The 72,089-nt window shown below is 40.9% G+C and overlaps 1 protein-coding gene across 2 annotated transcripts; it reads right to left on the bottom strand.

The window, feature by feature from the left end:
• Positions 1-28,699: 28,699 nt before the first annotated feature.
• ZBTB10 (zinc finger and BTB domain containing 10) lies at positions 28,700-52,771 on the bottom strand. Of its 2 annotated transcripts, XM_058812935.1 has the most exons (5): positions 51,714-52,771; positions 43,861-44,758; positions 34,593-34,766; positions 32,603-32,778; positions 28,700-30,136 (listed from the first exon to the last, which is right to left on the bottom strand). In XM_058812935.1, the coding sequence occupies exons 1-5, from the start codon at positions 52,635-52,637 to the stop codon at positions 29,831-29,833; spliced, it is 2,478 nt and encodes an 825-aa protein (XP_058668918.1). In that variant the 5' UTR covers positions 52,638-52,771; the 3' UTR covers positions 28,700-29,830. The 2 variants fall into 2 exon arrangements, with proteins under 2 accessions (XP_058668918.1, XP_058668927.1); XM_058812944.1 differs by lacking the exon at positions 34,593-34,766.
• Positions 52,772-72,089: the final 19,318 nt, after the last annotated feature.

Genomic DNA, 72,089 nt, shown 5'->3' with positions numbered 1-72,089 from the left:
AGGGATTCAAAAGGATTCTGAGAGCTACATTATTAGAAACATAGTCATATATTTGTTTCTGTATAATGTTCAGCTTTTAATGAATTACCTTCTCTCTTTGTCTCTCTCTTCTGTCCCTGTTGCCTACTGTCATAAATCTACAGTTTTTGTCTTTAGGAATTTCAACATTCATTGTTTTGACATTATTTGTGGTGTAATACTCAGTATTTATGAACCCTTTCATGCTGTTATGAGGTAAATAAAGAAGAGCTAAATTTAAAAGCATCAGAGCTCATTTTTGTACCATATGAGAAATTCATAGTAATAGAAAGGTTTCTGTGATTTTAAATCCAGTGGAAATAATTTTCTTTCAAGTTCCTTGAAGCATTTACAGCCCAAACATCACAGTGTTGCAACATTAAATTACACACCTGCTAGAAATAGAATGTGAAAATATTTGTTTCCTTTCAGCCACTGATGGAGTGAGTCTGGAAAATTGACTTCATTTTTCGTATTTCCATTTTTAATAACTTGGAATACCGCAAACAGAACAAGTCACTTTCTGAATAACAATGCATTGAACCAATTCATTCATTTTTCCACAACAAAAGATGTCAAGGAGTCTGAAGAGCACTCCTCTTTCTTGCAGAGCTTCCTGTGCAACATCTCCTCCCAAAGGACTGCAGCCTTTTGCAGCTCTTTCCTGATCTCCACACAGCCAGACAGCTCACCTCTTCCTGCCCCTTCTCCCAGCTGCTTTCTGCCTTACAAGCCTTTGCAACCTCCACACCTGGCTGGAGTAGAGCTGTGTATTTGTCCTCAAGGGAACAGCACAGGACCCCTGTCAGTGACTAAGGAACCCATCAAGGCCAGGCCACAGCAGCTGAGGAATTGTGAGGGATCACAGTGGGAGCAGAGAACTGTCACACCTTGAGTGCTGTATAGCACAGTCATAAACACTGCCCCACCTGTAACTGCTGTGCAGGGAGTGCTCACTGTGGTGACTCTTATGTACTGTTGGGGCTGCTGGAATGAATCAAAGGAATTCAAGGGCTGCTGAAACACATTCAGTTCCCAATGTGTGCTGATCCCCTAGAACCCAAGCAGAAAAAGAGCTGCCTTGGTACATGAAGCCACTTCTGCATCCCATCCCCCATCCGTGCATCTGAGAGATGATACAGCTCAGCATTTGGTGCCTCGTTATCCAAGCGAGCAGATATGGTGTAAATCTAAAAGGTTTTCATGGCAGGAAGTGGTAGGTGGAGATATCCTAAGGGCTGGAGCAAGGCTAAGACACAGCTGCCAGGGAAACTCGGGTGGGTGAGTGGGTGGGAGGAGGCAGGAACATCCTGGCAGTGGAGCGCCTTCCCAGGGATGAACACAGCTGAGAGAGGGTTATTGAGAGAGCTGAACTGTGCAGCAGGGATGGGCTTTGTCCAGTGTTCACTTTAGGAACAGATGTGGACACAACTCCCTCCATTGTGTTGTAGAGAAGTGAAGCAGGAGAAGTGTCAATCTCCTGTCTCACCTCTCCACCTTTCTGTTCTCTCCAAGTAGAAGAGGAAATCTTATGGAACAAGGGCATTATTTCCTTAGAGCAAAAACAACCTTTTCACTCTTGCCAGTATTCTTTTGGCATTGTTAATCAGTTGTGCTCTTGTTACCAGCAAAAAAAAAAGTCTGAAGAACTCCAGTCTCTGCTGGAGCTGAAAAATGTTCTGAACTGAGACCTAGCTCTCAAGTTTAGGAATGGAAAGTAAGTGTCAGATGACATTCATGGAAATTCCAGCTGTGTTGCCTTCTTTATAGGGCCTAACTCTATTTGTTCTTGAAGGCAGCTCTGAGGAAGCATGACTAGGAGGCTGCAGACACCTTCCAAGGAGTGAGTGGGCTGGATCACCTAGAAACCACTGCTGTCTTCAAGGGTGTCAGGAGGAGGGTTAAGATGTAGACTGGTCAGAGGCCATGCTCCCACTAAATCTGATTGCTTACCAACTTCTCCAAGGGAAAAAAAACCCCAATAATTTGGTCCTGATTTTATTGGGAGATCTTGCAGCAGTAATTGAGAGGTCTGCCTGTGGGCTAAAACAGCTCTTAGAAAGTTGCAAGTAAGAACTTGATAGAAAGCACTTCTATAGGAGAGAAATCCTAACTCCAGGTGGGAACTATAGGCTTGCACATTGTCAGCTGTGTCCAGGTGCTCCCAAGCTGGCATTACAAGTAACATAGAGGTAGGGGTGTCTTTGCTGGAACTGGAATGCAAGAGAATATCAGCTATGGGCTCTAAGGCAGTTTTTCACATTCATGTGTGTAATAGTCTTTGACCTTGGAGTAGGTTCATAAAGCCTGTTACTCAGCAAAAGGCTAATATAGCAAAAGCAGATTAGACAGTGGTTAAGACTTTTTTTCCCCATTTCCTAAACTAGTTACACGCATCTGGATTTGGTCCCTTTCTTCTGGGAGCAGTAGCAAATATTTGTCATGTGAACATACTCTCTACAAACTTCAGGTGGTTTGTATTTTTTAAAAAGTGCTTTTCAGCTTGTTGCTGCAGACAAAGGGGTTCTCCCAAATCAGTTGGGGCAGACAATACAAAGAAGCTAGAGAAACAAGTCTGCCTACTGGGACTTGAGACTTTGTTTCCATATCCTTTTGCAAAAACAAAACTGAAAGCACAGGTCCTTCAAAATGCTGAAGTGAATGTGTTCATCTAGGACAATATAGTTGAGTCTCTTCTAGTAAAAATGATTCATTTGACTTACAGTAGGAAAAGCAGATTATTTCCTTTGTTTGAGACTCGGTGGAGAATTCCTTATTTGGGAACTGTGCAGTTCCCCATATTTGGGAGAATCTGATTGCTGTTTCCTAAGGGTACTTCTAACTGTGAGAACAGCCTAGATTTAAAAAGCAGAGGACTTTCTTCCTGCTAGGAATGCAGGCTACCAAGCTGCTTCAGCTGCTTCTCTTTCATCTGAATATTGAATTTAATTCTCTGTTTGGAGAATACAGATTGAATGATCATCTTGTTACTGTGTCCTTTTTGGACTGTAAACTTTAAACAGATAGTAGTTTTAGCCATTTATCTGAAACAACAGGTGGTTTCATTAGGAAAGTACAGGACATAGCAATAGACAAGAGATTATGCAGCTGGAATAAATTACAAGTCTCAATATAAAAGTCTGTATTTACCATGGCTCCAGGAGTATTTTGCATTCATTCACTAAAGCAACAGCATGGGATTTTGCAGAATGGTGTTTTTATGCATGGCAGAAAACTAGTAAATGTCAGTGTGACTGGTAAAATTCCTTAGGATTTATGTTTTGACTTAGTGCTTAATCAGACTGCAAAAGTCAACCAGTCTGATAGAGTGGTGAGATGGGAGTCAAGGCAGACACCAAATCCCTATTATAACATCAGTAATAACATTATAGCACCATAACTAGTAGCTTTGTTTTCAAAGTATGCTGTAAAATGTGCTCTGAGTTGAAATATAGTGTATGTAATTAGATTTTCCTGCAAAACTTGTTTCTGGAGAGCTAATATTCCCAACTGCTCTAGGTCAAAAAAGAAAAAAAAAAAAGAAAAAGAAAGAAATTCAGAGAAAAGCTATAGAGAGTACATCAGAAATCCATGCAGAAGGCAAAAAACTAAGTTTGTAATCTTCATGGTCTAATTAACATGCAGGTACTTCTGATTTTCCCATTTCTGCTGTGTCAGAGTACGGCTGCATCTCACTGCTCATCAAAAAATTGCAGGGATCAATATAAAACAACTGTTTGACTTTGTCAGAATTGCAGTGAATATTTGTCTGTTACTCCTTTGATCACTATATTTTCTCCTTGTGTGGCTGTGGCGTTCCTTGGAGGGGATCTAGAAGATCGAGAGCTGGCTGATGGGACCTGGGCAAATGCTACGGGTTGCAAGATTAGAGGGAACTCATTCAGGTAGGCAAATAAATGCAGGGCTTCTCTTTCTTGTACAACAGTCATGATCAGATGTCTTCTCCAAATGTAAAGAGCTTGTGGGACAGAGGAAGAGAAGTTACTGGTCTTCATCCTATTCTGGAACCCTTTTGCCTGGTAAAAGGCAGCCATAGGCCTTATTTTCATGTTCTGGGTGTAGCTGCATTTAGGAAAGACACAGTATGGAGACTGCACATGGGCTGCACATTCTACATCCAGAGAAGTTTCTCCTTGCAAAATGAAGAGCTATTCCTGAAGCAGCTGGGGTTCGTGCTGTACTGCCAGTCCCCCCTGAGGACCGAAGGGGAAATTAGTCATCTACCGTAGAGCAATAGGAACAAAAAGATGATAAACAAAAGCAAAGTCACATGGATTTTATTTTGTTTTTATTTCTAAACCTGTACTTTCTTCTGGTAAGAGAGTCAGAAGCCAAGGATTTTGAAGGGAGGAGAGATACAAAATCATTCTGTTTAATATCTTTACTGATGACCTAGAGGAGGGGATTGGATGCAGCCTTAGTAAGTTGGCAGAGAACTACAAGTTGATTGGGAGTGTTGATCTGCTGGAGGGCAGGAAAGCTCTGCGCAGGGATCTGGACAGGCTGGATCTCCGGGCTGAGCCCACCTGTACAAGGTTCAACAAGGCCAAGTGCTGGGTCCTGCACTTGGATCATGACAAGCTCAGACAGTGCTACAGGCTTGGGAAAGAGTGGCTGGAAAGCAGTGCAATGGAAAAGGACATGGGGGTGCCTATTGAGAGCCCAACAGAACATCAATCACTGTGTGCCCAATGGCCAAGAAAGCCAGTGGCATCCTGGCTTGTGTCAGCAAAGGTGTGGCCAGCAGGATCAGGGCAGCGATCATCCCCCTGTACTCAGTGCTGATACAGAGGCTGCACTGAACTGTGTCCAGCTTTGGGCCCCTCACTACAAGAAGGACATTGAGGTGCTTCCAGAAGGACATTGAGTGTGTTTCCAGAGAAGGGTAAGGGAGCTGGGGAAGGGTCTGGAACACAAGCTGTATGGAGATCAGCTGAGGAAATGGGGCTTGTTTAGCCTGAAGAAAAGGAGGCTCAGGGGAGACCTTATTACCCTCTACAACTGCGTGAAAGGATGGTGTAGCCAAATGGGAGTTGGTCTCTTCTCCGAGGCAACCGGTGACAGGACAAGAGAGCATAAATTCAACCATAACCAGAGAGGTTCAGGTTTGCCATCAGGAGGCATTTCTTCACTGATAGAGTGGTTTAAGCAGTGGATCAGGCAGTCCAGGGAAGTGGTAGAGTCACCATCCCTGGGAATGTTAAAAAAATTACTATCGCTTAGTGCTATGGTTTAGTTGGCATGGTGGTGTTTGGTGAATATTTGGAAATAATTAACTTGGAGGACTTTTCCAAACTAAATGATTCGGTGATTCTATGATAATTGTAGATGACATTCGCTCTTTCTGCTCTCCTCTCCAGTAGAGTATTGCAATTTCTTTTTTCCTTTCTGCACATCAGATCAAGCGAACCCAAGAGTGTCTGTACTGCTGCAGAGAAATGTGAAAAATATGCTACAGCCTCACATTACCTGGCGCCCACAGGCTTCCCTCATCACTTGGCAGCCAGGCAGAGTGGGGCTGTACCCACCCATGCTAGGGGCACAGTTTTGCCTTTAGAACTCTGTAGTTAAAGCATAAATATGTTTCCTAGATTCCTCTTTATGATAGCATGAAGATACCCGAAACTTTGCAGTATCTAACTGATAGTGAAGTATTCTGCTGCTTACACTTGGCAAGTCCCTTCATTACTAGTCCTTCCAATATTTCATGCTTTCACAGAGATTTGGCCCTCTAATCACTTTTGTGTTCCTGCTAGGTTTTCATTACAGCTATTATTTTCCTTTCGAAGAAATTGCATAAACTACTTCAGTGCAAAGATCTCTCAATGTAAATCAGTCTCCTTGTTTTTATGAGTTTGCAGTTTTGGCAGTATTGGTGATTTTCTAAGAGATCAGAGACTTTCAAGTCTTTAATATACAACTGTTAATTAGATTCTGCTGCCATTAAATCTAAATAAAGATTTTCTAAGATATTTAGCTCTGTTAAGACTGTTCAGGCATCAAATAAATGAGCTTTGTTCTCATACCCAAACAGCACAGGTCACGAACATTCAAAAGAGCCTCTAGGACTGTTGTTTCAGCTTCATACCTAAGAAAGAAATGTAAAGTTGTACTATTCATCGAATTCTGATCAAATCCATGTGGGCCTAAGCAGTCAGTACATCTCACAAAATAAGGGCTGTATTCAGTTTTTGTGGCAAGTTTTTAGTTGCTGGGAGGCTACAGGGGTGGCTTCTATGAGAAGACCCCAGAAGTTTCCCCTTGTCCAACTGAGCCGGTGCCAGCTGGCTCCAAGATGGACCCACCACAGGCCCAGGGCTGAGCCCATCAACAATGGTGGCAGTACATCTGGGGTAATGTATTTTAGAAAGTGAAAAAAACCAAACCATCAAGTTTGGTTGGGAGAGGGGAGTGAGAATATGTGAGATAAGCATCTTTGCAGACACCAAGGTAAGCGCAGAGGGAGGGGCAGGAGGTGCTCCAAGCACTGGAGCTGGGATTCCTTTGCAGCCCATGGTGAAACAGCTGTGCCCCTGCAGCTGGTGGAGGACCAAGGGGTGCAGAGATCCACCCACAGCCCATGGAGGACCCCAAGCCAGAGCAGGGGGATGGCCAGGGGAGGCTGTGACCCCATGGGCTGTGGCCCCATGACATGCACTGGAGTGGGATTCTGGCAGGACCTGTGGTCCCATGGAGAGAGGAGCCCATGCTAGAGGGCTTGTGGCCCTGGGGGGGAGCAGCTCATGAAAAACTGCAGTCCATGGGAAGGACCCATACTGAAGAAGTTGGTGGAGGACTGTCTCCCATGGGAGGGCAAGGGAAGAATGAGAGTCTGGAGGTCTTGAGGTCAGTGCTGGGAGAGAGGAGGGAGAGGAAACTGGGAGTAAAGTTAAGCCCAGGAAGGGGGTGTGAGTGTGTGGGGCCAATTTAAGGTGTGTTAAGATTTAGTTTTTATTTCCCATTATCCTACTCTGATGTGATTGACAATAAATTAAACAGATGTCCCCAAGGTGAGTCTGCTCTGCCCATGATGGTAACTGGTGAGTGATCTCTCCCTGTCCTTCTCCCAACCCACAAGCTTTTGTTAAGCTTTTTTCTTCCCTGTCCAGCTGAGGACTGGAGTATTGGAGCAGCCTTGGTGGGCAACTGGCATCCAGCCAGGGTCAACCCACCACATTGTTTTCCAAGTTTATCAGCACTTTAGACAGAAGTAATTTTTTTAGACAGTTGTAATCTGAAGTGAGAAATGGGAGGTGATGATTAAGGCTGGCTGAACTGTAAGAACAAACTTACTGTCACAGTGTTCCTCAAGCCCTCCGGAAACAGCCCCCACTCAGTTATTTTCAGAGCACATATTTGTGTCTCTATTAGGTCGACCCATTTGGTCTAAGTTAGGAGTGTTAATCTTTTGTTGGTTTGAGCCAGTCATTCTGACAGCTACTTAACAATTTGCTCAGTGTTCATATGATCACCTTCTTTAGCCTAAAGTACTGTCTTGATACTGAAATGCTACAAGACAGCACTAACCCATGGAACAAATATAAAGGAATAATATGACATCTCCTGACAAATTTTGGCAAAGTTGCTCGAACAGTTGCCGTGAGTATGAAAGCATTTAGAAGATGAGCCCATTTACTTGTTACCAGCTGTCATTGTTTTATCCTTGGTTTTGCACCATGAGTAGTTTTTTTCCCCATAAAACCACAAACTTCATCATTGGAGCTAAGATTATGCAGGAATTTAGCCTTTTATTTTTTTTGCCATTGATTATTCCAATGGTTGCAAAGTAAAAGAATTGTATTCCATAAAATGTTGGAATTTAGAAAGAAAAAAAGCAATGCCTAAAGTTTTCATGGCTTCGGATTTAGAGAGGCCTGACTTACTGTGACTGGGTTCTGCACATGGCTGCACAGGTGCTATCATGGCAGGGAAGCTGTGGAAGGAAGTTTACTAATTATTTTACAACAGTTTGAAGTGCTTATATTTCTCTATATGCATTTTTCATAGTAGCTGTAACTGATTCTCTGATTAAAATGAAGTGGTTGGATAAACAGATTCCCAGGATTTCAGTAGAAGGTTTGTTTGGCATTTCAAGTCATTTCTTTGAGGAGTGCTCACCTGTGACGGATTACCATGACTACTAATTTATGTCTCAGCCTGTTTTACATTAGTTGTCCCTTCCTGACTCCAATAACAATTTGTTTGTTTAGTTTGTGGCAGATGTGCCAAGCTTGAGGATTAAAAAAATGAATGACTTCTCCTCCACACGTCCCCCAGTTAGGTGCCTCCACACTTTGGTTATTTATTTTGGGCAACATTGTTAGGTTCTTTTATTTGCTTTCTGGTTTCTGAGCTTGAGAGTGGACCTGACTCACATTTTCCAAGCTCTGTGCAAGTGCTAGGAGGGATTGTTTGGGGTTTTTTTTCTTTAGCAAAGTTCTCTTCTACTGCAGTTTCCCTATTCCTGCAACCCAAATCTTGAGAAAGAAAACCTATTATAAAATGTGGCGCAGCAAACCCACAGAAGCTGCCTCTTACTGTGGAGCATTGCTTAAACAAGAGAGAGCTCAGAAACATTGCATGGTGGTCTGTTTGTTGCAAGATGAGAACAGTAGGTATCCATATTATTTGCTGTGTCAAAATATATGTTCTAGGCAGAAGTAAGAAAATTACAGCTGGTACGTGATTCCAGTTATCACGTGATCTTTGGAAAAAACAAACCCATACTGCTTTATGGACAAGGCAACAATTCCTAAACAGTAATTTATAATGAAAGCAGGCCAGAAAGGCTACCAGCATCCAGCCAAGACCCACCACTCATGCAGAACAAGACTTGCAGAAGATGAAGGTAATTTTTTAATTCTAAGCACTTAAAACTCCTTGTTGTATTAAATCTCTGAAGTGTGACTCCACAGCTCGCTGATAGGGGCCTCTTTCCCCTCAAGATGTTGGTTCTCTGGTGGCTGCCCCTGCTGCACTGCACCCTCCTCCCCAACCAAGGAGCTGTGCAGTCACCTCCAGTCCCTCCAGCCTGACTGGCCTCATTTATTCAAGGAGCTGTTACAGTTCTGGCTACAAAGCTATTATTCTCCAAAGAATCTGAGAGTAAAAACTTTCCTCCAAGTGTACACAGTGACTTTCCACTCCCTCAGATGAAACAGCTTAGTAGAATTCATTCCTTCCCTTTTCCTGAGATGCAAGTAGGAAAAATATATTGCAATCTATCACATTAAGAAAAGTTTCCGGAGGATGTGGAGATTTTCCCTCAGTCTGGTCCCAATTACATTTATTTTCTACTTTAAATGTGACCTAGTGTGTTTATAGCAGTTTCAATGCTAGAGTGCTCTCCTGTGGTCCCAAACAGAGTTTGTGTGTCCCAACTCCATTTTGTGATTCTGTCAGTCACATGTATTGGCCCAAGTTTTTCTTCATGTTGGACACTGAGAGCCTAAAAGCCTGAAACCAAAGCATGGAACCATTACAAACCCATTAGAAGGGAAAGTTTGGAGATGTAACTGTCATTGCTAAATCAGTTATTGCTTACAATTTGCTACATAGCTCACAATTTGCTACATTGGTCTAATTCCAGGTAATTTCAGATATCATTTGTCCTCCTCCAGCATAAAGCCACCTTAAAGGAAGAAAAAAAACCTAAATGGACTGGTCTGCCTGTAATATACTATAGAGCTGTGGCATTAGGCATATAAGCCCTTATGTTTCTTTGAATTTAAAGTTGGATTGTCATTCCCTATGCTTGAGGAATGTAAATATGTCTGTGTCTGCATGCAGAAACACAAAACTCAGAAATAAAATACTGAGAATCTGACTGCAAAAAAAACCTAGCTTTGATTTTGCCAACCTTCTGGAGCCTCCCAGCCACAATACTAAATTCTTATTGCAAATCAGCAGTCACAAGCAACATACTGTATTTACTTTGCAATCAGGACAGAGAATGTGCTAGAAATGGCTCATGGGGAGGAAATGAGAGTGCTCAGGAGTCCCATAAATTCGATGCAGGAGGCGCCAGGCTGGTGCTGCATTTGGGTCTCAGTGCCATTCTACAGAGTTAACTAAAACCAGCCTGGCTGATTCCCTCCTTCCTGTGGGCTGTCAATAGGCCCCTACACAGAAAATCACAGAATCTCTGAATTGTTTGGATTGCAAGAGACCTTAAAGATCATCTCATTCCAAGCCCCCTGCCATGGGCAGGGACACCTTCCACAAGACCAGGTTGCTGTTTCAACTACCTCTGGTGAGAGGATTAAAACAGATAAAAGTGTTACCAAAGACACAGGTAGGGACTTGGATCTCCAAATGCACTTTTAGATCCTTGCTGAGAGTTTGGTATTTGTTCTGCAGAGCATGCCAGTACCAGTGTCAAAGTATACAGCAAATCTATTCCATCACTGGGAGATGGAAGCTGGTAGGCAAACAATTCCAATTCTGGCTACTTAAAAGCTGAAGTATCAAGACATGAACATTAAGGCAATTTATGACTTCTTTTGCCTATAATGGCACTGTTTTCCGAATCCCTTCACATCTCCTTTTGACAAAAGGCAATCTAAACCTTCTTAAAACCAAAATTTTTAGCTCCTCAGCAGAACACATGCTGTCCTTTGGGATGGGGACAACATGGTTGACAGACAATAGAGGTGCATACAAAGGGCAGAGTATTTTAAACTCCTGTTCTGTTGTCTAATTTAGAAAATGAATTATAAACTCATTTTCTGATGAAGCTCTGATGGAGTTTGCAGTGGAACTACTATGACCAGTCCTTTTTGAAGATTTATACTTTGGAAGCTCCAATAACTGCGCATATATTTATGCAATTGGTTAACACGTGCACTGAGAAAACTGCGACCGTCATCCAGGTTTGGTGATGACCACAGCCCCTTGTCACTGTTGGTATATCTCTATAACAACACAGTCAGGAAGAGAAAAACATTTCAAATACCTGTATCTCAGTTTATTTTACTAATTTAATGGTACTCTACCTAAAATTTAAAGAGAAAAGCATGCTAGTAAGGTTCAAGCTTTGCTCCAATAATTAAAAAGCCTTGTGAAATGCTGAGAGAGCGAGCCCTGGCTTTTCTTTTACAAGCACTTGGCAGGTCATAAATAAAGCATGAGAGAAACAAAGGAAGTAAAATTGTGCCAGCCCCCAGAGCACCTTAAGGTTCATTTAATTGCTAGCAGTATTTTCCCAGTGAAGGGAAACTGCTTGTGTAAAGCAAGATGCAAAGCAATCGATATTGGCAGCATTCAGTTTGCCGATATCTTACCCATTTTGTTTCATTTATCTGTATTTTTTTGGATATTACCAGCTGCAAACAGGGTAAGTTCAGGTTAGATTAGTAATGAACATGCCCTTAGAAATTTTACTGCTGTGCAGTTAAATGCATTAAGATCAAACATGTATTGGATAGTTAAGCACTTTTAATGGACCAAGCATGTGGCTGCAGCAACCTACATCTTTGTGAAAGGGTCTGACTGTTGCAGTATGGACTGTTCAGCAACAGTCTTCACCCCCCCAAAAAAGCCCACAACCCAAAACCAAAGAAATTTTCATATCAGTCAGTTCAGCCCTTTTTGCATCCATGATTTGCCAGTTTATTTTAATGCAGTTTAGTTTTACATGAATTCCTCTATTTAGTTTATCCAATGTTGGAAGGAAATACCCAGCACAAAAGATGTCCACGATAGATTTCTGTCTGTTCTGTACAGCTTGTGGTGCCTGATTCTGTGAAAAATGTCAGTCTATTGAAACTAAAAGTGGTGTGCAAAACCCCCTCACCATTAGTTCCTGAAAAAATGCAGAAAGCTTTTTGCAAGTTAGTCTGCATTTTTTAAAAAGAACCTGAGTCCGCTGAACAAATAGTTGAAAATTCAGATATACAGGACCAAAATTAGTCTTAAAGCTACAGATACAAAATTTCATTGACTTCCAAGTGCAGCTGAGAGTTAAACTGTTATCCCAGGTTTAAGCCTGTTCTATAGGCTTTTATTCTGATTATTTTTTACTATGAATCTGCTGTGCCTTCATTCATCCTCAGCTCTTCCATGTCCGTCATGAGCTATCTGTATATTGTGTACAATTCTTGGACCTACAAGACAAGAAAAATTCTTGGACCTACAAGACAAGAAAAAAAGACCCTGTGCTGGCTCAAATAACATCTCTTTTCCCTGTGAAGTCTAAGGATTTATTTTCTGGCAATGGAACAGTAACCAGCAGTTTTAGTTCCCAGTCTAGAGAACCTGCTTAAAAAGCTTGACATTTTTGCACAATCTCGGCCAAGTCAGTGGGACTGGCTTCTGGTGGGACTTAAGTGCTCTCTTGCTTTTAAAAGATTAAAGCTGTAATAACATCTTCAATTTGAAAAGAATGAAGAGCAAAGAGTTATATATATTGTAACACTATTGTACTTTGGTGTTCTAGGGCTGCACTGTTACATACCTCAGTTTCTAGAAGAAATGCATGAGACTGTGCATGTTTAAGCTTTTTTATTAGACATTTTATGAGAAAGCATGACAGACTTGACAAGAAATTAATGGCTAAATATAACTTTACATGTATCTTTACAGCTTCCTGAAAGCTAAAGTTTGTACAGACTTGCTTTAATTACCTAATTATAAAACAATATATAATGCCAAAAAGCTATCAGTTGACATTATCTGTGTATGTCAGCAGCAGTTTGTTTCACTGAGCTTTTGCTTAACTCCTGACTCCCTTTAATCTTCATTCTCTATGGATCTATCAAAGGTAAATAATACAGCTTTGCCCACAATAAGATACTATGATATTTTCTGCACATCAGTGCTAAGAATCTTATCAGAAGCACCAGCCACTTCTAAAGAAGCTCTGATCTAAAGAATTGGATTCCAGTCTGAGGATTTCCTTGGCAGATGCAGCATTGGCTGATTTTTGGTGGCACTCTTTGCCATGTCTAACTCATACACACACGAGAGTTGTTATACCACATTGTTTTGTGAAATGAAGAATAAGGATAAAGGGCAAGTCTTACTCTTTGGCCCAAGTAGCTGAAAACCCCTGGAGTTCTCTGGATTTGCAAAGGCAACAGTGGAATGGCTTTTCCATGCATGCATATTAACCAACCCTGTTTGCCTCAGCAGAGAGCAGGAGGGAGCACCACTGTACATATCAGCACTCAGCTGGCAAAAACCTTTTCCAGGCTTTCTCAGGGTCCTGTTGCTGTGAGTTCCTGGCCATCAAGGCAAGCTCCATCCTATGGAATCAATTCAGTATTTCAGTTCTTCAGATGGGACTGGGTGGACCATGCAGGAGCTGTAAGTCACCCACCCACCTGACCAGCAGATGAAGGCCAAGGGAGGTGCCCTCAAACATCTGAAATCAAGCATCTGGATTGAGCCCTAGCTCCCTTCTTATGAAAGGGGTTCCTTTTATAAGGATTAAGAAGGCACGATCAGCTCCTGGGTTAAGTTTATCATGTTTTAAAGCAGACACATGGCTGAGGTGCAATCCAGTACTGACATAAATCTCGCTAGTGCCTTTGATTGCATGGAAAAGCATGCCTGGGTTAGGGGGAGAGACTGTGAATGCTTCATATACATCATCATAAATTAGGAGTGGCAGCCACATTCTCCAAAGCTAATTAAATGTAACTCTTTCAGTCTTCCCAGCACATGCAAACATATTCTTTTTCCTTTAGCTAAAAAATGTTGCCTGCATGCTTTCTCTTTCTTCTTTTTACTTATGTTTATTGTTTGTTAGAACATCTGGCCTCTTTCCAGAAGGAAGCAGCTTTGATGACTCTCCTGCTGGCACAACTCAGAGAAACACATGGAATTTTTATTCTTCATTTCCATCTTAGCAGCAGCAGTCAGAAATAACTGTCCAGCTAACACTTAGAAAGAATGACAGCCACACAAAGGTTTTGGGAAAATCAAACTGTGTGAAAATGTCTGTCAAGGATTTAAACACCATTCTAGAGACAGACCTGGGGACACCAGATATGTGTTTTGTTTATCAGAGGATCACTTTTATTTAAGAATATGACTGTGTATATGGAGTAAGATAATTAAATACAGAGAAGAGACACTGCTTGAACTAGCTGTGTTTTCAAAGGAGCTGGTGAAGGGTCTGGAGCACAAGTGCTGAGAGGAGCAGCTGAAGGAGTGTCACACTCTTCAGCAGTAGCCCAAGGCAGTTGTGTGGATACAAGCGTGGGAGCAGCACTGGATGTGCCACATTTCCCTGGAAGCAGCAGCAGCTCAGGGACTGGAGAGTATGAGACAGCACTGCACAGAGGATCACAGCAGTGATTCCACAACGTGGGGAGCTTTAAAATCAGTACTGGCATTTGGTAAAAAGTGAAGATAAATGGACTTTTTTGTAACTTCACCATGGTAATTTATAAAAGAAGGGTGAGGGACAAAGGACTGGCTCTTGCTTCTTCATTTAGACACTTTTATCTGGGTCTATGCAGATTCCTGCAAATCAAAGCTACTGTTCCTACTGCACTTCTTGATGAGGATCTAAAACAAATCAGCTCTGAACGGATGCTTATAAGGAAATAGAGTGGGATTTCAGGAAGATATTTATCTCAAAAAAATAACCAATTGTTCAATTAAAATTAAAAGTGACTTAAAAAGAAGGCTATCATTCTTAACACATTCTAATTTATTTGCAAACACTGTTTTTCCCCCTTCTTCTCATTTTCCAAAAGGCTATCCAATACAGCAATTTAATGAAGATTTAATTTGACAATTCTTTATGCTAATCTAAACAACACAGATTAGAATCTATGCAAAAGCTCTCTGAATGACTGAATATTTTGCACAAATGCAAACAGGCAAGCTCTTTCTAATGAAAGGTGCTACATGGCTGAAGATGGTTGGAATTACCATTCAAGACATTTCACAAATAAAGAAAATACCAGCACAAAGCCATCAGCTATCAAAGAAAAGCAATAGAATATGGCATCCATGTTTTCAAAAATAAAGTTAGATAATTTCATGACCACAATGCCTAAATTAATTTTCATATGTTGTTATGATCTGGAAATAGGATGCTGAATCTGAGATCTACCAGCCAGCCTAGTTGGAAAGCATTTGGAGAGCATAGGTCTTCCCTGCATCCTTTGACTGATTCCTGTATATTCCTACCTTTTAGATGAGATTTTTTTTTCTCTGTACTGTATTCAAGTGTTTGCAAACTCTTAGGACCATCAAGCAATTCCCCAAGACTCTGTGTGACTTGAGGTAGTAAATATTTCAATAGGAATAAATTTCTTTCAGACTGGCCAGTATCTTAGCATCCTCAGTGATCAGTATTACTCATCAGCCCCTCAGATACTTACATAAATTAAGACTTGGATGTTTGAAGACACTTAAGGTAAAACTCAAGTGCTTTGAAAAATCAGGGCCTATAAACTTAGATTTAATAAAACATTTGCTAAGCCTCTTCAAATTAAAGAACTTGCATTTTAAGAAGTTGAAATTAATGATCCAGAATTAATATTTTGCTTTGGATTTGCCAATTTTCAAGAGTAACTGATCAGAACAGTAAATCTGTGTAGGACTGTGCATGAGCAGACAAACTGGAGTGTTCCAATCCCATTACAAAGTGAAGCCTCTCAGAATTGGGTGATTTTTTCCAGAATGTCTCTTTGTACCTGCTGCCCTGGCTGTTGCTTTACAGTGACAGCCACTCTTCACTGGCTTACGTGGGAATCACAGAACAACTTACACAGGTTCAAAAAGATGCTGATAACTGAAATGATTTTTCATGCAGGCATAAAGATCCACCACTGTCACATCCAGAGCTGTGTCACTGAACTGAGCCACTGAGGCTTAACTGGGTGTGCCTCTTTTGCTGGAGTAGGCTGGAGGGCAGGGGCTGTGACATAGGAACTCAGAACCTAAAAAAACCCCAGATCTGAAAATAAAGCCAACTCACCAACTGCCACAATCAAATATGGGATTGGAATTCATCCCCTGGACCTGTATTTGCATCAGGTCCATTTGAGAGAAGCAAAAATACTGTTTGTCCTGCTTAATCCAAGTTTCATCCTAGCCCAGCATCTTTGGAGGGCAAACACTTTTAATCCTGGTGGGTAACAGACACTTCCACAATTAATTCAACATCTGCTCACCACTTTGAGTCACACCTAACAGATGGGCCACATCAGCTGGGAAAAAAAATTAAATGGAAAGGGCACCTCATCAGTTCCCTGACTGAAACACTTTGTGACATATTGCAAATGGCTATTAAAAAGGAAGGAAGACAGCTGTAGGGGAGGAAGTTATCTTTAAATTGTATCCATTAATACTGTGCAGGTAGGAACAAACCCAGAGTCTGTTTTGAATCCTGCACCCCAAAGCCATTATTCCTTTCACCTCACTGTCTTTGCCTGGCAAAAGGTGGCAGCTGGCTCCCTAGAGCTGTAGGCATTCCAGGGAGGTGGGATTCTGCCTGCTTGCATTATCACAGGACAATCAATCTGATCTCTGGAAGGTGCCCAGCTTGTTTAAAATGTGTCTACGAAACCTGCTTGATGAAGTTACCCAATTTGCATGATCAATGAGAGTTTGATTAGTGAGGTTTGTGACATCAGAATAATTTGAGGGCTGGTTTCCAAGCTAACACAATTGTACTTTGAGCAATGGGCACAAGAACAATCAAGTGCAGCTTAGATTCTCACATTACCAGTCCTCTTTTTCATTCTCAACGTGCTTCATAAACATTAATGTCTGCCTGTCAAAATGTAGCTTCTACAAGTGTGATGAAGATTTAATCAGACTGAGGAAAGCTTCCAGTCAGCATTATTGTGAGCACTTAACGTGACAGAGAGACAGTAGAAGGTTTCTGAACAAGTTCTGCACTATATAAATGCATTCCCTTGTGTTAAGTGACAATTTGTCAAAATAACTTAAGTAATTTTTTGTCTTTTCTAGGACCCAACCTTGCAACTCCTAGAATAAGAAGGAAATTGCTTAGTTTTAGAAATGATACATTAGCCAAGGGACAGGACATAAAAGCCAATGATTACTCGGCTTTTCTTTGAGAGATTTATTTAAAAAAAAAGTATTCTAGGTAGGTCCAATCAGGAGCCTAAAGAGCTGCTGAGTCTCATCAGCTTTAGTTCCATGCCTGCAAATAATTTTGCAATTGTTTCTGTCCACCTTCCCAAACTGGCCTGTTATAGACAGAACACAGAACAGGCACTCAGGCCACCCCAGACAGCTCCTTGTGCCCGTGTGACTCACCTGGACATTGCTTGTGCTGCTGTCTCTCAACCAAAATGATGATGCAGGGCACAAGGAAGCATCGCTACTGGATCCCATGTTCAGTCAGTGCAATTCCAAGCAGTATTCACCATACAGCCACAGAACAGGGCTAAATGAGGTTTCCATTGTGGCAATAGCCATTGCCCAGACAGACTTCTTCAGCAACGTGCTCAGCAAACAAAGCATTAGCAAACAATTTATCCCTAATGTTCTTCAGAGGGATGTTGGAAGTCCCTATGAGAGCAAAGGCATTACAACACCCCATGAATTGTTTCCTGAAAAGCTCTAGGACAGAGTAGCTGTGAGTTCTTGCCCTGCACTGTGTTAGAAATAGGCCACAAAAAACCACATCCACAACTGAGAACTAATCCTGCTCTCACCACTGTGACTTCCCCCACCTCAGTCACTACTTCCAGTAATGACACAGTGCTGCACCAGAACAGCTCTACAATGAAATGTAAAGACTATAACGTTTAAAGACATTTTGTTGGTTTCAGCTTCATTTAAAAAACCCTAAGCCACAGCAGGATACTGAAGCAAAACAAAATAAGTGAGGACGTGCAAGATTGCAGGTACTGCTTCCTCAGCAGGAAGAGAAATACTCCTCTCACTCCCAGCCTGTGCAGCATCACACTGCTGAAGAACTTGGGTAGGAAAACCCACCAGTAGTTATCATGGTTTGTAAATTGCTTTTTTCCAGTAATTATTTTGGAAGTTAAATTCTATGCCGATGTAAACAAAAGCAGTACAGCTCTAGGGTAGCACCATTTGCCTATGCCTGTTAGTGCTGTGATCCCATAAAAGCAGACACGTAAAATAGTTGTCCAGTCTATGCCTATTTAAAGGAAATTTCCTTTAATTAGCTTTAATTTGGTCCTACACACAGGGAAGCATTTGTGGTTGGAGCATACCTGCAGTATGTCTTCATTTAGTTTTGTCCAAAAGGAATTCAATGAAGTGTTCAGGGAGCTCAGCAATAAAAACTACAGGTGTGTAAGTGGGGGTGATGGATAACTTCAGGAGTGAGCTCCTGATCCAAACTAACTCAAGACCTGGATGCAGTTTCTTTGGCTTTGACTGCAGTGGAAAGCAGCACCTTTTCTTTGTCCAAACATAGACTGAACAAGTTGAAATGTCTGCACCTTGATCCTGCAAGAGCTACAGGACAGCTCGAGTCCTCTGGTGTCTTGTCATCCCAGAAAAAGCCCAGGGAAACGATGATGAGCACTGGGGCTGTGTCAAGTTCTAATTGGATCTGGATGGAAGATCTTCATTGTTTCTCCCAGCACCAGTTTTAGACAGTCAAGTTTACTTCAGCTGCAAAAATGATCTTTTTTGCCTCTGCATCCCTTTGGATAGGAATTATTAACAGGCAGATAGTACCCAAAATATTCAAGAACATGAGCTGAAATTCCCAACCCCAGGGTGTGGTTGTTGTATTGTGGGGTTTTTTGTGGTTGTTGTTTTCTTTTTGTTTTTTTTTTTTTTTTAACTAAGCAATTATTTGCAGTTCCTTTTTGCAAGGTGAAAAAACAGTCTTCAAGTTCAGTGAGAATGTGGTTCAAGTTGTATTTCAGAACAATACATAATTTGAATTTATACACTTAGTAAGGAAGCCAAAAAAGTTCTGAAAACAGGTCAAAGAAAATAAGGAGGCGAGAAAAGAAGACTAGAAAAAGTGGTTGTAATTGTTTTACACTTGGCTGGAAAAAAAAAAAAAAAAAAAAGGAATGGTTACAACTACACAAGAAACTTGGCATAGATAAATTTTCAGTAAACAACTTTTGTTAATCTGAAAAAAGAGGTCTGAGTACAGTAACTTCTAAACAAGCTAGACCCAAGTAACAGCAGAGCTGCCCTTTTGACAGTGTCTGTGCCAACTCCAGTATTTGTTTTACATTGCAATGATGTGACAGGGCTGATTTGTACTTTCCTTGGCTTTTACAACAATAGTAGCAAACTGATAAAGCTTAAGGGTAAAGTAGCTTATTAGCACTGGCACCTTAGCCAGCAAACATCATAGAAAGGACTTAAATCAGAAATTGCATCTGTGCCCCTTGCTTTTGGCTGATAACAGCAAAACACAGGATACCAACAAATCAGCCACATCAATCACCAATGCTGCTAAAACTGTCAAGGAGCAAGATTAGTGCAGACCTGACACAAAATGTGTCAATGCTGAGCCTGTTGTCCCTATCCCCCACATAAGGTGTCAACTCTATTAAAAGGCAAAGGAGAGCTTGGTGTCAAATTTGAAAGGATGAACATAAACCATTTCTCATGACAGAGTTTACTAAATATCTAACCTCAACACTGTCATACCCTACCCTGCAACAATCAAAGAAGGGTGCAAACCAAATAACAGCAAGCTCAAAATAATAACCCTTTTCTCTGGGGAGAACACTGGATGCCTGGTGCACTTGCCTTTTGTCCCTCAGGATGATGCCCAGGAGAAAGACACACACTACAAAGGGTGAGTGTTGCTTCTGGGCAGAGAGGAAACTCAGACCTGACCAAGCTTCCAGAAAAGATTTCTGTGTCACAAGGCTGGTGGCATTTGAGTCCCAGCAGCCCAAGCTTCAGCAACACCTCGCTTTCTCCCACTTCACTTGCCCAAAAAATCTTCTGCACTTTTTTAATACAACTGCATTCTGTGCCATGTTTTATTCATAATTACAGCTGTGCCTGAGGGCACACAGCTCAGCATGGAACCACAAGACATTACTTCAAGGCAAAGTTGGCATTAAATTAATATGACATGCATCAATAAGATATTCCTTTGGCCATCCTGAACACAGAGAGGTCAAATGTTCAGGAACAATCTCTGTTTTAGCACCTGAAAAACAACACACAGCTTGCTTTTTTTCTTTTCTTGACAGAAGCTATGTAGAGTGTAAAAAATACCAAGTTTCAAACTGGTATTTACTTGCCAAGTAAAGCTAAACGTGCTATGAGAAGTTTGATGTTTGATTTGGTACAGGAAATGCAGCTGAGAGAGGTGGAGAGCAGCTGCATTTCAAAGGGAAATCCTGATCTCGGGTCCTCGAAGGAACAAAGGGACACAATCTGAGATCCAGCTTGCTTATCTAACAACTGCAAGATGAAAAACAAAGCTCTGTTGCATGCGAAAATGCACTGCAGATATCATCTTTTATGTATCAATTTCATTCCATACTGAATACTTACAGAGTATCAAACAGTGGATTCTGAAATGCTCGATTAAAAACACCATTAGAAAAAATAATTAACCTTTAAGTTAGGAATTGAAGTCACACTAAACCCAAAATCTGCCCTGCACATAGCAACAACAGGTTGCAGAGCTACTGCTCCAATGCACTAAGCTCTTGTACACTGTTTAAAGGGATGCAGTGTAAGCACAGAGTTGGAATCATCCAAGCGCTCGAGCACAAAAGTTCAAATTCCAGCCAGGCTGACTCAGTCCTTCCGCCTTCCAAAGTACATAAATCTAATTCCATGCAGTTTTACTGTGGAAGGAACTCTAAAAAGCAGGGGTCCTCCTCCCTGCTCTGTCAAAGCTGAGGATTCCCTCTCCTATATTTTCAATTGTTCCCTGCCATTCCTCATGCCAGAACTGACTGGCAGGTTCCATGTGCAGCAGTCAGGAGGTTTCTTGTTGATATCAAACACGTTGCTTTGTGAGCCCAATAACAAGTTATAGAAATACAAATGACCTGGTGCAGTAATTTACAGTTAGTGCAATACAGCTCCAAAAACTGGCGACAAAAAAATCCCCTAACTGCATTTTAAGATGCATAACCTAAAACATTGTAGAACAGTGGCACCAAATCCAAAACTAAGAAGTTGCTGTTTGTTTTCTTACAAATACTTTACTTACAAAGAAATGTTCTAGAATGCTAGCAATATTCAGGATACACCAAATTTGCAGACAATTTACAGGCAGAATTGTTTGGCCAATGTCCATGATGCAGTCACTAAGGATTTACTGCAACTGTTTTACCTCCTGTAGGAGGTGTGGGGAAAGCCAATGATCTTCATTAACATCAGTAAAGGCAAGGCAGCATCACAACAAAATGCAGAAAAGATACCGATGTCAAATATTTTCATTATTCTTTTTATATCAAGTAGGTTTTGCAGCTATGAGTACTGAACAGACCCAGATCTCCCTAACTCCACTGAAGTCCTTTCCTGCAGAAACTCATTTCCAGCATTTTTGCACTGACAGTAAGGAAATAAGGCAATATATCTAGAGAGACAATCACTTCAGAGCCAGCTAGTGGAAGCGCAGAAAAGATAAGTATGTGCTTAATTGAAGCAATCCAGCAAGTGAGGAGAGAAAAAAGGAGTATCTGGTGCAAGACAAGCAGGTGGAAGTGTGTCTGAGACTTGTTTGAGATTTTATCCTGTGATGATAAAGAAATGAGTCATCATCCATCACTATGAATAAACTCTAAAGTTAAATCATTTGATGTGGTAACTTAAAACCACATTCAGTTTTAGATTCTTTTCTAAAGCTACATCAAAGAACAGGAACTTCCAATAATTCTCATTAAATACCACAGATTTACACAGGTACTCCAGTACTTTGGCTCTTGAAAAACAATTTTCTCAGTGCTTCAGGACAGCTTTATGAAGTATCTCAGGGAAAAGACAGTTATCTACAATGACACACCCAGGGCAAAATAACCCCCCAAACATGAGCTAGCAGGTCACAGCACAAAGGGCAACAAAACAGCTTTAAGAGTCCTGTCAGATGCTGCAGTCACAGACACCATTTCAATAGCCATGGTTATTAAAGCAGCACAACTGCACTTAAGAGTGTTCAGCATTATCAGATCACACTTTTATTCATTTAAATGGTGCATGAGCATCAATGATCACACATTCTGACTGACTAGTGGCTTCTTCACAATACTGTGCTGGTGTCAAAACTAAAATGCTTCAGAGAAAGGTGTCAGAAATTCTAAGGGAAGTCTGCTTCCAGTCTGAAAATATATACATACACCTTTTTTGTAGATTGCAAGGGGCTTTTTAGCCCTATCAGTTATAGTGGTCACCATGCTGCTTTCCACATCTTCCAGACAAAATACACAATTCGAGGAGGAATCCAAAACAGAATAATTATCAATAGAAAGCTACTGACAGCTCCTCTGTAAACATTATAAAATCCTATCTCACTGTTTCTAGAAAGCAACTAGATCCTCCATAGTTGCAAATTATCTTCGAGCTATCACAGGAAAGATTCCTTAGAGATAAATCCAACAGTTCTGAAAAAACTATGACTGAAAATGGCAATGGTAATTATTGCAAACTTAGCCAGAGTAATATAATATATCCTATGCAGCTTATAAACATCTTGGCATATCAAATCTCAGTAAGGTTTAAAAGCAAGCATTTCCCTGAATTCCAGTTACTCAAAGGCAAGAAATTAACCTTTCCACTCCCCCTCTTTCAATTATCTCAATTTCTGAAAAAGATGAAAAAATGTATAGACATATTAATATTATATCCCATGACCTCAGCAGTGTGATCTCCAAGTGGATGCAGAGGATAACTTGCAGAAAGATGGCATGACAACATCTAAAGAGCACATGCAGGTCACTCACTAAAGCAGCATTTCTTAAGGAAAATAGTTACTTAAAGAATATTTCAATTCAAGCAATGCTTCAGAAATTTATTTCCTACATTTCAGCAATGTGAAACAAGAACAACATTCCCAGGTAAGATTTATTTTGTGACACTTCTTCACTGATAATGTTTTGCAACCTAAACCCAGGAGGAGGAACTTAAGGCTAGTTTGAATAAGATGTAGCCTAAGCAGGCAGTGTTTCAGGAGAATGCAGCACACACTGACTCATAAAAGTAACCCTTCCAAGGCAGAGGCATCTTAGGTTTATAGAAGTGGGATGCAGCTACTATTTCTTGTCAAGCTGACAGTTTTGGCATACAATATCAATAAAATCTCTGAAGGAACTGGACTACTACTGTGCTTCTACTGCATGAATTTTTGGAAATAAATGCATTGAAATGGTATAATCACTGAAATGCTCAAAAAAACTCTCTTCGTTTGATCTGAAAATATCAGATAATTAATAATCAAAAAATATGCCTGTTTCTCAGCATAATCTTGGTATCTCTTAACAGTTAATCCTGCATGCATTTCCAAGCTAAAGGGCCAAAGGGAGGCTGATGTTAGGTCTATCCTTTAAAGGCCAGCATTTCAAGTGTTAAGGGTTTTACAGCAACACCAGCTGAGCCCTGCTGCAAGATAAGCACCTTTTCCTTGCTGAATGCACCCAGACTTCAGGCCCATTAACAAAGCTGCTGCATTCATGCAGCACTGGCTTTTCCACCACCCTCCCTCCTGCTTTGCAGTTCAACTTCTAGAGCTCCTTGCTGTCCCAATATTAATTCTTACCTAATTAGATTGAATTTCCCGAATTCTAACAAACATACTGTTTCTGCAGCAGCTTCTTTCTAGCTACACAGTTAACACTGTTCTGTGGACTCTGAAGCTCTTTCCTAACATATTTCAACAAAATATAATCATTCATATACATCTAACAAAAAAGAAATCACATTACTGTATTGCAATTAACAAAATTAAAATGCATTCAAGTCTAAAGACAATTCTCTGAGAAACCCCATTCAGATAATTAAAAATAATGCTGAAGTTATTTGTTCAATGGCCTAGAAGTTATTTTCCAGGCTCTTCCCAAACTGAAGCTGTAGTCCCCTATGAGACCATTTCCTCACATGCTCTAGGTACAATCAGATGTGCAGATCCAGGGAATAGGAAAAGCTAGCCTTTGGTCTTCAGTAACCCCTGGTATCCCAGTCAAGACACACAGGCAGACTTGCCTGTCCAGGATATCAAACCTAAAGCTTTCTCTACAGGGCAAACAGAAAATTTCAGTGTTCAAACCCTTCAAAGACCCAAAGGGATGACCATCTAACTTCAGAAACCCACTTGTGTACAATCTACCAAAAATAATCCACCTTTAGAAGATAACAGAAGCCAAAGCACCAGTTTAAACATGCATGCAGAATTGTTCAGACAAGAAGCTTTAGATAAACCCAGCTGAAACCACTTGCTCCAAAATTCTTAGGTTGGTGGAGCTGGAGGGAGGAAAGGAAACAGCAGGAGAAAGCCTCTGAGCACACACAGTACTGCAGCATTTCTGAGGGGATCCAAACCTTCTGCTATGCACTACCCTGGGGCTGAAGTACCCTATCTGTGACCTGCTCAGCTTTGCAGTAGTTTGTCTAAACTCCAGTTTTAGGTATAACCACCTTATCTAGATTCTGCTTGTTGGAAACTAGTCATCTTTAAGTTGGCATAATAATGTAAGTCTAAACCTGCCTTATTATGAGAGAAGTCTAAAAATACAGCTTAAAATAACAGCTATTTTCTACAAGTTCTATTCTATGTCAGAAGCAGAAATTATTTGCAGCAAGTTGTTGGGTTTTTTAGTATTAAATGTTAACACTTAGCCATCCAAAGAAATCTCTCTTCATCTACTTGTGGAGGGTAAAGAGGCAAGGCACAGAAAAATAGAACAAAATGGTTATTTTTTCAATTTATTTGCAGCATGGTAACTTAAAGACTGGTGCACAGAGTATTATTAGAAGTCTTGAAGTTATGTTTACATACCAAAATGTTAGTGAGAAGTTATTACTTTTATCTGTATCCTGAAGTGGCTAACCCAATTGATTCAGGTAAGAAACATGTATAGCTTATTTAAAATATTCACTTCGAATTGCAACAATGTCAAATACAAAGTACTTGTAAGCCAATTTTATTTTCAAGTTTAACGATCTTTCTAGTGTAGTTTTAAGTTTTTTCCCACATAAAATTATTTTTACAACCCATGAATTATACATGGAATCCTTAATGTTAAAGGGTTCTGCTCAGCAACACCCCTTCCCCTGGATTTCAAACCTGTATTTTCTTCATTACATAGGAATTATTTTATTACAGGTTTGTTAAGATCCTAAATGAAAACCAACTTACTTCTCTTTATCCATTGTGTCAATATTTAACCTTTACCATACTGTTCAGCAATGCACAGTGATGTGCTATTAAAACATATAAAAGACAAAGGAGCAAACATTTATCAAATAAAAATTGGGTAACAGATCACACAGTGAGGAGGGATGCTAAGAGAAGGATCTACAGTAAAATATCTCCAGAAAGCTACTCAGTGCTACTACCTCTGCAGAGCCTGAACCACATTCTGAAGACACTGAATAAACTCAAAACTGGGCTTCTTGCATAGCTTCTTCATCAGAAGGTGGTCACCAACTAGTGCTAGAGAAAAGTACAGTGAATTGTCCAAAACATTCAAGTAACAAACCAGAGGAGTTGTAACAATGCAAACTCAAAACAGCCTTTTCCTTATTACATTGCACTCCACATTTTGCTCCTTTCTTCTTTTGGCAAAAGTTTTTTGGGCTGGTGGTGGTGTCAATTGTCTTGCTTTCTTTTCAGTTCCTAAAGCCATTTAAATACAACAAAGTAAAAAAGGAACAGCAAACAAGGTACAGTACTTCCAAAAGTGAATTTTGCATCTATGTGGAATCAGCAGACTACAAAAGTATTTTGGAACAGGTGGGAGACTTGTGTTACTGGGTGGCAAGAGCAAGAAAAATCAAGTGAAACACAACTTAAAAGCAAGCTAACAACCGAGATTGGCCTCATTAAAGCAAATCCTATTAAAAGCCTTACCAACTTAAAGCTAGGAAGGAAAGCATCTTCTGCTAACAGCATTACTGCTGTGACCCACAACTAGCAGCATACCTCACGCCAGTGTCCTGGCCCCAACTTTTCTTCACTTGATAATGCTTATTCTTGTCAGGAGAAAGTAGTGACATGTAGTGATACCTGAAAACTGCATTTGCAGAAGGCTGCACATCTCAAAAACCAGGTGTACACTGTGGGAACAAGTAACTGCAACTCATACTTCTCAGGATGCATGCTGACAAGTAAATCCAACTTCTGGTTTTCAAAACTGGTTTCACAGCAGAAATTACTTTACTAGAGGATTGTTTGGAAACTGAACTACAACATTTGTCTAAAAGTAATTGGAAAATGCCATTTTCCCTGCAAGATTCATCTATCATTACCATTGAAAAATGCTTTCTAATGCACTGTAGTAACTCTGACATAAGGCAAACACATTTTATGTTGTCTTCCTTGCATCATTTGACCTACTTTGACCAGAACTTCTACTTGTGAATCTAAAGTGAATTTACTTACTAATTAAAATTTTGTCCTGCATCACAGTGCCCTGCCAGAAACTGCTCTGTATGATTATCTCTAAAAGATACCCACTACTGCTTGAAGAGAGCAGAAAGAAAACAAAAACCCTCACAGAAAGGGGGAATCCCAACATCAGACAAACTTTGTTTTAATAACAGACATTATTCTTTTTATAAAACTACTTGTGTGGCATTGCCCAAATACACAAATTGCAGACATTTGGGTTGAGAATTATTTCATCAGAAGACAAAATGAAAGACTGAATATCTTTTCATTTGATAAATATGACATTTTAAGGGCATCAGTCTTATTTTAAAATGGAAAAAAAAATCTCAAAACAGACAAAATCCATTACTGTGTTACTACAGCACAACTTCAGCATTTCTTGAGGGAAAGAATTTCTTGCACAAAGAGAAATCTATTCTTAATTCTTATAATAGTGAAGAAACTTGAGCTGTCTCTCAAGAACTAATTCTTCAGAAGTTCTTTTTTTATTAATTTAGAACTATACCAAATCAAGCTAACATATTTAAAAGAACTTCTAAATAAAACAACTCAGAAAAGCCAGACTGGAGATAGCACCTGAATTCTTATGGTTCTCCAAGACAAGAAGAGTGGACCTGCACTGGAGTATTTCACACCATTTGCTAGAGACAGTCACCCTCTCTCTCCAACCTACAATGGACAATTACATGCAACTTGTAAAAGCAAGCAGTTAAGCTTTACCAAGGAAATTATGATTGTCACAATGCAACAGAATATTAAGGCCAGTGAATAATAACTGAATAATTATAAATAACACAAATGTTTACTAAGGCCTGCTTTTCCAAACAGAACCAGAACAAAAGCACAACAATTCTGTAGTGTACCAAGTGTATATTTCAATTTACTGTAATGCAGTCTAACAACAAATTTGGTCATAATTTACCAGATATACATAAATGATTTAAGTAGTAAAAGAAGATTCAGTTCCAAGAGAATAAGTTCATACCTTGAAGAAAAAATCCCAACAAAACAAAAGGGAAAAAAAAAGGAAAATACATTAAGAATGTAGAGCCAGGTCCAGTTTCTAAGCATTAAGTGAGCAGTATTCTAATAAAGCAGATTTAGGTGAATTTCAGATATATATATATTTATATATATAGACAGATCTACCAATTGTAAACTATGGTTTTAAAAGGGATAAATGGGATGGAAAAATCTTTATGCTATACTTACATATTCACAAAGCAGAACATTACTTTAACGTTTAAAATACTTTTTCATTCATATTATCTTTGCCCAACTAATTTCTACTTTGGACCCCACCAGAATTACACATTACTCATTTCAGTCTAGAACAATGAGAATAAAATGTCATCTTCAGTGTAAAAAAGGTACCCTGCCCTCCCCACCCTCCCCAAAAAACTATTCATGTCAGGATTACAATGATGTGGAAACTACCAATGAAACAAGTGGATGATAAAAAAAAAGCATTTTAATTCCCATATCACTGTAGTTCAAACTTATCATCTCAGTTTCCATCAGCAAAAACAATGTCTTAACATTATGTTACTGTTCTATGGACAACAGTAAAGCTTGTCTCTTTAAATACATACCAAGTCTGATCAGATGGGGCACCAGTAAGATTTTGTCCATCAAAGCATAATTCAAAGTTATCCACACAACTACCATAATTTAGTTACCTGACATAAAATAGGAAAAAATATACTCATTTTAAAATTAAACAAAGTTGAAAAATATGGTGACCCTCAATTGTTTTTTATACAGTACTGTCACACTGGCCTAGCTACGTGTCATGATAAATGCTCTGCATATTTACTCACTGTGACATAATAGTACATCAGACTTATTGTTCCAATGATTGCCTGAATTAACTTGCCTTAGGCTAGGCAACACAGAGGAGTTTAAGGTGAAGGTGTAATGCCCTCCCCTCCCTATGAAAGGGGCCTGAAATCATTGGTACAATATTACAAGCTTAGGAAAAAGAAAAAAAAAAAAAAAAAACAAACCCAACAAAAAGAAAAAAAACTACGTGGCTACAAAAATTCAAGTTTCAATGCCTCCTAGAAAATCTGAAACAAAGAGCATAGGGAGCATATCCTCCTGAAAAGTAGACAACTCAAAGAGAGCATTTTTTCCTTTGGACTTTTGTGTTTCTTAAAAAAAATTCCAGCAAATGAGCAAGTTAAATGTAGTTTGTTTATATTAAATACTAACAACGACCCATGAAATACAAAAGAATAAAAAATAGTTTGTGTTCAATGATGAACGATGGGCACAATAGCCTAGTGTCCAATTCATATCACATAAACTAGCCAAAAAACGGACAAGTAAGAAATTATTGACCAAAAAGTTGTTTTAATATGACACTTTCTCCATTCCTTGCATTTTTATTCTGTGGGACTGAGGTATACACCAGGGAAACAAAAAAAATTTTGAGAGAAGGGGGGCCTTAGGAGAGAGAAGAAACATTATTACATCAGATACCTTTTAGCATGACTGTCTCTTTTGACTAAGTGGCACAAGAGTTACCCATGCTCTGATCAGTCTATTATTTCATTACTGGTCATTTCTTCTGCATCATCGTTTTAAAACTGATGAATCAACAACAACCTTCTTTAAAAACAGACACTAAATTAATGCCATTAAAAACTTCTCCAGTGCTTATCACCCATAGCACCTGCCAGCATAGAGCCAAAAGTTTTCAACCCAAATTTCAATACGGTGTTGGCAATATCTGTGACACATATTTCAATGATTGGCTTTCACCTATCAGATTACAGGAGAGGTAAGGTTTGTATGGCAAAGACATGCTTGTGGAAAACGAGCCACCAGCCCAAATTAGCTTCACTGACTCACTGACAAAAGTACGAGTGGATTTGGGAAAGCTGTCTTTGTATTTCCATACCAAATTGCAATTTTCTTCATTCATGTTAACAGGTACATGAATGTGCAACATAATTACAGTTACTACTATGTCTGAATAGGACCCAAGTAGCTATAGCCTATAAATAATAAAAAATACATTTTTCTTTTGATAACTGACTGTAGATGTGAGGACTCTGTATAATTCAACCAAACGGTTGTATGCTGTACAGTCCTGTGCAAATATCATAAAAAAATTAATAATCCTTTTTTTGCTATAAGGCTTTGACCCTACATTTTCACAGCAACATAACTACCATCCAGCCTGTACCATATTTCGCAAGCCTTCAGTCCCAGAATTCAAGCAGTCAATCCGTAGTGTCCACCTGCAGCACCCTGAAGTCTCGTGCTCGGTCAGTCATCTAAAGGCATACAGACTTCCCCGCCTTCATCCCACCGAGACTGCTCGTTCTGTTCTTCTACATCATCACCCAGCTCCTCATCGCCTTCTCCCACTTCATTCTCTTCGTATTCTTCATCCCTAGGGAAATCTGTGTCCTGCGCCTGGTCTGCTCCCTCCTGCCCTCCAGGCTGAGATTTATCTGCACAGTCTACACAAACTCCGTAACGCCGTGAGCCGTGTCTTATTCCAACGCTGGCTGCAAGCATGAAAATCTTCTTGCACACCATACACTTGTACTTTTTATCCTTTTTATGCACCTATGGAAGAGAAATTTTAACAGCTGACTATAGGCATATCAGGTTACATTTGCATATAGTACTAGAAAACTATCAACAACAACAATAATTATTAATATAAAAATTCCTATTTTTAACTTTTCCAAAAGATACCAAACACTATTCAGAGTAAGCAAGGATTACTGGAGAGCTATTTATGTATTCCTCAGCAGATATGAGCTACTGCCCACAAACAAACCACTTTGTAGGAGCTCAGCAGGTCGCCTGTTCTGTACACAGGAGAGTGTTCAGTTCACATCTCCTCAGGGTACAGAGCAAGACTCAGAAGCAATGAGAGCAGCACAAACCCTTCCACTGCACACAAGATAGCTCATTTAGAAAATTGCTTTTTACAATTTTAAATTCTAGAAATACTAAGAACAAACAAGAGTTATTATACTCAAGAATTCAAAGAGCAAAATTCTTCTTCCATGACTTTTCCTTCCCAACACTATTAAAATTAACATCAACTTTCCAGGTCGCTTAGGTAAGTTTTATGTCCTGTATTTGAGTCTATGTGTAAAATTAGAAGGCTGCTGTTGACTAATCATAAATTTTGATTTTGAATTTGGAAGTATGTTGCTTGTACAAGTAAATGAATTCAGCAACCATGTATATTAATTATTATCTATGAAAAAATGAAGTTGAAGACTTCCTTCTTCTATCTGGTGTTCCCACAACAGATTACAATTATGTGCTCAAATATCTAATTTGAAGTCCCATTGAAAAAGTTGCAATTTTAGATAAAAGAAATTACCACCTAAATGAGGGGAAAAATAAATTAGGTCATGATACAAATAGTTACTTCAGCTCTGCTGTATAGTCTGTACAGCTGATACGTGTGCTTTCCTCAGCCTCTAGACTTGTTATAATACTTCACACAAGGCAGAATGTTTGAGGTTTGTTGAGCTGAGAGGGGAAGGGAGGGGGGAAAAACATCCAGAAAAAAGTGTTCTGACTTCGTCAGAGAAAGAACACTTCAATTAAAGCACAGAACTGCTCTGAGCTCACTCCACAGCTGTTTTCACATTGTCTGACTTCATCTCCTTTCCTGGAGGAAAAAAAATCTTCAGCTACAAGTCCTGGTCAGACAATGCAGGACAGAAAACTGAAGTCCCACTCTACTCTTCTTGGTAGACCAGCTAACTGCCACTGCTGCCATCTTCTCAGGTGAGCCAAAAAGGAAGGAGCATGGCCATCAATGAGGCAATAATGCCCCAATTCTCTGCATCTGAGAGGTGCTTCATCCCTCCAATCATTTTCATAGCCCTCCCCTGGAGTAGCTCCAACAGCTCCATGTCCTTCTTGTTTTAGGGACCCCAGAGCTGGATGCAGTGCTCCAGGTGGGGTCTCATGAGGGGCACAATGCCCTTCCTCACCCTGCTGGCCACACTGCCTTGGATGCAGCCCAGGATACATTTGGCTGTCTGGGGTGAGAGAGCACACTGGTGGCTCAGTCCCACCTCTCACCCACCAGCACCCCCAATCCTTCCCGGCAGGGCTGCTCTCGATGTGTTCACCCAACAGCCTCTACAGATACTGAGAGTTGCCTCAGCCCAGGGCCAGCACCTAGAAGAAGAGCAATTTACCCACTCCATGTGCTAACTAACCTTTTCTAGCTATCTGCAAAACATCTTGCAAAACAAGGGGAATTTTTAAAATCACAGCTTGGAAAAATGTTATTATTTTCTCACCACCAACATGGTCTTGCTTTCATTACTGTCCTAAAACACACCTTGGATTTTATATAGTATATATTATAATGGAATCTTAATTTCATGATAGACTAGATATAAAGCACCTACAAAATACCCAAGACAGATAAAACTTTCTCTGGATCCACAGATAAATGAGTACTCAAATCAAATCCCGAGTTATGCAATGTGCACAGAACAGGGTAAGCTGAACTCCTGGTTGTGGTACTGGCAGAATGCAAGTCAGACAGATGTTTACTTTCTGCATCAGATATTTTTCATTCTTTCCTAATCTTAAAGCAGATACTGTACTATAGCTTTGTCTAGTTGTGAAATAAACATTTCAGAACTACCTCAAGATATTGTGCAATTGCTGAATTAACAGGGTGCCCTGACAGAAAATAGTGATGCATCATTATAGACCAAGATGTGATGTTCTACTGCAGTAAAGCTAAGCCAAAACTGCTTTTCATTATCTACAGAATACTTATATACACTGCATCTCTTTATCACATCACTTTCAAAATAATCTTGAAATTACTGTCTTCATTGACACTGCATTTTCCATTAAGAAAATGAGAGGCACAGTTATCCAAGAAATGTTTATCTTCATCCATTTCAAATCCAAGATAAGACAATTTACATTATGTCAAATCAGAGAACAGTTTGTTCCAACTACCAAAACACCTGAAAGCCCCATAAAACCCCACTCATACATGTGCATACATATACATGAACACTTGAGATTACCTACCAAGGAATGTCTCTTTACATGCTCTCTTCGTGTAAACAGCTTCCCACAGATGTCACAACTGAACGACCTCACTCCTGTGTGAATGAGCAAGTGTCTCTTTAGTGTTCTTCTGTATTTGGCTACATAATTACAGTGTGGACACTTCAACTTGTTCATGATTAAAGCAGAGGAATCACCTAAAACATAAGAAGCATCAGGAGAAAAGATGATGAAACACACAAAAAATATTCTAAATTTGTTCTGTCTGGTGCACAAAAATAAACAGGTGCCAAAACAATAAAGCAAAACACATGACTTTTCATCAGTGAAATCAGGACAATGCCTGTCTGCAGAACTCAAAAATGTTGCTAAGTTCTGCATGTACAATTCTACTAGAAAAATACCTACTTGTAATCAAGTCATTTTTACCATGGAAATCTTATTTCATGAATTGACGTTAACTACAATTTACCAATATTTCATTTTCCTAGATGTCACTTCTACCAGAAAACATTTTCTTCTGGATTAGAAACCCTCTAACCCTGCAGCATTTAGACAGTTGCAACCTTTTCTTCCCATATTCTATTTAGAATTACATGCAGGAACTGCCTACCAAGATCTGACCTTAAAAAAAGTATAAGTAAGAAGAGGAGTAGGACACTAAGAGGTAGCAAAATTCTGAAATTCTCAAAAGGGAAGTTATTGGTTCAGATTTTATCTATTTTCTACTTTGCTCTAACAGCAGAAAAAATAGAAAGAGCAGAAAAAACCTCTGGAAGAAGCAACATCTCACTTCTTCCTTACGATGGAAGAGAGCTCTTTATATAGTTTGTCCAAAGGATATATGCAAAACAGGTTTAATACAGCTGCCTACTACTGTGTGAAAAAACACCACAGGATTCTATGGCGTGGAGAAGGCCACACAGAAATACAAAGGTTATTTTGATAATAACATACTGACTCAGCTTACTACAGGTGAGAGCTTATGAACATAATCATAACCATCCAGAAGCATCCAAAAAGCACTGGCTAAGGCTACCTGATTATGTACAAGAGTTTCTAGTGTTCACACTGGCAAGAAGAAAACATAATTGCACATTCTGTGCACATGCTCACAGGCATGTCTCTAGAGTTGCCTCCTTTGAGCTTTTAAATCCATCCAAACATGCAAGTTACATTTTGCTAATATTCACAAGATTGCATACTGGAGCACTCATGTGAGCTGCATGTCCACATAACGTCACATGAAGAAAAGTAAATCCTATGCAGGCAGACATCAGGGCTGTAAAATATATGGGAATTTATTGGTTTAAGAACAGGCGGACTTCCTAAGACCCAGCTTCTAATTTCTTGACTGCCAGCAAATTTCACCTTGTGATGACCACATTACTTCTACTTTAAACCCCAAAATATTTAAAATAAACCATAAGGCACATCCCAGTAACAGCTCAGTTAAAGAGAAGAGGTAAGCATTACTATTACCCAGTACTTGATATGTTCTTTTTACTGAAGACTTTACGTATTGTAAGAAACTGGCAACTATTGTTTTAGATATGGTGGTATTTTCAGTATGTTTTCAGACAGAGAAATAATTACAGATAACTGCTTGCTTGAACTGACAGAAAAAGGCTTAATTACAGCTACGCCAAACTAAAAACATTTATTGCAATGAAGTTTTTTATTTTTAATAGCAAGACATATGCTGAGATCTCCTTTTAAAATTATATTTATTTCCATATCTTCACCATTCAAGTTTTTAATTTCAAAGGCCATTTATCTGTATTTAGCTTAGTAAAGAGACAGGCAGCTATCACGTTAAAGACCTCAGGTACCTTCACACTGAGTCACAATACTAGAACTGATATAAATCACATTCTGGTTTTACACTTCCATACATTTGAATTCCTTTTCCTCCCTCCAAGGAAGTACATTATTAAGTACAAATGATATGGAAGAAGATTGACTAAATAATTTCCTAACCCTCTACCTACTCTCCATCAGACACACTTACCATTTTCCCAAGCTTCTTTTGGCCAAGATTCTGGCAGCAATCCATACTTGAAATCACTTGAAGTACCCGGTAGCAGCCCATACTTGAAGTCACTTGAAGTACCCGGCAGCAATCCGTACTTGAAGTCATTTGAAGTACCCGGCAACAGTCCATACTTGAAGTCACTTGAAGTAGCTATTAAAGACACATTCTTTCTTTAGCTTCCTGGGTTCTAATCAGTCATCAATCTCATCTGTTTAGCAATACAGATCCTTTTTAAACTGTGACAAAAACGTTTCCAACCTTAAAATAGTAACTATACCATGTTTTCACATAGTATTCAATACTAAAACAAGAAAGAACTCTATTCCTAACTTCAATGAAATGGGACCCTTGAACTACTCTCCCCAGCACCATTTCTTCTCCCCATGCTGAGAAAAGTTGAAAGCCTTTTTCCTACTACAGGGGCTTTGATGCTAAGGATATGTATTCCCTCATGACCATCATGAGGGGGCTGAAAGGTTTTCCATCAGAAAACCTTTCTCTTCAGAACTGCTTTGTGCAGTGACTTCACCTGGACTGCCACAGCAGTCTAGCTGGTACAAAACTAAGTATTTTCTACTAGAGGCATGGTGGTTTTTTATTGCCTTAAAATATCTTCATGGTATATATATATAGTGCTTTAAATACCTTTATTTATATAAAGGATCCTACAGCTATGTCTAAATCCTTTTCTGAATAATCATCTCCATTACTCTAAAACCACATCAATTCAAGAGAACATAATTACTTGGAATATTACAGTCTAAAAGACTAGTTTGCATATTTACATTTGCTCTTAAGACAAGATCTTCTGCAGTTTATGTTGCCTTTGTATTGTTTTTTCCTCTTTAAAAAAACAAAACCATTCAGAAGTGTGCAATGCCTTTAAAATATCTTAGCTTGTTTACTTCCATACTTTGTAACAAGTAAGAACTGCATCAGTGACCATGGAGTCACTATTGCAGAGCACAGAGAACTATAAATAGAACACAATAAAGCTGCACTAAGAATTTGACAAAATCATATTTGTTGGGCAAAAGCTCTTCTGGCAATAGTGCAAATCAATGTTCCCCCCAATCCCCAAGACAGGAGTTTGTTGGAAATCATGAACTCATAAATCCATTACTTTCCTCACAGGCAAACAGTTGTTAAATAAACAAACTGCAGTGGTAACTGGCAGATTTCTTTTTATTTCTCTAGATGGTAGTTGGGTCCTCACACTGGATTCCAAATGTCACCACTGTGAAGTCTTGAGGAGATGTATTTTTGCTTTCAAGCCTGAAACTATACATTTTAATAGCCCAAAGACTTCTTTTTATCCTTATACCATTCTAAGGATTTTTTGGGAGAGGAAATTCTCTTAGGCTAAATCAGAATTTCATGCAGCTAATGGCAAGCTGCATACTTAAACACTTCCAACGTGCAGTTTTACTGGAAAAAAGTACAGATTACAAATCCTCACAGTATGAGACACATACAGTAGTTTCATATACTGTCAGGCAGCATTAACACTGGCAGCAGTGATTCAGTCTGCACCATAAGACAACAGTTCAAAAGGATATCACTCAACAAGTAGGAAGCTTATAATTCTATCTTATCCATTAGACAATGGCAAACAACAAGCAAAGCTGGATCATGACTGCCAAATTAGGCATTCTACCAGAGCTTTTAAAAAGCAGAGCATGAGTGAATGCAGATGAGAAATAGTAGTATTTTAGTTCATCTAACTACCTATTTTGCTATAAAAGGAAGAAGAGGGAAGGGAATAAACTTCCCTCTCCCTTAAAAAACACAAAGCAGTGAGGAAATGTTTTAAATTACTGACTCTAATTACTGACCTAACTTCTGTTATGTCCAAAAGAGGCAAGAACTCCTTATACTAATTTGGAGTGATGGACTCCAGCAATGGCATCTCAACAGCTCAAGGAATAGAACACAGATACCCTATAGACATGCCAACTACACATTCCTTTGAGGTGAGGAGGAAGATTTCCTTCTGTAATACACATGAAAGGATTAAAGAGGAAGCAGTGTTGTGATCTTAAGGCTAAAAGCCTTCAAATTACAGCAGGCTTCAGGATCTAGCAGAGGGAAAAAAAAAAAAAAAAAAGCAAACCTACTTTTATAATGTTTAAAGTATTAGATCCTTTCGTTATAATTTTTCTCCCTGAACTAGAACTGTAGCTGAACAGCAAAAGGTCAGTCAGTAACAAAGTATTTTAATCACTTTTCCCTCCCTTATAGGATGAATATCTGTAAGATCAACAGACCCAAGTCTTTACTGCACACAGATGTACTGTTATGCTGTGTACAGGCACTATTGTATAGCTTCCTTCACAATAAGCATACACCAAAGACTGACCATAGGTAAGAGTTGGACCAAGCTGAGCACATTTTATATAAAACACTGTCACTTTGACAATTCTTCTGTATTTATGAGAATACAAACTAAATGTCACTAGGAACATTTATGTACGCAGCTGATATTTAAGTCTGAGGGAACTTAGGAGTTCAAACCCCTGCATAATTTGAGAACTTAGCACAAGACTCAGCACAGCCAAATAAATTTAAGAGCTGTCATCTAGAGTAGGTAGTAGCTACTAAATCCTTCAACCTCCAACTGGAAGAGAAGACCCACTATAACATGAAAGAACACCAGCACAGATACCACAAGCGATAAGAGGTTGCTACACATGCTTTGTGCTTCAGTATACATGACTAAGTAGATAATAATTAAACCTAATGCTTATTCTTAGAATAATTCGTTGACCTAGAAAACCTGCTTTCTAGATTAAGCACACATTTAATGTGTTCAAAACAAAACCATGCAAAAGGCATCTTCAGTGTCTAAGTGCTCATCCAAACAAGACAGACTTGAATTACACACAGTCTGGAAGTTGGAAGTGCAATACCCAGCCTCTTCCACCTTCCCCAGCTGGATATAGATCCTACAGTCTGGTAAGCTTCCAGAATGCAACACATTTACAGACCCCTGTGGCTCGTAGTATCTTCTCCCATTTCTCCTCTCACCCAGGCTACTGCCCCCTGAAACCTGCTTGCAAAACTAGACATAATTATCATCTGACCTGTTCTGGTCACTTCAAAGCCAGATGACAGCCTCTTGATGGGAGGCTAAAGCAACTATGGATGCAGTCATACTGGTAGACTGGGGATAGGGTGCAAAGGGGGAAAGTATAGACAGGTAAGGCAGACCTTTGAGAAAAAAAAGAAAAAGCTAATTAGAAGCAATAATATTCTGTGTCTCCAGACTAAACCACCTGATCACAACTTTTCTCTGATCTAAGGTAACCTTCTTACACTTTGGTTGATTTCTAAGAGGTGTAAGTTAATAATCCAAATGTCAATTAACCTCAAATATTTACCCATTCTTCTAGTCTGCATGGATAAAAGGATATCAGTAATGGGATCTTTAATAAAAGTCAACAACAAGCAAAGCCAAACAAAAAAAATACAACAGAATACAAAGAAACTCATTAACAATCAGCACTAAAATTCACAATATGTTGATTTGACAAGAGATAGGACAGTGTGAAATAAAATAAAGTGGTTGTATAGCTTTTACACCACTAAAAAAAAAGCTATCAAAAACATTGCAAAAGGATTTTATGTTCTAGTGCATTTGTTCTCAGGAAAAAGGATAACCAGAAGCCAGATACAATAATTTTCAGTTTTGAAGGCAAGAGGTAGGCATGCACCACCAGAAAGAGAGAATGTGTCTAAGCCAGAAGCACCCTTAGTTTGACAGATTTCACTCTTTTTCTGATTTATATGAGGAAATATACAGATTTGGGGCCAGAAAAGGATACATTACTGAGTAGGTGATGATATGGGAAATAACGAGAAGTTCAGTGACAGAAGTGCCCATTGAACAGGGCATTACAGAAAAGGACACACATATGGTGCACTGAGGGAAAAGATACAAAACTTTGCATTAGATACAACTGTTTGTAGTGAACTCAACTCCTGTTTTCTTTACATATATTTTGGCACTGTTTCCAGTGCTAATAAGAGAAAAAGAAATACTATTTTTCACTGTATTTTTTTTAACACTGACTGCTCATCTAATCAATTAAAAAAGACAGAAAGTAGACAGGATAAGTGATTAGGCCATAGCTTTCAAGGATTGCAAAGAAAGCAGTGGTAATCTACTGATACAATCTGGATTGCTATTAGAGAGCTGGATTTGTTGCTTATGTTAGGTAACATGACAGAGGAAACAGCACTGCCAAGACTGACATACTAGGAAGGTGGGAAAAACAAAGTATCTTGAGCTCCCTTTGTTCCCAGAGTATTCCTCACATCTTTAACCTTGCTTCTTCTGAAAAGACTTCTGGAAGCACATTACTGCTCAACTGCCCCTTGCAACAGAGGGCTCAGACATACTTAAGACATTTTGCCAATGCAATCTTACTCATACTCTATTGCTCCAAATTGCTCTCAATTTTTACTGTCTTTCATTCATGAAAATGTGGTATATTGCTGTAACTATGTAGTCAGATCTAGCATCAACTACCCCTGAGAGAAGAGCACTAACTGATGCCAAATATATTATGCACTTGCTTTTCCACTTGATTATCATACCTTCCCTGAAAAATTCCTTCCCAAGAAAGAGAAAGCTATTTTGCTGATCTCCTCCAACAACTACACTAATGAAACACAAGAAAGTCAAGAACTTTCCTCATGCAGACCATTTATTTGTGGGGGAGTTAAATGTTCTCATGGATCCTTTTTAGTAAGTCGATGCATTACACTGGGACTCAAAGGGACTTTCAGGCAGAGATGATCTGTAGACACCACAAAACCTTCTTCCCCAAACCATTCACAAAAAAAACCCCAAACAAACAAACAAACAAAAAAAACAAAACAAAAAAAAAAAAACCAAAAAAAAAAAACCAAAAAAAACAAAAAAAAACCAAAAAAAACCTACAAAACCCCCCCCCAAAAAAAAAACAACAACAAAAAAAAAAAACACCAAAAAAAAAAAAAAACAAAACAAACAAAAAAAAACCCCACAAAACACTGCCTGGAATTGTAGGCTCCGGGACAGACCATACTGTAAGAATGTGAGGAGGGAATCTGCTTGTCTTTGGGATGATCCCTGGGAGAGGTGAATTGAATGAATGGGGAAGAGGTTGACCCTCAGATATTGCAGTTTTTTCAGATGACTTCTAAAAACCTTTGACACCTTCAATACTGGATTACATAGGGAATGGGGCAAATAAAGTGATTAAAGGTCCATCAAGGAACTTAAATCTTTTAATCGAGGTATCAGCTTAAGGTCTAAAGAAAATGACAGAGTTAGAGTACCATGGAAAAGTAGGAAAAATATACAATTCTTTTTTCTTTTGTAACACAGTCAGTCAAGTGGGGTCTATCCCTACAAGAAATATACACATCCTGATAAGTCCATCAATCTTGATTTCTTCAAATACAAAGATACCTGCTTTATTGTAAAGCCTAATCAAGTTGTGTTATGCTCCTCCCTTGCAACATGACAAACGCTGGGACCAGCACTACATTTTTTGTAAGGAGGTTTAGCTTCTGTTTGTATCCTTCTGAAAAGTAGTTGTTTCTACAGCAAGCTGAATTAATTCCTTAAGAACCCCTACAATATCAGCTAGGAACCCTCTCGTTCCACTGTGGACTGTTTTAATCCTGCCCTTGTTATCCTTTCCTTCACCCCCATCAGAGCACAGCATAACCTAGCCTGAAAATCACAATAACAAATTACACACTTATAGCTTCATAAAGCTACTGGGCTATTGCATGCAAGTGTCCTAAAAATCAACACAGTCAGTTCCAGAAAGCATAAGCAACACTTCACAGCTGTGTTCTGAAGTCTGAGGATAGGACAGACTTTAAAAAAAAAAACAAAAAAAAAAAAAACCAAAAACACCACACCCAGATGAAAGGCATACCCAAGAAGTGATGAAAATTGACAAAATCACCCCATGAAGAGACATTAAGCATATGATGAATTATGTTCACTGAGCTTTTATGATCTTTTGTAACACACTCTAACATTGATTGTAATATGTTGTCTGCATGGTTATTTTCACTATGGTAAATGGTTAATTGTAGGATGAATGATGGCTGTAAACCGTAAAAGACCTTTTTAGCAGATTATCAACTAGGAGACAAAATACTGAGATAAGTGGTAACATTCCATGTTTAACTAAAACAGCTACTTTAATTAATATAGAGAAGTCTTGAAAACTTAAGTAAAATATAAGTAAATCTAAGACAGTACAAGGTATTTGAAATCTATCTTAAATTTTTAAAGCTTCTCTAAAGCTCACCAACGTGATACTTGTACGGGGATGGTGTTAAACAAACTCACTGGCAATGATGCCTCGGGTTTTAGCTTTTATGTTTTTCAGATTCTGTACTGCTTCAGTGTGTAGTTCTGAGCTTCATATTAGGGATAGTAAGCTCTCTTCACAGAGTAAGTAGACAAATCAATTCTTTCTCTAGCTGGGGACCAAGGACAAATGATCTAAGTTTCAGGCCCAAAAGCATAAACAATGGTCTGCTGAAGACAGAAAAACAAGAAGGATGGGACTTCATAACCTAAAGCTGTAACTGGACAATTAACTCCAATATGCAAATGGACCTGAACTTATAAGAGTGTGAGACCACGTGGCTGGTTGTCCATTTTGTGGCCATTTTGGGTTCATCCTGGGTGTAGCCACAGCTGAGGTCTTGTGCTGCTCAAGGTGTGTCCATTGAGGCTTTTTAATAAATACCTACTTTATTCTTTAACTCCATCTAACCTCTATTCCACATCAGCCTTCACAAGGCATGAGCAACACAAGGTGAGAGGAAGAAGCAGCTGACATATCCTTATTGGATAGGAGCAGAAAAACTCATGTTCAGCAAGGAGCAGTTTAACATATTTGCTTTACTGGAACAAGAGGGGTAGCAGATGCTTCAGAAAGCTTTTACTCTTTACTATCTAATACTTACCAACTGTACCCAACTGGTAAATTCATTTACTATAGAATTCAAGGAAGTGGCTTCGGGGATAAATTTTTGTAGTGAGAGGAGTGATCTTAAGTAGGCTTCTCTTCCACCATATCTACAGTATCATCACAAAAGCACCAGACCAACCCAAACCTAAATCAAGGGCACAGAAACTCCCCCTGCATGTAACTGAGGGTTCATAACTGCTGGTGTTACCCCCACCAGAACATGACAAAGCATAATAGTAGAAGCTCGTTGTTTCTGTTTCAGCAACCAACAGGAGAGCGCACTCCTTAGCTCTGAATATAAGAATTTATTATTCTTTATTTTTCTTCTTATAGAATCGTCTTATATCTATTCCAGATTACATTTTCTTATGGCTTTTTTACCTCTCAGTGCCTATTATTTTTGGTAGTTTTTCATCCCCACAGGAAATTTAATCCAAAACTAAAAAGTTATTGTGTAACCTGCAGGTTACTCTACAACTCATTCTTGATATTCTTCCAACTCTGCACTCCTCCCTCTTCCACCTTTTCTTTGGCATAGAGGGAGCAGTTAAAAGAGTGTTTGAGAGTGGAATCGACCTGCAAAGCAAAGAAAAAGAGCCACAAGCAGAAGAGAAAGAATACCAAAGGCTGAATAACAGTCTATGGGTGAAAAGTAAGTTATACCAAGCCCTGCTTCAGTCACTCTTCTTGTTTCAAACAATATGCATTCAAGAACTTAGTAAAAGTGAAGATGTTTTACAAAAATATTAGATAAGGCTTCCAAAAGAATTCTGACACTGACAGAAAATGTAATTATGTACTTAGGAACATATATGGTGTGCTCTGAAAATACCAAGGAGATCACTAGTTGACTAGTAATTTAGAACTCAGTAAAATAAACTTTCCCCTGTGGTCACAGAACTTTCAATGGTTTTGGACTGACACCACAACACATATTCAGTATGATCTGTCTCCAGTACAGTTCTTTTCATCAAAATGCTACAGGAATGTTATTTTGTAATTTAATTCTTTAGCATAACAAGGTACTGGAAACATTGGTGCTTCTGTCAAAAAAACCCCACAAACAAACAAACAAAAAAAAACAAGGACTAAACATACTGCACTGCCCATGCCCTCCATTATTTCTCCAAGAAATCTTCACAGCACACATACAAAATTTCACAGAATCCAAACAACTAATTATATTTGTTGTTGGTGCCATCAAATGCATATTCTCTGCATTTCCATCAGTAAGACACTGAATACTAACCCCCTATAAATCATCAATAAAAATCACATGCTAATTTGTGTCAAATTTTGTATTTGTGCAGCTAATACACACACCCACAGCTCTTGCTCCAGACTTTGTTGTTCTTTTTCGTGGCACTGCAATTAGAGCAAGTAGCCCAGCAGAGGCAGAATTGTTGTGTGGGTGCTGAGGATTCAACATCCCCCACTCTCTGCAGCTAAAGGGCTTCACTTGGGCTAGATCTAACCTGGTGCTGTGGACCTGAGGCATATTAGCGACCGTCACATTCCTGAAACAGCTCTTATCCTCAGCTCAGCCAGAAGGAATTCTGTGCAGCCTAACAAAGCTTAGCCAGTAAGAGAAGTACAGGAAATTCACTTCACAAGCACAACTCTCAAGTAAAGCTAAAGCAGACCTACCCAGAGTTCAGAGATGAAGACCAGAGATAAGCGAGAGGCATTTGCAGAAGTGCTCCCCAGCACAGCTGCTTCTCCAGAGCTGCTCTGTTGTGTCACACTACTCACTAAGCACATGAAGGTCTCTTGTACTGGAGAAACACATCCCCAGGCCCACCCCACGCTGCTCTGCACTGGCACGTGTCACCACAGTACCCAGGCAGCGCTGGCACCACACAGCACAGCCATGGGTCCCCAAGTGCCCCCTGTGGGACCACTGCTCGTCCGTGGGCAGGAGCAGAGCGGGGCCCCTGGAGGAGACATCCACAGCTCCTTGATATTTGAAGCAGGCATACATATTAAACTGCTTTAGAAACAACAGACATCTAAAGAACTTTGTTACAGCTGTGTCTCAAATTCATCCCTAACTTGGCTTCTAAATTGCAGTAAGTTTTCAAAACTATTAATTCACCAAAAAGTGAGGCAGGCAAATGACAGTACTTCAAATACATACATTAACTATTCATACAGCATAATAATTTAAAAAATAAAAAACCAAAAGTTATGTAGTCAGGTACTGCAGTCAATACTTTAATTTTCAAATGACATAACTGACATTATGCAATATTTACCTGCTTCTTCTTTAATAAATGACAAATCTTCTTCTGGATATGGGACTGACGGTTGCAACACTGAGCAATCTTCAGAGTTCTCTTCAGTATTAGGTGGTACATTATAAATAAATCTCTTTGCAGTTTGGTTTTTCCTTCTTGCTTTTCCAGGTTCTTGAACTGATTGTCCCTGTGCACCCATGTCATTCCACACAAAAACTTTTCCCTCACCTTGAGATTCATTTTCAGCCATTTCAGGTGAGCTGTCCTGGACCCAACTGCAGTCATTCATTTGGTAGCTTTCCATTTGGCCCTCATCAATAGGGTAGGGATCGTTCTCAGTTTTTATGCTACTTGCCAAGTTGGTGAGGTTTCGTGTTGCCCAGAAGCTGGCAACTTTTTGATCCCTTGGAGATAAACCATCCCTACTAACAGATCTTCTGTTGTAATCCACTACAACAGTCTCTGGAGCTTCTGATTTTATACTTATGTTTAAGGCATCTTTAATGAAGTTGCGGCAGGACTGGACAACCTCCGTCATCTGAAGGTAGCTGGCCACCGACATCACTTCAATGGCGTTTTGGCTCGTAAGCACGAGGTTACCAGAATACAAGAAGTCCAAGATGACAGAAAAACCTTGAACAGCAACAACGTCCAAATAGGTAACAGTGGTTTGGTTACGGTTTTCTTTGTTTGTAAAGCAATACAGAGTCTTAAAGAAGCGGCTGCCTGCAACCAGGATGTTCTTGTGAGCTCTGAAGACCCTCCCACTCACCACAATATTAACATCACAAAGAATGCCTTTCTTCCTCTGCTCGTTGAGCTCTTGCAGGAGCTGATAGCAGTAAGAGTTCTCATTTGGCCTGCTGTTAAAATCACAGTACCCTTCATTATTCAGTTCTGATGGTAACTCTGCCTCCTGCAATTAAAAAAGCCACACAAACATAATTAGCTCTTACTAAACGCTCTCCTTAGTTAAACATGAAAATAAGGATATGAAAATAAATAAAGAAGATTATTCTAATCAAACTAATTTTTTTGTTATTTATGTTCTTGGTCACAAAGGCAGACAGGAATATATAAATAACAAGATATTTCTGAAAACTAAAAATCATGCTCTCATTCTGCACCTTCCACCCCCAAGTTTAAAACAAACAGAGCTAGATTTGCCTTGAGGGCAAAGGAAGGGAAATTTCAGCCAAAAGTAAGGAAATATATAGTTGAGTGTGAAGTACTTGTTATTCTTAACCCACATATACTAAAGATTCAGGAGCTTCTGTTTCCGAAGATTTAACTACATGATTCTTACATATCCAATCCCTTGTTCTTCCCCAGAAATCTCCACTTAAACAATTAAGCAGAATCTGGATAAGTGATTCAACATTTTCTTCATGCTGAGATATGAACATAGATTAGGCCTGTATGTCCCAATCTGTCTTGAATGTTTTAAAGAAAACATATTGCTAAAGGAGATATAACAGCAAACGTATTTCTTATACAGTTTGACAAATTAAGTATTTATCCTTTGTTTTTTAACTGCAGCAGGTTTAGGATTAAACAGTGTATCACATAACAAGCAGACAAAATACTGCAGAGGACAAAAAAACTCCTGACTTAAGCTTCCATTACAATACTTGCCTCAGACTTTCTTGAAATAAGCCTCCCAAACTTTCCAGTGGCAACACTAGCACAGTACTTATTACACACACACAGCCTTTTTAAGATGTAATCTCAAAAAAGGCTTCAAAATTTTGCTAAAACCTAATACATTCACAAAATCCAACACCAAGACATAATTCATTATTAAAATGAGGACAGGGAGAGATCAAGAGATCTGAACTGGATTTTAGAGCACATAGAAGACTTCTAACTCATGTTAAAGACGATTCAGAGATGCTACAAAGCAGCAGCTAGGAGAAAGCAGAAAACACAGACTGGCATATTTGAGACCATACTTATATGGGTTGACATATGCTGCCATCGAGAGCAGCAACAATGACAGTCTGTTTCATACTCTTATCCCCAAGATTCTCTTCTTTCCTAGCAAACAAGGAAAGCCCAAAACTGAATAGTTCCAAGCCAAATCATTATTTTCTTCTCTCAGCTCCTAATACATCTCACTGATTAGTGAACTAGAGGTGGTGTTAAAGCTCACCTGCCTCAACATTACAGGTCAAAATCAGTATTAAGAAGGAAATGTTAGCACTGTCATGAACCCATAAGCTATGCTAGAGTTAAAATACACATTACAGGACAGTACTACTCCTAATTTGAGATTATAGCAGAAACCAGCTACATATATTTTAAAAGTCACTTTCCACCCCATAGACCTTAGTGGATTAAATCAGTACTCATGTCAATTTATAATCCCAGTGCAGATCACTGGAATGACACCTGAGGCTGTAACTACATCTAAAACAGTGTTTACATTCATAAGCAGAAAATAAGGCCTGGTATAACCAAAACAGAAACTGTGCCATTTCAGCACCTCCTGCAGAGAAATTTCAGTTTGCTGTCACATTCAAGTTGCTTCTGAATCTCTACTCTTCTCAGAAAAACACTTCATTAAAGAAAAAGGAATAAAAGCAGTTAGGCTTTTATGCGAAAACAAGCAGTAGATCTTTGCCCACCTCATCTTAATTTTTTTTCTGTACTTTGTGACACACCCCAAGTACTACCTCGGATGAAGGCTGTGAAACAGTTTGCTCCAGGTGTGGGACAGCTAAGGCTGTCACTCCAAGCTCTCAGCAGATTTTGGTTCTAGACTAGCTTCCTGTCACTTTAGCAATGAAGCACTGCACAGTTTCAAAACACCAATTACGCTGACACTGGATCAGATTAAGATGAAAATGACAGTACCCTAAAGTGTTGTCATGCTCATCAATCACCAGTGACTTGCACCTCACACAGGAAATGTTAGGTAGATGCTATGATAGCTGCCAATTTCATTCCCTGAGAACACATCAAACACCACAGAAAATTTAAAAAACAACCTGCAGCAATTCTTTTCTTTTGACAAACGTCTGATTAAATAATGGAGAGAGAGTACATGTTAACTAAGCAAGTATAAGTACCCAATCAAGCTGGGACAAAAAAAAACAAATTGATATTTACAATGTGGGGTTTTTGTTTCCTGAGAACAGGACAAGCCAGGATAGTGAAGAGCAGCTGCAGATCACAAATGTGCTACAGAAACACAAGACTGAAATCTTCATTGTGACAAGACCAGAAGGTTGAGTGGAAAAATGAGATATTATGCAACCTGTGTCCAAGCTATTAGGGATGTGTGTTGGAGAAAGAGATCAATCAGTATTACAGCTTTAATTAGTATTATAGCTTCACTATAATGTGGGTGCATAAACATTTTTAAAACTAACTGCAGTACTAAAACCAACTATTTTACTGCTGGTATGGTACAACAGTTAACCCTAGTGCCACAACTCAAATGAAGTCCTGACATCTGAGCAGTTATCAAGTCTATGTACACCAAGTATGACAAGTAGAACTGATATTTACTGTGAGAAAAATTGACCAAATAATATTACTATGAGAAATTTAGACATTAATACAGAAAAAAATACAATACAGTTCAACAGGAGGCAAGATGCAGAAAATTGCAGGAAAAAGTGTATTTTCAAACAACTGTAACTTACATGACATATCATCATATGGGTTCTTGATTTTTCTAATGAGAACAACAAACTAATGATATTTGCTTAGATATCAACTATATTTTCAGAATACAGACCCCATATTCTCATCAACTAAATTACCCCAAAACCAAACCACCTTATCCTTTAATAAACGCTAGTAAGGAATAAAAGATAAAAATCAGCACAATTTCATTTCAATTTATGGACTCCTCAGTGCTCTAAGTCAAAAACATCTCTCTGTGGGTGAGATTAAGAAGTGCTGTAACAGAACAGAGACTGCTTAAGGAAACTGATATTGTGCTCAGTTTCAAAAGAATACACACTAAGATAAATTACTATGTTATATGTATAATTCATTAATTAAACTTGCCCAAAAGCTAACAGGAGCAGAAACAGATGATCAAAAATTGCAACTAGAAGTTTAGTTTGTTTCGTTTTCTTTTTCTGACTGTTCCATCAACATATTGTGTCCCTGGAAGGACAGTGAGGGCAGGAAGAATTAAGAAAAACCCAAACCAACCTAACCACAGATGACATCTTAGCTACATGCATATGAAAAGTAATCACGCTACATTTTTTAATCCCTTCCCCACTACCACATCTTGCTCTACAGCAGTTCCCTGTGCCCCCAAATTAATTCTTACTCTGGTAAATGTATCTTCTAAGCTACCAGTAGCTTCTTAACCACATGCAGAGGAAAATGATCTCAAAACATGGTCCCATCAGTTGCACACAATGCTCCACTGCCACACAGCACCACTTACAGACAACTCAGTGATTTCAAATTATTTCATTAATTGCCTAATATCAAACTGATTAGTTTGAGGTTTGATAAAAACATTAAATAAAAACACACTAAGTGATTCTGTTTACTTTAAGTCCTGACTTCCTCCTCAACTTCTTCACTCTGCTAAGAGTAAGTCAAGAAGTGAACTTAGAACACTGTAATGTAACTCTAACATCTGAAGCATGACTTCCATTCATCACTGCTCACATAATGCAAACAATTCCAGTTCACATGGAAAAAATAACACATCAAAGGCCTTCCTCCTTTTGGAGAGCTTCTGCTTTAAACCAACATGCCTGTTAGACTGGAGAAAGCTTTTCTGGCAGTATTTCCAAGGCTTAGCTTTAAATTACATCCAGAAAGAAAATGTTTTAAGAAGATGGTTTGAGGAGAGGGATCCCCAGCAGCCAATAAATCTGCATCTTATGGACCCAAATTCATCAAAGAATTAAAATATTTTGCCATAATTTCCCACTAAGCATCCATTTCTTAAGATTCTTGCAACACAGTAGTCTGTTCACTACAAAAACAAAGGTAGTTTAAAGATGATGACAGATTTCCTTAAGCTTTAATGTGGAGAAAAATTATTTTAAAAACTAGAATAGAAAAAGATTCAAGAATTTGGTCTTAGAAAGAAGCATTGGTTGACAGCTCAATACCCTTGAATTACAGCAGCTGCAACCACTTGTGATGTATTTTGGCATTCCAAATTAAATGTATCCCAAAAATAAACTGAAATCATCACTTGTTTCTTCACGAGTGTAATATCCAACAGACCGATAGAAATTTCCACTGCTTTACTGTCTTAACACCTACAATTTCCTTTCTGCTCTTGAGTGGTGGCACTATGCCATATGTTTATTAGCAGCTGCTGAACATGCCCTGCAGTTGAGGCTTGTCAAGTCCATAATACATGTGTGCTGTCTCTAACACAAAGGCTGAGAGATCTCTCCCAAGTTTCATTAAATCTAAACGGCTTTGCTGCCTTATTATGTATGTTGGAAATACAGTCAGGGTACAAATTACCTACTTTTGTTCCAAGTATCTGGTATCATGGCATTTAGAAAAAAAATGGGGCTATTGTTTTGGTATTAATTTAAACATATGTATCAAAAGAAATTCAAGTGCCATTAAGCCTATGAAAGGATACGGAAATTAAACATAGAAGGGAAAGAAAACAGAGATTCTTAATCAGGTTTTTGATAAAGCAACTGTAATGTGAAAGTGCGCCACAAAGAAAACTACACTGACTCCCAAAAAACTGCAACTCCTTCCCTCGTGAGAAGTTTTTAACTGAAATGTAACTGCAGAAGGATGCACAAAGCACTGTTTTCCACTAAAAAAAAAAAATCTCTTTACAACTACCTTTGTCCCAACCTTATCTTTTGTACAGTGAAGAACCACTGACTCATCTATCCTACTGTTTCATTTATTATCACAGTTAGTCCAAATATTTTTTTTCTTAAACTATCAGTGGTATAAAAGTAGCGATTCGTTTTTACAAATATTCCCATGGCAATGAAAGGTCTTCAAATAAACACTTACAATCATCAAATACAAACTTATATTAACTTGTAGGTTACTGTGATAACAAGCCAATATTCTGTCCTCCCTTCCACCCTCCCAATATTTAACAGTTTTGCAACAGAGTCAGGGTAAGAGGACAGAAAGAAAAAAAGTAGTTATTTGAGTAGAGAAAGAATGCTTGGAATAGCTTTTATTTAAATACAGCTAAAACAGACAGAGAGAAGCTTCCAAGTGTAGCAGGGATTAACAGCATCCACTAACACAGGAGGCTACACAGTGACAGAACATACTTCTACAAAGTAATCATTCACAACTCAAAGTTAGAAACTAGGCAACAAGACGGTAAGGAACACACTGCAATAGCATTATGCAAAACTGGAACACTTTGAAAGATATGAAGTAAAAGAAACTAAGAATATAAGTCTCTTAATTAGAAGCAACTAATTGAAAGCAAGCTTGGCTAAAACACTGCAGAGTGAGTAGCAAACCCCAGAAGACTGAAGAAAACTGATAAGATGACCTACTACCACATAATATCTGTAAGAGTAGCTGCTATAAAACTGCACTCGCTGAAAAGGTAGTATTAACCATCTTGAAGGTGAATGTTGCATTTGTAAATCCAAAAATAATATTTTGTATAACTGGTATTTGTGCACCATAGGGTTTCCCTTAACGTTCACCTAATGTTTTATCAGTCATCCTGTAATCCTGATATCCTGCCCCAACATTTGACTAGCAGCTCTTGTCCAAGGTACCCTGAGCTCCTTAAGAGTGCTCAAGCAATAACCTCAATCTAACCACCGCATTACATTTCAGACGCCAAATAAAGCTACCCAGCCAAGGTGGGTGTTTCAATTAAAACGGAATTCTAGATGCAGAAAAACGGAGTGACGAATCAATTAATTCCGGCTAACAGCCTAACAATTCAGGAACTAGCCTAACCTGAAGCAACACTTAGTTAGTGCCCGCAGGCAAGTTTAACGCCAGCGAAGCGATCGAGCGAACTTTAGCAGCGAACATCGCTAGGAGAAAAGGCTGCAGAAGGCTGCGGATTCAACCTAAGTATTCTTTAGGGGCTTCTCATCCACATATATTCTAGGGCAAGCCCTGCCTCATTCGTGAAAGCAGCCAAGAAACAGCGATTTGAAGTTCAGCGGGGAACGTGAAGAGTTTCACTACTCCTACAGCGTCAGAGGAGCGCTGGCATAGTAACACGGCTTTCAGGAAACCACATGTTTATCTCAAACACACACCAAGCGATTGCAGACTTCTTGCTCAGCAACGCAATCTAAGGCAACGCAATCGGGAAAAAAATTATTTCAGCGCGAAGAACTTAAATACACGGAGTTATCCGATTAGGGCACCGGGGCCACACCGCTAAGCAGGCAGAGCCATTCCAATTCCACGCCGCCGAGTCCCCATTTCACAAGCGGTCGCTGGCCGGACACTGCCCGCCCTCCGCCCGTACCGCAGGAGGAAGTTGTAACGAGCGTATTTAAATCAGTGCTGTGACACTGGGATTCGTACGCAACTTTTTTCCCCACATCGCCGGTTTATCTTCAAGAGATAAACAGACGAACTAATGAAAGCGGCACTCGCCAGGGCCGGACGGATAACGGGAACGGAACACAGCCACAAACAACAGCTCGTGCTGCGTTTGTGTGCCTGCCCACATCCAGCGGGAGAGTCGCCCCAAATCCCAGAGGGGGCTCGTCCCCCGCTCCGGACGCGGCGAGCGAGAACAACGCGGCGTGGCCAGCCCGCCGGGCAGCAACCACCACGAGCAGCCATTAGAGAAGTTCACACACGTGAGCACAGGAAAACCTCACCTATGCAAAGGGGAGGCCGGGATTGCCCCTCCCTCTCTCCCTTCGTCCCCGCCGCCCCCTGCCCGTCCCGTGCCGTACCTGCTCGGCGCTGCCGGGCTCGTTGAGGCGATGCTCGGCGGAGAGGTGATGCCGCAGGAGCAGGGTGCGCTTGTAGTTGCGGGTGCCCTTGCAGAGCTCGTCGTGCCCCCCGGGCAGGGGCGCGCCGGACATGATCACCTCGGGGGGCGCAGCAGCGGCCACGGCCGCGGTGCACCAGGTGCACGACATGAGGCCGGTCTCCTGGCAGTAGTAGAGCCACGGGAACTCCTTGAGCCAGGAGCCCTGGAAGGAGATGTGCAGCTTCTGCAGCAGGGACTTGGGCCTGGCCAGCGGGAAGTGCCGGATGCTCTCCCCCTCGCCGCTGCCCTCCGCTTCGTCCCCGCCGTCGCCCCCCGACCGCCGGCTGCTGCTGCAGCTGCCGCCCTCGGCGCCACTGCCGTCGCCCAGGCTGCCCCCTTCGCCGTCCTCCTCGTCGTCGCTGCTGTCACTCAGCGAACCCCCGTCCTGGACCAGCTCCTTGCCCTCCAGCAGCCCCTCGGTCTCCAGTCCCTCCGCGCCCTCCAGCTCCATCTCCTCGTCCGCCCCCCGCCCATTGAAGTGCTTCCGCGGCCAGGCCGCGGCCTCGCAGCCATTGTTGGCGGCGGGGTGGGCGGCCAGAAGCCCCCCGCCGCCGCGGAAGGCCAGAGTCCGGCGGTTCCTCTCGGCGAACATGGGGCCGGCGGCGGCGGGGGGCGACGCCGCGTCCTGGGGCAGCAGCAGCTCCTTCTCCTCGGCGGTGGTGGCCTCCAGCTCCTCGGCCTCCAGCCCCTCCAGCTCCGCCTCCTCGTCCGCCCCGCGCCCGTTCAGCGCCTCGGGGTCCTGCCGCTCCCAGGCCTCGGCCCCCGCCGCCGAGGCGGCCGCCGCGGAGGTGACGAGGCCCCCGCCGCGGAACGCGAGCGTCCGCCGGTTTATCTCCGCGAACATGGCGGGCGCGCCCCGCGCCCCCCGCCCGGCCGAGCGCTCCGTCCGCCGCGGGAACGGGGCGGGGGAAGGAGGCGCCCGGCTGCCGTGCGGGGGCGGCGACCGAGAGAAGCGAAGTCCGGCCGCTCGCTCCCCGCTCCCCTGGGTCCGGCCTGGATCGCGGCGGGCGCGGGGCTGCCCACAATGGATCCCGCTCGATCGCTCGGCGGCGGCGCTTCCGTCCCGACAGGCCCCGGATCGGGTCGGGTGGCAAATGAACAACGGGCTGCCCACAATGCACCGCGGCCGCCGCCCGCCGCCGCCGCAGGGGAGGGGAGGGGAGGGGGGGCGCGAGCGGGGGGCGGGCAGGAGGGAGGGGGGGCCGGCGGGGGGCGGGCGCGCGCTGCGGCCGCGGCGCGTCACGCGCCGCCCGCCCCGCCCCTCCCCGCCCCGCCCAGTGTGGGGCGGGGGGGGGTGTGGGGGGGGTACGGGGTCGACCCCCTCCGTCCCTCCCTCCCTCCTTTCCTTCCCCCCCCACATCTGCCCGCGCTGGGGGCCGCTGCTCGCCCCTTCGGCTGCCGGAAACAGGGAGGGAAGGGGGACATCGCGGGTCCCGAGGGGCGAGGGGCGGCGGCCGCGGAGCAGCGGCCGAGCCTCCGCGGGGCCCCGGAGCGGCGGGACCGTTATAGGCGCGCGGGGCGGCGCGAGCGCCTCCCGCACGTGCCGGCGGGGCGGGTCCCTAATTCGCGCATGAGGCGCGAGGCACGGCGCGCGCGGTGGCGGCGCGGGGCGGCAGCGGCCGGGACACCATTGGGCATCACGGGCACCATGGACGCCGTGGGCACCTGACCCCGGCGGGCTGCGCGGATCGTGGGACGGCAAAGGCTGGGAGGTGCCGCTGTGGGTCACCGGGGCCAAAATCCCTGCTCAGGCAGGGTCAGCCTGCAGCACATGGCTCGGGGTTGCTTCCAGGTGGCTCCTGAATAACAGGGAGACTCCACCATCTCTGTGGGCAACCTGCTCACTTCTGCCCCATGCCCAGTGTGGGGGAAACAGAAAAGGAAAAGCGAGGAAACTCATAGGTCAAGGTGAAAAATAGCTCAGTATGTGCAAAAATGAGAGAAGGAAACCAGAACAAGTGCTCAGGCAGTCACTGTCCACACCCCAGGGGTATGGCAGTTCCCAAGAAAAAGGTGGCTAATTTTCCTCTCTGCCCAGCAACAGGATGTTACCCAGCACGGAGCACTGCTCTCCTTGCTTTATGGTGTCACCTGCTCCCCCGTTTGGCACCCCCAGTCTGTTCACTGTGCCGACAGAGTAAGAAACAGAAGAGGCCTCGGTGCCGATGCAGTTCAGCAATGACAGCCCATCCAGCCACTATGAAGAACATTTAGTCAGGTCCAGTACAGGTAATAAAATATCTAGTCAGGTCCAGTACTACAGACAGCAAAATATCTTAGGGAGGAGGATGGGTCCTTCCAGCTGAAGAAGTGCGGTGTTGATGGTGTCATGTAATGCTCACGCATATATTCAGTAGTAAAAAACCAAAACCCCCTCTGTGCTCGCCTGGAAATAGGCAGGGGTCCGGAACAGCTGGCCTTAAGCTTCTGAGAAGAATTTGCAGGAATACTATTAAAAAAATCTATAAACCAGAATGATTTCCTCCTTCCAAATAATTGCTTGAGGAAAGGAGATATTTGGTAGAAAATTAATTTATATTCTGGGAAAATATTTCTAAAATTCTCGGGGGAGAGGAGAGGAGAGTAAGTCGTGGAGAAACAGAGTAACTATAAAAGGCAGTATCAGATTTCTTGTAGAGGAGCAAAAATGGTTTAAATCTAAGCAAAGAGTCAGATGAATGATTGGAGTAAAAGAATTTTTAAATTTGCTGTGCCTCGCTGGGGCACAGGGTGAAGGTAATGTTGCTGGCCTGGGTCCATTGAAGCAAAGGGTTCCCATGATACAGCCTCTGTACAACACAAAACAGACCTGTACTTCATAAAGTTTTAGGTTTTGCGATGTATCCATAATTTGGCATTCCTGTGACTTGATTCTCACCTGTCAGCATTTGTCAGCTAACTCAGCCCTTACCTACATTAGAATTTCTTACCCATTTTATGTTGATTTTAAAGAAATATTTTGTGGTGTAGTGTCTTTCTCACTATATGTTTAAATCAGCACAGATGGCAGTGAGTGCATACAGAAAGTTTGCAGGAGGAATCCCTGCTGGGATTCACATTTTCAGAGTAGGCTGCTTGTCATCTCTGGGAACATTAAGTGCACCCTGGACTGCTCTGTTAAAAACCGATTCCGTGGGCATCCAGGGATGAGCTGCCAAGCTCTCCGGAGGAATGGTGGGATAGGGAGCTGCAGCGCTGCTGTTCCCAAGTGGAAGTAGGTGTTACTTGATTGCAGCAGGTAATCTCGAGTGCTAACAAATCGATACAGAATCATAAAATGATTTAGATTGGAGGAAGCCTCTGGAGTTCGCTCAGTTCAAAGCACGGCCAACCCTGCAGTTACAGTAAGTTTCTCAGAGACATCCTCACGCTCTCCCCGGGTGCTGAGCTCTTGCAATCGCTCCTCCCAAATGGGCTCATCATGCCTTTGTTGTCAGCTCTCTATTAGGGATTCCACCACTGAGCAGAAAAGGGAACATAACCGAATCATTGTTGCTAATTTAATTGTTCTATAATGGCTCTGCCACGCTAGAACCAAGATTGCATTGGTGTGCTTATTAATTACATTTGACAGGGTGTCTTCACAGACGCAGGTCTCCCCAGGTAACCTTAACTTTTGCATGATGCTCTTTGTTGCTGAGTAATTTGCAAAAATTTGCAAACCACTTAATCTTCACATCAGAAATTCTCACTTTCAGACTGCTTTGTTGCAAATGCAGTTTTCTGTTGTGTTCATAGTAGGAGAAAGTATTTCCAAAAGCATCCTGAGATGCTGTAGCGAAAATGCATTTATTTTGTAACAACATTGCAGTTTCTTCTTCAGCTTTCCTGTTCCCCTGACAAACCCACATGCTAGTAAGGCTCATAATTAAAAAATAGCCATTGATGTACACCTGCTGGTATTTTTTAACATATGTTTTTCACCCACGGTCTCTTGAGAATCAGTAGTGTTTACTGCCAAAGTTCATTAATTTGGACAACAGCCAGGATATCTTTGCTTTTACATTCTTTGATGGAAGTGTAGGTAAGAAATCTTTAGAGGTTAACTATTCTTGTACTGTAGATGGAAAATGCAGTTTTATTCAGTGAAATCTAGTTTTTTAGACACAACATGGAGCTTCCTTACCTTATGTCTCTGATAGTCCTTGGTTCTGTCTGCTTCTTTGTCCTCTCTTACAGAAAGATGTAGAAATCTTCCACTGTTCAGTTGGGAAGAAACATAAACTGATTCAGCTTCTTGCAAATGAAAAGCCAGTGCCTCACACAAGACAACAGAATTAATAATTGATACCTCAATGTACAATTATTGAGGTACATACAGTATTGCAGTGTGGCATTCTGCTCCAAGTCAGGAGGTACATACAGTATTGCAGTGTGGCATTCTGCTCCAAGTCAGGAGAAATCCAAATATGCCTATACAACTGCCAGTCACTGGTAGTACTTTGTGCAGGGGACACTGTCCAGAAAGGCATAACTTGCTATTATTTTTGTTTTGTTCAATATTTAAAAATAAATGGTCATAATGCTGTGAAAAGGGAGTAAGAATCACATAAATCCTGTTCCTCATGCCAGCTGTATATATATCTGGGTGGAATGGTTTACAAAACTCCTTTGTGGATGAATATAATCACTTGTATTTCATAATGCATTTCACATTTAATACTACTTAAAGCTCATTCTACCAAAACTTTTAAATTTGTGTTTGTATATACTGCTGAATTAGGTTTTCAGTGAACAAATTGCAAGCTCCCACACAAAAGCGTAGGATATTCTGCTTTTAGATGATAAAACCTGTTGTGCAAGACTCTGAGGATTAAATTCTCATACTTGCATGACTGATGCCTGTGTGTTATCCATAGAATCACAGAATGGTTTTGCTGAAAGGGACCTTAAGTATCACATAATTCCAAGCCCCGCACCATGGCCAGTGACTTTGTCACACACATTCAGTGTCTCCTTCTGTTGCAGCTGAGGAGAGTATTTAAAGTCTGATCTAACTCTTACAGAAATGAGGGAGAAATAGATCATGCCATACCAGTCATAAGCATTTTCAACAAAAATGCACTGATGGCAATAGCATGTTATAACTGGAATTTGTGTCCTGCAATTCCTGCTGTGACCTAAGAAACACTTTCATGATAAGGCTGACTCTTCCAAGACAGCTTCTGAAACTGATGGATTGTCGTCCTATCCCTAGAGTCTGTATCTCTGCATTGGGTGTTCAGTAAGGAAGACTCAAGATTTCTTTTAAAGAACTTTTGAGGCTCACTAACATGATTTTTGTGTTATGAAATCTGTATTCCTGGGCATGTGAGCATTTCACTTCAAATACTCCTGTATGTTAAGGGATTTTGGAAGCTGGGAGCTGACTCATAGGAGAGAAGGTGCTCCTGTCTCTCAAGCAAAGCATTTCTCTGATGTGGAGATCACCCAGGAAAGTGAATGTATTGGAACTGAAGCTTTATTACCAGGGCAGGAACAAGTGCACATTTTTCCTGATACCCCAGAAGTGGAAAAATAGATCATAGCAGAAAATAAATAGTGTAAGCTGTCACTTTGTAGTTTGAACTCTGCTACTCCACAGCACAAGTACCAGAAAGAGAATACTATGATTGAAGCTAATGAGGAAGAACTCAGAAACCTGGATTCCATCCTTAGTTTGCAGTTCTCCTTATGCTCAGGTGTCACTGAAGTGCAGAAACCAAAGTAGATTTTGGTGGCACGTGTTCAGCTGCCTAGGGAGCACTGAATCTGTGGGAAGACTTGTGTGTACTGGAATTTCATTGCTGTCCAGCCTGGCATGGACATATCTGGTCATTTCACAATCCTTGTTTCCAGATTACAATTGCAGAAGACTTGAAAGTGTAATTCCTATGAGTAGAAACTCTCACATTGGTGTGTCAGCAGAATGTTTGGACTAAATCAGCAGCTGTTTCTGAGGTAAATTGAACTCAAATTGAACTTGTGCAATAATTCATCTTGGAATTACCTTGTAAGTGATATTTGGAAAAGTAAATCACAATGGAAAAGTAAATCACAATCTTTCCAGGTCAATTACTTAATTTTACACAGTCACAGGCTGTGACCTTAGGTTACAAAGGTATTGTGAATGAAAGCTAACCATCCATTGTCTGATACGTGTTCCCTTGCATGCTCTTAGTACACAACAAACATGAGATAATGTGCCTTAATTTAGCCCACGGTGGAAGGATTTTCAGTGTAATTGCATCAACTTTGTGTTTCCTGAAGAATAACACATACACATGGACAGGTGTTGTGTGTGTAAGATGGTATCACTTGTGCTTACATATAAATCTCTGGATAACAGTGTGTGCCAGTGTGTGCCAGGTGTAAATGTGCCTCTTGAAGGTTTTGCCAGTTTGTACCTTCGCGCGTCCCCTCCGATGCTGCCGTTGCTGCAGCCGTATCTCAGCTGGTAAAAAGGTTTGTTTAGGAGCACTTTCATTTGCTCCAGGCAAAGCGAGCAGGTTGGTTTAAACCCTCTTTGTTGACTAATCCATCTGACTTGTTGGAAGCACACGAGGGAGTGCTCACTTAATTCCTTCTGCCAACAGAGCTGCGGGGGTGGAAAGCCTCAGCAGAGGAGTGGTAGGGAACAACTGGAAGCGTGATAATGTCACCGAGCAGCCGGCACACCTGTCTGCCAGCTGAGTGCCAGAGCATGACTTACTCCTGTCTGCACCACGGCTATTGTGGCTCTTCCAAACAGGGCTGTGCCTGTCCTCTTACACATTCCTGGCTTAAAACTCTTTTATACTAAGTGCTTTTATACCATTCTGGCTGTACAAAACAATTTGAAAGCATCCAGAGGTGTAAAAGCCACCTTATTCAACAAACTGTGTCAGAAGGTCTAATGGGTGAATTTCAACTGTTAGTCTTGCAAAATTAAATGCATCGTTTCCTTATCCTGAACTTGAGCTGTTGCTGTCAAGGATGCCAGATGCACAGGCAGCACCTGGATGCAGGGTGGCAGTGCTGCCCCTCGGCCCAGGGACAGTCTGCTCTGGGGCTGTGTCACACTGATTTTACACTACGGGTGGAAGTTCACACCCAGGGAGGGGGCTCCAGACTTCATTCCCAGTTTGTACATGTTCTCATGGTCATGCGAACGACCTCCTGTTACTCTTAAACCTACAGGGGTCCAGTTGCCCACAGGCCTCTGAAAGTTTTGTCTGCCTGGCTGTGACGCACTGTCCTTGCCACCCTCTTTCCAGGTGTGCCCTTCCTGTTGCAGAGCTTTCTCCTCTAGCTGCATCATCAGCTTGCCTGGAAGGCCCATGGGATGCATAGTGTTTTCCCTTCCTTCCTGCACTGTCTTTTCCTGATCTCTTTAGACTACATTTTCTTGTATTTTCATGGCGGAGTTCCTAAACATCCTTATGAAGAGATTGTGCTTTATCTACCACTGTTGTTGTTATGACTACTAACTATCTCTTCTTTTGGAAAATTCTGCTTAGTCTGATCTTAATGCTGTAGCTTCACATAACTGGTTTTTGTTATTTCTTTTTTCCCCATTTTTTTTTATTCTACACAAGGACAGCCCTGCTATTTGTTTTAGTCAGTCACCTGCAGCCTAAATGAATTTTTGTTCCAGTGAAGTACTTGAACATGTGTTTACCTCTGAGTAGGTATATTTCCATGTGCTTCCTTGAAGAAATAACATAGGATTTTGCTAAAAAAAAAAAAAAAATTCTGAAGTAGAACTGAAGGACCTGATCTGAAGTGTGCTACAAGAGGCTGAAATCGGCTCACTCATTGTGGCAAACTGCTCAGATGATGAAGGAATTGATTTTTTTTTTTTTTTTTTTTTTTTTTTTTTATTCCTATAGCTACAGCTATGACCACTTTGGTCTTCACAAATGCAAGGCATTTCCACTTAGCTGCAATCCCTTTTAAAGTAATATAGCATGTTTATACCTAAGATTTGTTATTCTTTCTTATTCACAGGTTTCTGATCCTTTTGTCTGTCTGGGTTAGGTGTCTCTTCTGAACGGTGGTTGGTTCTGGAAACATCTGGTTTTCAACCTTTGCCTGACTGGAAAAATAGTACATTTTTGTTCTTTCATGTTTTTTGTTTCTTTGGTGGGCCTCCATAATAGCGCTGTATTTTTCAGTCTGCAGCTTGGATGGATGTGCTTTATCAGGCCGTGAATGAGCTGTCAAAGATACCCTCTAATCAGGAAGGGAATGAAGTCCTTCTGGGTACTTAAACAACTGCATTTTCCCTGTGGCTTTGATCAGTGCCCCTTCAGTCAGGTTACAGCCTCCTCCTAACACTCTGACTGCTGAATTTGGGTAATCTGATGTATCCCTCTCTTTTTATCCAACTATCCAATTCTGGATAATCTTACACATTTTCCCTACTTCTAAATCTGTTAGTGGGCCAATGGTACTCTCCATCTTAAGCTACCAAAGTTCACAAACACATATATTTCCATTCAGCCTGCCTCATTAATTACTGAGCAGTTATTAACAGTTATCATGGGCTGCAGAATCTCACCTGGGTGGAGTTAGTCAACACAGTGTTAAACAGGAGTGAATTTGAAAATTCTGCTTATTGAAATGGCCTTCTTGTAGGACAACGTTTGTGGATTCCTTTCTTGGGAGGAGATAAAGAAACTATACAAGCCAATTAATTATTGGCATACTTTGCTAATCCTGCAATCCTATACAGCAGCCATAATTATAACTGTATATGCTGGAGGGAATTAGAATGATTCCTTAGAATATTGTATATAGGATAGCTTTATTCACTCAGAAAATCAAATTTAAATCAAAATTCCTAAAACTGAGTGAAATCTGCCAGCAAAAATGCTAATGCCAGGTCAGTAAGGAGCAGGGCTAGCACTCTCAAATGTTAATAGTGCTGAACACATTATAGATGTTGCAATTTCTGCTGTCGCCAATGCCAGACACAGTTGTGCAAATATTTTCCTTTGGCAGTCTGGCAGGCAATGCACAGGCATGAATGCAGTGCCACTGCAGTGAAACACAGTCAGGGACCAAAGGGAAGAGGAAAATGAAGAGAATCAACTTTGGTGGAGGTTCCAGGAGAAGGAGGGGCAGCCCTGGCTGCTGCCACCCTGCTCTGTTTTCAGTAAGAGTTTTCCTCACGGTCACCACCTGCAGTGTCTCTGGGTTCGCCCTGAGCCCAGACAGCCAAACCCTCGGGAAGATGGGAGTGACCTCAAGACCCTGACACTCCATTTTATCCTTAGAAATATCCCCTGCCAGCTTCACCAGTCATTCCCTGAGCTAATGTTCCCTTTTCTTTTTGTTTTTCCCAAGGCAGGCTAGTGCAAGCAAGGGAATCTCCACAGCAGTGCTGCCTGCCTCTGCACTGCCCTGGTGCCATCCTCCTCCCTGATGAACATTTCCCCAAAGCCAAACCAGCAAAGCTCTCAGGTGTGCCAAAACATTTCTCTCCACACACAGTGCTACAAGGGGTTCCCACATGCAGTGTTGGTGACCTTACACCTAGTGCATTCCCCTATGTGAATCAGAATCCTAGTACGAATACCCATTGTTATCTTGGCACTCCCTTTAAGGCCTGGGAAAATGTTGCTGAAATTTTGGTCGCTGTTCCCTTCACTATGGCATGGACCTAAAGTGAGTCTCAGAAGCATCAGCACCTCGGGTGCCACCCTGAAGTGGTCTTGCTCAACATCCTTTTTTTTCCTCCTCTTCCTCTTCTTTGTGGTGTGGACAGGCACTTGTCCTAATCTGCTAATCTTAATGTTCTGCGGGGAACATTGTTGCTAAATGGGCGTTTCAAAAAGGCATCTCTTGTTTTCTCTAGGAACTCCCTCTCTCTCACATCCCCCCATTTTTATAGTACTGCTAAAATGTGAACTCTGATGCTTTGTGAAAACCTGGTTAGTAGGGAAAACTTCAGGCTTACCTCAGTATAACTACAAGGTTTTTCTGGAAGGTGTGAATAAACTGGAAAAATATCTAATTGTTTTTGTGTGCCAGAGAATGGGTTAAGGTGTAGTACTGTTGAGATTAAATCAAAGTGGCTACTTCAAGAAAAGTCTTGCAGACACATCTGTGTGAGTGTATTTTCAAAATTACAGTTAGCACCTTTGTAATAATTTGATTTAATCTAGGGAGGCTACATTTTCAAAGCCAGGTGCTAATGTTAATGCACTTAGCACAGGTCACCCAACCTGTGTCACATCAACACTCACATTAACAGCTCCATTGTGTTTCCAAGGACAGGACATAAAGGTACCAGCTCTTGAACCAGAAATCTCTGGAAGACAGAAGTGTTTCTCAGAGAAATTACTTTTGAAGAATTTACATGTCCACTGCAGTTTCCTTGGTGGAAATGCACAGACCCACAGTCAGTTCAGTCTACAGTTTGGGAGCAATTCTGGGTTTTGTGCTGGTACCCTAAAAGCAGCTGATGAGGCCACTGATATTTAATCATTCCTGCCCAGGAGACTCCTGTGTTCACAGATCTGTTGTGCTCTATTCTCATATTTCTTACACCTCTTGGTTACAGCACAGCTCCCTGCTATTTCTGCTGGGGGTTCTTGGCACCAGGGAAATCCATGTGGTGTAGGAACACTGCTCCACAACAGCAGCAATTTTTAAAGCATGCTTGATGCTTTATTAGGTTTTTTTTTGCATTGGCTTACAAATACTGATCAAAATTTGGGATCTCAATGTTATTAGGGTGCACTGTCATTAGGGGATAGATAGGGCTCTCTAGAACAGTGGTCTCAAATGTTTTGGTAGTGTACCCCTATTGCTAAAAAAATTTTGAGCATCATTCTCAATATATTTGTATTTTTTATTTATAAATTATATATATATCTAATGTTCTAATGTCATCATGATATATTATGTACATTACAAAATATAGACAAAATTAAAACTAAAGAAGGATGAGCTAAAGATAAAATTAATTAATTTATTTATTAATGGTACAGAACGTATTTTTTTTTTGTGCACCCCAGTGGATTATCTTTCATATCCCTTGAGTCCACACACCCTGTTTTCAAAACCAGTCATCTAGAAGATGGACTAAAATTCAAGATGAAAAAACATGACGAAAATGAAGAAAAAAATATTACCCCTGGGCCTTAAAGTATCTCCTTAATGCAGGTGGTTAAAACTTTTAAAGCCTGGTCCAAGACTATGGAATTAATTCCCTCAGGAGCTGAGACAATTGCAAACATCATCATCCAAATGTAAACAAGGTTATTTAACCTGCCTTTATGACATAAATACATTGCAACATATACATTAAAGAGAAGCATCCAAATTATCAAAGCAAATCTCCTACAAACGTCTCCCCTGGGGCAGAGGAAGAGAGAACAAAGGAGGTGTTGCTTAATGCACTACTGGAAAGCAATTGGGTGTTGCTGCAATGGGGTGAGAACATGAACAGACTAGTGTCTGATAGAAAACTGAATCTGTTACTGCTTCTACTCAATTAAAAACGGCACCAGTGTGAATTAATGTTCATTTCAGGTCAACAGGCATTATATATCTGTTTCCTAATTGGGTACTACTTTTTTTGGATTTTTCTATTGTTTCCTTTCTTCCACAGTGGCATCCTGACTGTAAAACCACGAGTAAATTACTATAAATCATGAACTCTAGCTGTGTCTGGCTGTAAAATAACCTAATTTCTTGAATTCACTTCAAGAGGCTTTCTTGGGTAATATTTCAGTACAGCTGGATTGCTTTATTGGCACAGCTCTAAATATAGATCAACCTTTAAATTGCTTGCTTCCAAAATTGGTTCAAAAAAGTATTCTGAGTTGTAAATTGAGTTAATACACAGGACAATGAATCCCAACCTTCCTGGAGGCACAGTACTGTTTTACCTAAGGGTGACATTTATTTCATCTTTGATGCCTGGCCAACTCCCCCATAGTTGTTGCATGAGGTGGGATGAAGCTGGAATCAAGAATTTCTCTGCTCCTGAGTCCTTTGCACAAGGGAAAGTACGAGATAACACAGGTTGCATGCTCCCACCTCACTTTTATAAATTCATTCAGCCAGGATCTGTTTTCCAGATGCATGTAGGAATGGGAAGAGACTAACTTGATACTTCATCCAATGCTTTCCTGATTATGACAAGAAAGCAGGCCAGGTTTTTGAAGTGATTAGGGCTAGGTAGAAACTTCTGTTCTACATTGGAAACTGTACTTTCTGGAAATAAAAAAAAAAAAAAGAAATTTTATAGTCAATGTTTTTTAGTTAGTCATGATATCTCTATCATGACAGAAATGACATCTCTTACTGCAGCACAGGGGTTTCCCTCTCACTGCCCTGGCTGATATGTTATGAAAGATGTAGTTTGTCCTGCCAGTGGGAAAGAATGGGACAGCTTTACTGGAAACAACAAACTCTTTCTAACTATGAAGCTAGATGGCAATGGAAAATGGAAATCTAATGCTGTGATAACTGGAAGAAAAGATTTTGTGCCTTGTTTCAATGTGACTTTCTACCCTGATGTTTCCTAATCAGAAGCTTTGGAATATGTGTCCTGTACCGAGAGGAGGTACCTTGAAACAGAACCCGTAAAAAGTTGAATACAGCTATTGATATGTGTTTGAGTACAGAAGAACAACAATTGGTGAAAAATACAGACAACTTGTTTGACCAGTATAACAATAAATAAAACTGCAGTAAAATTTATGTCTGTTAATAGATTCAGAGAATCACAGAATGGTTTGTGCTGAAAGGACCTTAAATGTTGTCCAGCTCCACTCCCCCTGCCATGGTCAGGGACATCTTCCACTAGACCTGATTGCTCAAAGGCCCATCAAACCTGGCCTTGAATGCTTCCAGAAACAGGGAGTTCACAACTCCTCTGGGCAACCCCTTCAAGCACCTCACAGTGCTCTCATAAAGTGTTTAATGGTATCCAGCCCAGACCTCTTTCAGTCTAAAAATGCCACCTCTTGTCCTGTCGCTCGCAGATGCTGCTAAAGAGTATCTCACCAATTCTTTCTGTAAGCCACTTCTGGGTACTGAAAGGCCACGTTAAGGTCTCCCCAGAGCCTTCTCTTTTCCAGACTGAGCAGCCCCAGCTCTTTCAGTCTGACTGCATAGGAGAGGTGCCCAGCCCTCTGGTCATCTTCGTGGCCTCGTCTAAACCCACTTTAACAAATTTGGCCTTGTTTTTTGCTGAAGTCTTATCCTTGGTGATTACTAAGTGCCTTTTTCATGAAAGAAATGCAGGAATAGCAACTGTCTTTGGGATCATAAAACAGGATGAAAAGAAATAATGACACTTCCCAGTTTCCTGAAGGAAGTCTGAATTTAGCTTTATGTAGGACAAATCTACCTTGACAAGTTTTGCATAAACTTATCACTTAACTTTTCTCAGGTATTAAATGCTTCTGAAACTGATCTGAGTGTGAAATAGGGCATTTTAGTAACATTTCCATAATGTGGTGTGTAATAGCTCAGGAAGTATATTAGCAACTTGCCTCCTGTCCACTCTTTTATAAATAATGCATGTTTTGTATCAAAGCCAATATTTTAAATCTACAACAGACATGGAAGGCACAAACAAATGTTCATGTGGGAAAACAAAAATGCAGGATTAACTGTTGGTATGAACTATTTGAATCTTGAATATATTAAACCTTATTTGTGAGCAACTGTTAACTTTGTAAGTAAAAGGTTAAAGCAAAAAATAAGCTGTGGTATGATGGCAAGTAGACTGAAAGATTTGTGATTAGAAAAAGTATGACTTTCTAGTACTTCTAGAAGCGTGCCTGAAGAAATCAGTGAATATTATTGAGAGTTACCATATTGCTCAAAGGGCTGTTACAGAAACATGTCTTCTTATTTTTTTTTCTGAAATTCTTGGCCAAAACATCACCACTAGCCTTATTTGGTTATATTTCCCAATTTACAGATTTGCTTGTGAATTTTTCTACTCTCTCAAGTGAATTAGTTAATTGATGTTTGTGCCATGTTTTCAAGACAAAGCTACCTACAATGAGCTACAGTAACCCATGACTGCTCCTTAAAATCTAATCTATAGATTTGAAATGAAAATTCTATTTTTCATAACTAGTGAAAATTCTATTTTTCATAACTAATCTGCAAATGAGCCACATAATAGTAGGATTTTACACAGTGCAAATGTCGCCTCAGACTTCTGTAGGTGTCATTGCTGAATGTTCCTGCAAATCTAATATCAATTTGGCCTTTACCCTCATCTTAAAAAAAAGTCATATTGTCAAGTTATATTGTCAATAAAAAGCATACAAAGTTTCTTACTCTTGTTCCTTCATCTATCAGCAAAGGTGGTTTTGTAATTAAAACCAGGAGGGTTTTGGCTGATGTGTGCAACCCAACAGACACAGATCAGGCTGAGTACCTTGACTGCAGCTAAGCACAGCTGCTGTTGGAGCTGGAAGCACAGCACAGAATGTTCTGGTGTTACATGGCCTGGAGAGTGTGTTTAACCAGGTAGTGCTCATGGGGAGAAGACAGCTGCAGACCCCTTAGCTAGACCCTGCTCCTCTTCCCCTCCAAATATACAAATCCTTGGGCATTGCTGTTGATGATAATAAATAGCTCTTACTGTGGCCCTACTGTTGTGCTCAGGAAGAATAAAATTGCAAATTTGAGTGTCCTGTTTCAACGATGCCTTCAAAGGCAGGAAATATGGGTAGATATTCATGTTACTGAAAACAGGCAAAGGCTTAAACAGACAATATCTCAGCTGCCCTTTGATCCCACTGAATGTGAAGCACCTTCCTCACACAGCATGTGCACTCACAAAGTTACTGTGATGTTATCACTCAATGTTCCACTCTGTGTCATGGGTTATAGCACACATGCTGCTGTTTACACAGTTTACAGCAAGTTCTCAGCTCCATGTGTTTAAAAAGTGACTTATGTTTTACTGTGGTACCCACATCTGACTTGCCAACCCTCCAGGCAGCAGCAGCAACCTGCTCCTGAGCTGGGAAGGTGCTCCTAGTGGCCTCCTCCAACATTAGATGATGGAATTACATGGTTTGCCTGCAAGTTCTGAGGGTGCTGTTAACTCTGGCAAATTTTCACGACAGTGGAGCTGCACTTCTCTGAGGTCATGACCCTACACCAAAGCTGGGAATTAGCATGGACAAAAATCTCACAACCTGCATCTGATGTCTTCAGTCTGTCACATCACCAGGAAACCCATGTGACTTGCCTTCAGAGGTCAGGGATCACTGCTGACACATCCCCTTCCTGTCCTGGATGTCAGATTTAAATCTTTATGAGATACCAGGATAGTTACATGCAGAAACAGGTCTGGTTCCTGTCTGGATCCATGTAGGACAGCAGGGAGAATAGAGGTGTGATGAGCCTGCAGAGTATGTCAGCAAAAACTGGTGCACTTGGAACCTCCTGCTTCTGCCCTGGGATCAGCAAAGGTAGACAAGATCTTGTCCTTTTTTTTTTTTTTTTTTTTTTTCCCAGTGGGCTCTTGCAAACTGCCTTCAGCAAAGCTGGCAAATAATGTTTTATCTGTGGCATCCAGCATCTGGTCTCCACTGGGGATATGTGGCCTGTGTGGTCACAAGCAGAATGCCACATCTCTCAGGAAGAGTTTTGGCCATTGAATCAGACCACTTGTGAGTCAACTCCTTTTAGATGATACCACAGACTAGAAAAATTTCTGTATGGAATTCTCCCTCAACATTCTTGTCCTAGAATTTCCTGCAAATAACATGGTGACCTTGGGTAGACAGAGCAGCTGGTTATAGACTTTGTGTGTCTTACTGCTGTGATTCTTTGTCTTCAGTCTTCTTGTTTCACATTCTGGCATCTGTGACACTCCTTAGCATTGACTGGTTCCTGTTTTTCATCTTTCTGACACCTTGGGCTGTTGAATGGAGCTGGAGAAAGTCCAGGCTTCACCCTGGTGCCTAATTCTTCAAATCAAATCCATCTTTGCAGGTTTGGTTTAGGCATTTATTTTTGGTTAATGAAGATAGTGGTACTTATGTTGCTAACAATGATGTTTGCTATCTTCATAAAATTGTTTTTGCCTTTCTTCCACTCCTTTCCAAGGTCTTTTGTTTTCAGTCTTCTGTTGTACACATGCATCTTGCTGCATTTTTAACTGTTTTTTTTTTTTTTTTCTGTACTGTCTGATCTCTTATTCTGTTTGCAACCTATGTCAAAGATTTTGCCCTTTATGTTTTGGTGAGTTGTCCTGGTCCCATATCCAGAAAAATTCTAATAAAGTCTTCAGCAGGGAGAGTCAGTGTAACAGTCTCAGTGTGTCTCCAGCAAGGGATCCTTGCTAAAATATCTTAGTTAGGAAGAGGTTCCTGTGTCCCTGCTCCTCCAGTGATTGAGAGACTCCCCAGACACCTGCTCAGTTTTGTGGCCATCTCAGTTCAAATGCAAAAATGAACATGGCCATGTGTCTTGTGACATTTTCTTCAGCATGGACAAGTTCTTCTACACCTTTCCTATTTTCAGAGTCTTCCGTTGAAAAAACGCAACTTTATTTTTGAATGTGAACCTGAGTATTTTCTGCCCTGTCTTTATCTTCTTCACTCAGTGGGAAGGTGAGTTCTTCCTTTTTCCTATAATCTGTCATAGGCTGAACCATCATTGCACAGCCTCCCTCCCTCCCTCCCTCCCTTCCTCCCTTCCTCCCTTCCTCCCTTCCTTCCTTCCTTCCTCCCTTCCTTCCTTCCTCCCTTCCTCCCTTCCTCTTTAGAACTTCACCATTTTCGGTCTTTCTTCAATGCCATTTATTCTCAGAAATCTCCCTGAGCCAGACTTTCTTTCAAAATATTTTGCTGATGTGCTTGCATTTTCTTTAGAGACTTGAATAATTTTATCATTTATGCATACGTTTCTCAATTTTTCAACTGTTACCATCTGTCATGGGCTGCTTATGTCCATCTTTCCCTTAGCTAGATAATGTCTTTTATTCATATTTCCCATCTTACCTTTCTAACTAGTCCATCTCCATGACCTGCACTGATGAAGCTTTCTCTGTGTGGTTATGTTCCCTCTCTTTTCCTCTCTTCACAGACATTCCTCTGATATAACTCCAGATTTTCTTAAGGCTGTTTCACAGGCTGTTGGCACTTGAGTCTTCTTTTATTTTCTATCATTCACATGAGGTCTTCTACATATTTTTAGTTATTTTTCACAAAACATCTGGCTTCCCTAACCTCTGCATGCTATAACCTGTTTAAACAGTTAGCTGTTGCAGCACTACTATCCACAGCATACTTGCCCACTGAATATCCTGCATTTGAAGTAAAATGTTTGCATGATTTGCAAAGGCTTTGACTTTGACACTTGTAAGCTGTGGTCCATTGTCTACCACTGCCATTATCAGTGTGCTATTTCTGGCAAATACCTTGACTATGACATTGGTTATATGCTCATCAGCTGTGTCATGTTTCTGGATAGAAGAAATCATAACTTGGAGACAGCAAGTACATTTTTTCCACATGCAATCACAGACCAGACAGCCTCTCTGCAAACTGTGTGGCCAAAGTGGGGTCAGCCAGAGCAGGTACCCCTGGGGAACCCCCAGACTGGGCTCCAGCTGGGGCTGGTGCCTCCTCCCATCACAGCTCCCTGAGCCCAGGTCGTGGCCAAGGGACACATCTGCACACCTCAGTACAAATACTTTTCCTAGAACAGTAGTGTGCACAGCATTGGATTCTGGTCTTGGATTCTTGGCTCTAACACTTTTCAAGTCACTCTTGGTAGTAGCAAAATTTTATCCATTTACTATTCATCTCCTTCTTGTAAATTGTGGTGTTTTTCCCCCATAACTTCTATACTTGTATTTAGTATTGTTTTTTCTTGTCCTCATGGGTTGTCTGGCTATGGTGAATGCTCTGCTCCTGACACCCAGGGTGTCCTAACTGGCATGTGAGACATCCACATACACTGATGGATAAAGCACAGGGTCTACAGGACAGACATGCCCTATGGGAGAGTACCTGGGTGTGGTATTCACATACTCTTGGAACAGAGAGAGACATAATTCTCTGTCCCAGGATTTTTCCTGGGGAAGGCAGTGAGGAAGCTCAAAGAGAGAAGAGAAAACAATTCTTATCTCTATTTGCTGCTCCTGTTGTTTGGCACTTGTGGAATGTGTTATGGAGATGTTTACTGAAGGGTGATTTGTTAATTGGACACTGGTGATGGTTGTTTGATTGATTGACCAATTAGGTCAAAGCTGTGTCGTGGCTGACTTGAAAGGGTCACAGGTTTTCTTTAGTATAGTTTTAGTATGAGTATATAGTGTAATATAGTATAGCTCAATAAACCAATTGTTCAGCCTTCTGAATCATGGAGTCAGAGCATGTTATTCCCTGGCTGGAGGATGTCCTGCATCGATAGATGGGGTCAGACAGAACTCTGTAGGACACTCTGAGGGAAATAAATTACTTATTTATGCAACTGAATGGAGCCCCTATTACTAAACTCATGTTTTTCAACCCTTCCCACTTGCTGAAATGACTACAAGCATTTATTTCCCAAAATAACTGCTCCCCACAGTCTGTATTGGTGGTCTACAGCAGCACACCTGGATTTTCTTCACAAAGTCTGGATGGTAACTGCAGATACCAGAACAACCTGCCTGAAGTTTTTACAGGAAATAATTTTAGTCTTGTAAATCCAGCAGCTGTGGGGAGCTGGGTACTGCTGATCTGAGCCTGTTTCTAGGCTGCAGGCAAGTCTTTATGCTTATCTTCTGGCAAAATAATCTTCTTGCCTTGTGAAGCCTCTCCCTGAGCTTTCACTTTTGCTCTAGCTTCATATGCTGTGTATCAATCTGTGGTTTGCTAATTTAAACTGCTGTTTGTTTATCTCCTTTGTCCTTCAGAATTTGCTTTGGGTCTTTTCCCAGGCAGCAGAGTACACACGCCTGCTTTGTAGAGGAAAAAAATTTAAACCCAGGTTAACTCAAGAGCTTATTTTTGGTCTTGATTCTTTCCTTCATATTGCTACAGATGACACATCTTCTGAGGGCACTGAACCAAGAAGTAGTTAATCTGTGGTAAGTGGCCCTAAAGTGTTGACTCTTCTATGCTCATATGTGTGTGTGTATAAATACCTTAAAGAAATATATTATATATAAAATATATATTTTTATCCCAAAGTCACTATTTGTAGGCCTACATATATTTAGGGTATGTCATGTCAAGACCTTCTCTCCCTACATCTGCCTTGCAGGTCTATTCTCTCTCCTTTCTGTCTGCCATCCCACAGGAGGTGGGCCCTGAAGGACTCTCCTGCTCACCTCTCTCACACACTAGGGGATGGGTGGGAGATCACAGAATCTCACAATCACTTGTGTTGGAAGGCACCCAAGGCACCATCTAGTTCCAACCCCTGCCATGTGCAGGGACACCTTCCACTAGACCAGGCTGCTCAGAGCCCAGTCCAACCTGTTCTTGAACACTTCCAGGGGTGGGGCATCCATAATTTCTCTGGGCAACAGTTCCAGTGCCTCACCACCCTCACAGTAAAGAATTTCTTCCTATCTCTAATCTAAACCTACTCCCTTTTAGCCTGAATCCATTCCCCCTGTCTTGTCACTACATACTTTTTTTAAGTTGTTGATCGCCAAAGCTCAGCCTGACTTAGGACAGGCTTGAAAAGTCCTCACTAGTCTGGTAAAAAAAAAAGGCAAAACAAGAAAGTGTGGTGAGCTGTGATGGCCTTTGGTTCCTCATTTCTCTGTATGGCAGGTGTCTGTCCCAGCCCTGCCTGGGAAGGAGGGATCACATGGGATGTTACAGCAGTGTCTGCTGTCAAACACCTTTGCTGAGGAAATACAGTGCTGATGGGCTGACAAGAATGACTCAATAAGAATCTGTTTACATAAGCCTGAAGTTAAAGCTGGGCTTTCAACATAAATCAGCTGATTCAAAAGCTTTTAGCATATTTGTGTCAGAAGGGCTGCTGTAGCCAAAAAGAAAAAAAAAGTTTGCCTGATCAGCTTCACCTTCTGTAAATAGAAGAGGTCACTAGTTGTATAATTAGATCTCAATGCAGCATGTAATAATAATAAATCTAAAGGAATAATACATATTTAGTCTAAATCTCTGCTTAGAGAGAAGTTTAAGTCACACTTCACAAGGTTTTCTTATCTGGAGTGAATGGCAACAGAGGACCGAGGGATTCCTTTACCACCAGCAGACACACATTCTTGTGTACAAAACAGGTGCTGCCCAGAGTTCCTGTAAATAAAGGAGGAGTTTCATGATATTTGTCACTGGAAAAACATAAGGCCCTTGAGTGTGATTTTCCCCTG

The sequence above is a fragment of the Ammospiza caudacuta genome, chromosome 1 (genome assembly GCF_027887145.1).
Source record: "Ammospiza caudacuta isolate bAmmCau1 chromosome 1, bAmmCau1.pri, whole genome shotgun sequence".
NCBI classification, from domain to species: Eukaryota; Metazoa; Chordata; class Aves; order Passeriformes; family Passerellidae; genus Ammospiza; species Ammospiza caudacuta.
This window is presented reverse-complemented; position numbering and strand designations above follow the sequence as displayed.

Excerpts from the sequence above, each read along its gene's own strand:
- ZBTB10 (XM_058812935.1), bottom strand. The coding sequence starts at position 52,637 with ATGTTCGCGGAGATAAACCGGCGGACGCTCGCGTTCCGCGGCGGGGGC. Across the intron at positions 32,779-34,592 it reads AAAAGAAGCTTGGGAAAATG|GTGATTCCTCTGCTTTAATC; the intron begins GTAAGTGTGTCT and ends CTTATGTTTTAG. Across the intron at positions 30,137-32,602 it reads ATGTAAAGAGACATTCCTTG|GTGCATAAAAAGGATAAAAA; the intron begins GTAGGTAATCTC and ends TCTCTTCCATAG.